At 39.2% G+C, this 72,089-nt stretch overlaps 1 protein-coding gene across 1 annotated transcript; it reads right to left on the bottom strand.

The window, feature by feature from the left end:
• Positions 1–13,880: 13,880 nt before the first annotated feature.
• Positions 13,881–69,044, bottom strand: LOC149162543 (uncharacterized). The gene is made up of 4 exons (XM_089435216.1): positions 65,985–69,044; positions 45,787–46,032; positions 45,134–45,340; positions 13,881–13,994 (listed from the first exon to the last, which is right to left on the bottom strand). Exons 1-4 carry the CDS (start codon positions 69,042–69,044, stop codon positions 13,881–13,883), a joined length of 3,627 nt encoding a protein of 1,208 aa, XP_089291342.1.
• Positions 69,045–72,089: the final 3,045 nt, after the last annotated feature.

Here is a 72,089-nt window from a genome sequence, read left to right as displayed (position 1 = left end):
TCAAGAAAAGCACGTATAGATGCGAGTTCACTTTTGCCAAGTCACATATATAAAGTAAGGGGTTTATGTTCATAAATGAATGATAAATCTGATCAATGTTGTTGATTCTATGTTATTTGTCAATGATGTCCTCATGATTGATCTGGGTTGAGTAATAATGTCTGAAGTAGATCTGATTGAATGATGAAGTTGAATGTGGTTATGAATTGATTGAAGACTGTTAAGATTACTTGTTGATTGTGATTGAATATCAAAGACAATTCTATCATTGGTTTAGAGTTTTGGAGTAGATTTGAGTGTGATTCAGTGTTCTTTTTAGAAATTGCAGTGGTCAAATTTTTATTTTTTTAATATGTTAAGATCTATATATGGGTTTCTCTACAGAAAAGCATGTATCCATGCAGGTTACCCAAGTGAAGTAGCCTATAAATTTTGGAAAATGAATGATCCAGGTTGCAGTTGATTCTGTGTGTTGATGCAATATTCTGAGTTTAGTTATGTGTAGTAGTTATAGTAATTTTATTGTTCCAGTTGATTGGTTAAGTTTTGATTATGTATCGGTTGTTTGGGTTTGAGGGATTGGTTGATTATGTGTGTCAGAGATTGATGGTTTTTTTATAGTGATGATTGAGCATAAGTTTTGATATTTGATCCAATTTGAAAATTTGATGAAATGTGGTCCATAGATGTTTTTGAGGGTTGGAGCCTTCAATGAGGAAGTTGAAGCTTCATGCCAGTAGTAGATGGTGATTAGATCAGGGGGTTGGAGCTCCCTTCCAGTAGGAGCTGGAGAACGAGTGAAGGTTGTATCCTTCAGTAGGTGGGTGCCTATGTACTGGTATGAGTATGCACCGGTACAATAATGTAATAAGTTTTTGATATTAATAAGTTTTGAAGGCTAAGACGACAATTATGGTGGTTTTCTCCCACATTGGGTTTCCACCTTAAATCCTGGTGTTCATGTGTGTTTACTTATGTGTGATACTTTATTTTGTTCTACACTTGTTTACTTAGTATCAAATGCCTGATAAATCTCTTACATTCTGGTTCAAATTTTAATAGATAAAGAATTAGTTGTTTACAAAGTTTACTGGGCATACGCTAGTTTATTTTACATTAGTCGTGTATATATGCTATTTGGGTTTAGTTAAGTCACGTATACATTTCAGAAAATAAAATTTATTATTGTGTGTTTTTGAAATACTGATTCACCCCCCCCAGTATTTTTTCCTACACATATAACACCGAGGATGGTGTTCCCCTAAGGGGGAGGGGTCTGTAAGAGCCACGAGTTAAAATTTCATGTAATAAAAATTAATAAAAGAAAAATAAGACAATGGTCAAGGGACACTTAGTCCATGATGAATGTTGGTTAAAGTATCCTAGTGGGCATCATTTGATGTGTTAATGGCTAAGGGCAATTGGAAAAGGAAATGACAAAGGCTTTGAAAAGGAAAAAGGTATTTTTGGAATTTATTTTATGAAAATAAAGGAAATTAGGAGAAAAGGAAGGTAAAATGTCACAGGTTGCATGTGAGGAGGAAATTGAAGGAAAATTAATGAAAAATGAAGAAATTAGAGGCATCAATAATAAAAATACATCGAAGCATCAATTCAAGGCCTTTTGTCAGTTTAGTTTTGGAATTGGTTTTAGAGAGGAGAAGAACACCAAGAGGAGAAGGAAAGAAAGCAAGCAAAGTAAGGACAAGGAAGAAAAGGAAGGACAAGTAAAGCAAGGATTAAGCAAGGAAAGGTTGTATCAAGAAGATTGAAGAGGAATACTTTTAAGTAAAATGTTGCATATATGAAATCCTAGCTGGTTTTGATGTGCATGGTATTTCCATGTTGGTATTGGGTTCTTTTGTTGTCATTGGCATGGGTTTTGCTAGGTTTCAACAGTGGAATTTAGAATTTCCTTGCCATTTCCGAATAGCCATGGTGTGATGGGATTCTTTCTTGGTTGAAATTTGGATTTCCAGAGGGTTTTGGATCTAGGTGAGGTGGTCTTAGGAAAATCCCAAGGGTTGGGGGTGGAGATGGTTTTCTCCAGGAAGTCCTCAATAGGTGGGCGGAGACAGGAAAATTCCTCAAGAGATGGCAAAGGAATTCTGAGGCATCCAATCTCGGTTTGGTTTTGTTATATCAGGACTGATTTAGGTGAGATCACGGTATGGTGAAGGTGGACGTGGTTTAACCTCTGTATTCATTTGGTTATTTTTAGATTGGTTTATCCCATCAGATCCCACACTCATGCTTGGAATATAGCCTAGGGGTGATTAGCTAAAAGAAAGATTTTTTTCAGCCCAATCTATGGTCAAGTGGCATGTGGAAGTCCCATACCTAGTTGGATTTGCATATGTTTAATAAGAGCTAAGTTTATCTTTCTTTTGATGAGTAAATGTATTGGTTATTATGTGTCTTTAATATCTATTATATCATTATTATTTATCTGGTTATATGTTGGTTATAAGCATGGTTTTATGACAAATCTTAGTCATGGCTCTCTTAATGTTTTAACTTGTAACTGAATGAATAATGATTACATGACCAATTTGTGTTCTGACAGATATTTTAAGAAGGTAGTGGTCCTTCTTGTTAAACCTTAGATAAGTTTCCATATCCTTATGTTCATATATGAATTCATGACTTGTAGGTTGCATTTTTACTAAGAGTTTGACGAAATGTCAGTCCCGATTGGGAGAGATCAGGTCAAGTCCTGGTTCAAGTTTTGTTATATATGCTTTGTCTCTATGTGATTCATCATTTCCGTAAGTTTCAATCAGATGCTTAAGTCCTACCCCTGAAAAATGGCTTAGAATTTGAGGTTGTTGGCATAACACTCACTAGAAAAGTCCACTGTCGATGGCAGGTAGGCCTATAGGATGACTAGACGGATACAACCACTTGTATGCCTTGTCAAGGGAGAGATTGAGGCTCTAATATAGTGAATAAGAGATTTATCTTAGGGGTTGGACACTAGGAGGGGTTGGGTTTCTCCTGGAGGTCCTTTAATACCTGAGGGAAGTTAGTAGGTTCTTAAGTTGTTGACTCCATTTCCTTAAGGTCATATAGGGTTTTGAGTCTTATCATAGTGACCCTCAACTCATGTTTACCTTGGGAAAGCCAGTGAAAGAGGGTAAATGTGGGAGGAGGAAGTTACATCTACATGCACTTCTTTATTCAAACCACACTTATCCATCAAGTCAGGACTAATATAACTATAATTATATCTAGCATCAATACAAATAGAAAAAAATTGATCACAAAGCTTACCATCGATCTGGATAATAAATGCCTGATGACATGCCTCCCTATTATCCAACGTTGCATAAATCCTAGGAATACTCTCTCCAACATCCCCCACGGTCTATGCCTCCTTAGCAGTACAAATTTGCAGTCTTCCACCCTGATGTTGTGGACAATTTCTCTTGCGATGATCCTTTCCACAAGTCCAACACTGTAAATTCCTCTAGCGTACACCCTTGTTATCCTCCTTAGACACAAATTCCTATCCTTTTTTAGATGCATTGAACTTCTTAGGTGGTGTTGCATTTTCTTTGTTACCTATGAACCGAGACTTTGTTCGCTTCATATCCATTTTCTTTTATTCTTTGCATTACCTCTCAAATAATGCTCAGTCTCAAATATGTGTGTTTATTACTCATAACAATGCTTTAACTTCCGTATGCACTCCTCTAATGATATAGGCTCATCAAACTCAATCCTGACCTTGAATGCTACTTGAAACCCATTGATGAATATTTGAGTCTAGGCCTTATCCTCCATAAGATAAGGCACATACCTCAATAACTCCAAGAATATTCTAGTGTACTCCTCATTAGTCATAGATCCCATCTTCAACTCATAGAATTCCTTTGCCCTATCATCATAGTATCTCTTCGATAGATACTACTTCCTGAATAGTCTCTCAAACTCACTCCAAGACAATTCCTCTTGATGAACACCTCTAGCATTCTTTACATCTTCCCACCAAATATCTTCTTTACCTTTAAGACTAAATGCAACTATTCTGACCTTCATGTTCACTGAGTATTCATGAAACCTGAAGAACTTATTCATCCCAAGCAACCACACTTCTGCATCCTGTGACTTCTTCATCTCCCCATTAAATGTAGGTGGCTTTTATTTCTTGAACTCATCCAACAAATATCTCCTATCATTCCTTCTGTAAGGATGATAACGTTGATGATAATGATACATGTCAGAACCAAAACTAGAATAGAACCTATATCCATCACCTCTCCTATCCGATGTATCCATGAGCCTACTATTTTTGATTTGTCATTCTACTATGTCGTGTTCCCACCATGAGACTGAATTTCATATGTCCCATTAGTCCTATCCTCTTGTCCATGAATGATTCTAAGTGGTCCTTGTCTCTGCAAGTCTGAAAATATTTGAAGGATAACTACATTAATTTCTACTTGTTTCTCCTATTCCCTAGCAAGTATTTCTTGTGATTGAATGATTCAATCATTATCTTCTTTGCAACTCTTTATTTCTGCCTTAAAATTTCTCAAAGTGTTTGCTATGTAAGGGGATTACTCATCACCATGTTGCTCATATGATCTATAGGGATAATCTCGTGAACTGTAGTCTACTATTCTGCTAGTAATCTTTGTTTTTCTCTTCCTACAAGGCATACTATGTGAGCTAAACCAAATCATAAACAAACCAATGCACCTTATTATAGTTTGGGGAGGATATCTCATCTACAATAACAACCAAATTAGCATAATATATGTATAATCATAATCACAACAGTATATAGACATCATGTTAATCCCCATCTAGTTACCATGCATGATGCCACAACTTCAACACCAACTACACACAATGCATGAAAACCAACATAGGTACAATAGACATGCATACACATTATAGAAAAACACTGAAATGCATTCATTATGAACACATTCCAACAATAAGACCATCAACTTCTACATGACATCACAATGGAAACCATGACCACCACCATGCATACACAATAAGCACATAGACGCGAAGCATAAGGACACATATGAAATCAATGTGTACATATGAAAAAAAATTCATAAAGTAGAAAGGAAACCAAACATCACCCAAGGAGAATGAAACCATGCTATGATACCACCCTATAACACCCTCCTCCCACATTTACCTAAGCTAATAGGTCCACCGAGGTAAACATGTGACAAAGAGTTACTATGTGTTAGGTTCGTATACTAATAGTGTAGCCCCTTGTTGTTATTAGTGCAACCTTCTTATTGTATTTTTGTGCCCATGTAGTCCCCATATTGTTATTATTGTGCCCAATAGAAGCCCCACTATTGTTATTGTTGTGCCCTTATAATATTATTTTTATGTAGGCTCTCATTATATTGTGACCCCTTAGACTTATATATATAGAAAAGAGGTATTTTCATTTGTACCATCCAATAATTGTTCATTTGTGTAATATAAAGAAGGTTTCCCCCTCTAAGAGGTTAATTTTGAAGTCGTTAATTTATTTCTTCTTCTATTTTGTGAGTCGGTTGCATAACAGGATCTATACTCTAAACCATAGGGGGATTTTTTGTTCCTCAAAGAGACAAATAAAGTGTATGTATGCCTAGGGAAGACTAAAAATAAAGGTGAAGTACCCTACCCTATCTACAGACAACACTCTCAGAAATTCTGAAAAGAAAATCTAAAATTTTTCAGGAAAAATACCAAAACACAAGTATTGACCTGGAACAATGGAAAACACAGTTTTTGGGCCAAATAGTGAGCTCTGGAGCACAGATAAGGAGATAAAAATTGTGTTTTTCTCCCAAGACTCTTGGTCAGCAAATATCACACATATTTTGTCATCTCCTGCTTGGCTAGTACCTGTGACCTGCGGGAAGAACCAGAAAACGACCATAATCCAAAAATTTGACAAAAAAGGAAATAATACTATAAATAGAAATTGAGAGGCTAAAGAAAAATGTAGGAAACGTTGAAATTTACTCAAACTTCAGTCACCTAAGAACAGTGTTATTATAGTAGTGGAGTCGCCATTTATTGAAGACAAATGTAACTAAAAACCGAGTGGAGTCGCCATTTGTTAGTGTGAAATTTCTTGGATGGTTTACCAAAAACAATTCACTTAAGTCGTTAGGTGACAAGTGGCCCTAAAAATAAGTTTATGGCTGCTTGCATTTCAGATCTGAAATAAAAATGGAAAAACTTGCAACAAAAATATAGATGATCTACAATAGAAAGTAGCAGTAAAGATATCCAATGTAATAACCCAAATGGAAAGACTTTAATTCAATAAATTCTTTATTAAAAACACCCGGTGAAGGAGATTTACAAAAGGGTCTGTAATTCCCCTCCATGGGATGGGTCCTTTGATGTCCTTGATGCTTCAAAAAATGATCTTCTCTCTCAATATGTGAAAAACGAAAACAAAATGTGGAGAACTCAAATGGGAGCTCAAAGAAAAAAGATGATAATGGTGACAATGATTATGATCATGGTGAAGAATGAATGGAAAACCCTCCTAATTATAACAAAGTATTGAGTTAATATCGGAAATGGATAATAATAAAATAATATTAACCAAATCAATCTAACTACTTGGAATACTTTATTATATATAATGGAGATGGAAAAGACATTTAAAATGATTAAATATATTTATTTAGAAATATATGTTTTTTCTCGGTAAAACTATACTAATATATTATATACAGAAGTCTAAAATTTACATCAGATCAAAACAGAAAGAACCAGGCACCTGAGGTGTCAACCTGGAACAGCTGAGACTGCAAGGTCCAAAGGACTAGACCATTCAAAAGAGCTAGCCCACGCAGGGGCCCCAACCAAAAATCAAAGTGATCCCGTGCAAGGGAGACAGGCATTACCCAGACCATAAACAAAGGTTCTTGAACACATACAAAATGCATACATGACGAAACTAAGCTAACACAGATAGCGGTAGAAACCAAAAGACCAGACAGAAGAGCCATGTAGACCTTGAGCGAGAGCGTCTCTAATCCTCCAGTTGCTCCTCCACTACCCGGCACCATCCGTAAGCCTCCCTCTCCGCAGCAGTGGGGGCAGTGTCCATATGGATGTCTTCTGTTTGACTGGTCCTCGTCTTCTGATCCAGAAGGCTTTTCAAGACATTCTCCAGGTCTGTAGCAGGATCCTTTGTTTCTTTCTCCATGTCTATAGCAGGATCCTTTGTTTCTTTCTTTGGGCTATGAGCTTGCACCTGCCCACGATTGTCCAGAGAGTCATTGTCTTCCTGGGAAGTTTCAATGAACAGAACCGATACATGCGCACTGATCTGGGGGCTGTTCATAGAACTGCTGAAGTTAAAAATAGCAGAGCCAAAGGCGGGCAAAGAAGCTGAGTTCGAGGCACCGGCATCCATGAACTGACTAGAATGAAGGGGGTTAGCTCCAGTAGAGCGAATGCCATGACAATGACAGCAGTGGGCAGACGTATCAGCAACGGGAGTGCGAGAAGTTCCTCCCCTGGAGGTGCCTCGACGGCTCAGCATGCACTGTCGAGGCCTTACCATCCTTGCAGGGACCGAAGGGATGAGCTCCCAAGTGTGATACAACTCCTTCCTGTGTGGAATGTGAACAGACAACGGAATAACCCAGACAGACAGTGTAATGACCCAGAGCATCTGAGGTAGCATATATCTACCTGAAGGAAAAACCAAAAACATACCCTGACCCAACACAGTGACATGGTTTTTAATCGCAGCGACCTCACCTTGGAACGCGTCCGCCATAACTGCAACCTCCAAGCGAGCCGAATAGCCGTGCAGGGCATTAACTCTGCTCTGATGAATGACCTTAAACCAGCTTCCTCTCACGCATATACAGGCTTGAGCCCCGTCGTCTGCCACGTGATGGCGCATGGCTGACATGTGGGCGGCATTAAACTCCCGTCCCATCCTCACTATCACCCGCATCTGGGGGAGCCGCATCTCTTTGGACCAGATGTGTGCATTCTTGAGCCTTGTCATGAGTCAAAATGGTATCCATTTGCCCAGTGAGTAGAGAGTTATCATTTTCCACCCCCAAATTGGCCATGAAGTCAGCAACCTTGTTACCTTCCCTTTTTATGTGATTGAAGGTGATAGCTCTGTTTTTGTGGAGCTCAAGTTCTATGGCCTCCAATCTTGCTTCGAGCCTCCAGCTGGTAGCTATTTTCCTGGCAGGAGATCCATTTAGGAGATGCTTGGCCATATTTATGAGGATTTGAGAGTCTCCTTCCACCTCTAGGGGATGGAAGTTATGATTCCATGCGAGAAGAAGTCCTTGCCATAGTCCCTCTAACTCAGCTGAGTTATTGGTGTCCCATCCAATGTTCCCGTAGTACAGCATCAGGGGTTCACCTTCATGATTCCTTATTATTCCGCCAAAGCCTGCAATTCCGGGATTCCCTTTTGAGGCACCATCGAAGTAGAGCTTAAACGTGTGCTTTGGAGGAGGAGTCCAGGTAACTTTTTTTTGATTGCTGCTTTCAGAATGGCCTTGCTTGTGAGTTCCTTGAGGAAGATGTATTTGCCAATTTTCCAAAATGGCTTTCTCATTATCTAGAGTCGGAAAGTCCTCCCCCTTCCAAGATCTTAGCATCAGAGTCTCTTTAAGATTTCCACAGAGCTGGATCCACATATGATCTATCGAGGAGCGCTGATCTTTGAATACGCGTCTATTTCATTCCTTCCATATGCTCCATAGTAGCAACCCGGGAATTATTTTCCATAGGTGATTGAGGATTTCACTTTTGTAAGGATCCTGTTGCCACTGACGAATTGAGTTGGTGATTTCATTCTCAAGTCTGCATCTTCTTTGACATCTGAAGCTGGCCTTTTCCCATAGTTGGTTGGCCAAGGGACAGGAGTCCAGAAGGTGTTGGAGAGTTTCCTCATGGGAATTGCAATTAAAACAAATGGAGGGGCCGTGAAAATTTCTTCTCCTGAGTTTGTCCCACGTTAGAATTCTTTGATGTCCTACCAGCCAAAGAAAGTGGGAGATTTTGGGCCAAGAGCCAAAACTCCAGATTTTGCTCCAGATTGGGTCCTGGGGAGCAGAACTATTGCAAATGATTTTGTAGGCTTCCAATGTGGTGAAGGCTCCTTTGGGCTGGTATCCCCATCTTAGAATGTCTCTGCTTTCATCATATCTGATTCTTCTTTTGCGCAGTTCCCTATCCATCTCCTCAACAATTTGGTGATCTCCATTTGTGATTACTTGGTTACCCTGTTTCCAATTCCTGAAGCCTTGCTCAGTTTCCTGAGTCCAGTACTGCCAAATCTTTTCTTGTTGCTGCTCCTCCCTTATGAGGTTCGGTGGCAGGTTAAGTACTCGGCTGAGTTGAGGCATTTGATTCCAGGCATCTGTCCAGAATCTTGCAGTATTACCATTTCTTACCTCCCAAAAACTGTGCTTCTGAATCATTTGGAAGTGATCTTTGGCTGCATTCCAAATTAGCGAGCCTTTATTATTGGGAGTGAACCTGATGAGCTCTTCCTGGGGTCGGTGATTGGCATACTTGGCCGTCCAAATTGTGACCCATGGTTTTCCTGGGTTGGTGAGCCATTGCCACCATATTTTAGCTCCCATGATGGCATTGCTATGCTCAGGATCTCTTAGGCCTATGCCCCCTTTTTCTCTGGGCTTGCAAACAGTGCTCCATTTTACCAGGGCCCATTTGCGATTGGTTGCAGTGTTTCCCCAGAGGAATCCTCGCTGAAGATTCCTTATTCTCTTTAGGACCCACTTTGGTGCAGCAAGGATAGAGAATAAGTATAGCGGCATTGCTTGAAGGATAGAATTTATGAGCACTGCACGACTGGCTAAGTTCAGAGCCCTGTGTGACCATAGGTTGAGACGGGATTTGAGCTTCTCAATTAGATCATGCCAAGAGGAATGTTTGATGGCGGAGATAGTTAGGGGGGCTCCAAGGTACTTGGAGGGAAGAGTGGCAATAGGGAATCCCAGGATTCGGGCAATTGCAGTCTTTACAACAGGAGGGGTGTTAAAGAAAAAGATCTGCGATTTTGAGCTGTTTATGCTGGTTCTAGAGGCTTCAAAGAAGTCATTGAGCACGGCTTTAAATCTAGAGGCCTCCTGGACAGAGGGGTAACTGAAGAGCATAGTGTCATCTACAAACTGCTGATGGGAAATGGCAGGCGAGTGGTGAATGGAGAGGCCTTTGAGAAGTTGAGAGTGGAGGGCTCTTTTAATGTGACGACCCAGGCCTTCAGCCATTAAAACAAAGAGGAAGGGGGAGATGGGATCTCCTTGCATGATTCCATGGGAGGGAGAGAAGGGGCGAGAGGGGATCCCATTTACAAGAATGGAGAAGAAGGAGGAGGAGATTAGACTCATAATCCATCGGATCCACATGGGACAGAATCCGAAAGCAATTAGCATTTGCTGTATGTAAGTCCAACTGAGCTTGTCAAATGCTTTAGAAAGATCAAGTTTTAGGAGCATACCTGCCTGTTTGGAGTGCTTGAGGGAGTGTATGATCTCATGCGAGAGGATAATGCCGTCCATGATCTGTCTCCCTTCCACATATCCAGACTGTTCCGGAGAAATGAGCAGTGGCAAGAGGGGTTTTAACCTGTTTGCAATGACTTTAGAGATGACTTTGTATATGACGTTGCATAGAGCGATCGGCCTGAATTTGTCCGGGGTGATTGAGTCCTCCTCTTTAGGGATTAGGGCAATGAAAGTGGAATTAAGAGAGGGAAGTAGCCAATGATGAGCACGCGATTCCTCTACCACTTGCCATACTTCCAATTTTATCAGCTCCGAGAAATTGTGGAAGAAAGTTGTGGTGAAGCCGTCTGGGCCAGGAGCTTTTCCATCTTTGAGCTGGGCCATAGCGATATCCACTTCTTGAGTTAGAATTGGACGGAGGAGAAGTTCATTATGTTCCTCCGTGATTAGTTTTGGCACATTGCATGTAATTCTATCAATTGCAGGTCGCCTGTCTATTTTAGGCTCTTGATGAACTTTCTTGAAGTGATTAAGGAACTCCTCAATTTCCTCATGCTGTTCTACCATTTCCCCTCCTTGTTTTTGAATAAAAGGGATGTTATTGCGCATTCTTCATTGAACAGTGGTTCGGTGGAAGAATTTGGTGTTTCGTTCGCCCTCTTTCAACCATCTAATCCTGGATTTTTGCTTCCAATATATCTCCTCCTGCTTTCTTCTCTCCTCCAGCTGGTTGTGGATGCGCTGCTCCTGCTCAAGGGTTCTTTCTATGTGTCCTACTGTGCTTATTTCTTGCTGTAGTTCCGCCAATTCCTTCTGAAGGTCATGTTGTGCCTTGAAAATGTTTCTGAAGGTCTCGCTATTCCATCGCTTTAAGTTGAATTTTAAATGTTTGAGTTTCTGTTGGAACTGGAACATCTTGGAGCCTTCTGGCGGGATGAAGGTTGTCCAAGTTGTGTTGAAAAAGTCTTTGAAGGAGGGATGGGTGAGCCAGAATTCTTCGAAGCGAAAGGGTCTTCTAGTGGCACTGCCAGGACGCTGCCATTGAAGAGCAATTGGCCAGTGATCCGATCCTGAGTGGGGAAGAATGGCCGCTGATATGTCCCCTCCCAAGTGAATCGAGTTGTCTGAAATTAGAAACCGATCCAGTTTGGAGGCGATTTGATGCCTTCCTGCTCTTCGATTGCTCCAAGTAAAAGTACCAATACAGAAATGCAGATCTATTAGAGAGGTGTTCTGGATGAAGTCTTTGAAATGGGTGTTTTCCTGTTCCAATCTACTTCTTCCCCCAATCTTTTCCTCCAATTTGGTAATCATGTTAAAATCCCCCCCTATAATCCATAGCGGGTGCCTTCTATTGATATTTAGAGCTTCTATGGTGTTGAGGAGAGCTATTTTGTTTCCTGCTTCCTGCGGGAAGTATACATTCGAAAGATTTCCATGAATATTAGTGCCAATAATGTGGAATTCAGCCTGGATTAGATGATGAGAAGCGTGGAAGCCCGAGAGAGTCAGCGCTTAAGCATTCCATGCAATAGCTAGCCCCCCAGATGCGCCAGATGCATCCACTGCCAGCGATTGACAACCTGGCCATGCTTTAGAGAGAATATTACCTAGAGTTGAGCTGTTACATTTGGTTTCCTGGAGAAAGCATATTTGCGGCTTTTCCATTTTTATCATATTTTTTAACATTCTGAGTTTTCCTGGGCTATTCAGCCCCCTTAGGTTCCATGAAATGAGCTTCATGATTCACTATTGATAGAGGGCTTATAGTACTTCGTCAGGTTAGCATACCTTCCTGAGTCCACCAAGATTTTCCCTACCGCTATTGTATGTTGGAGATCAGTTCTTCTTCCCATTTTTTTGGAATCTTTTGGGGGAAAGCCTAAATCCCATTGACTTCCTGATTGGATGCCGAGATGATGCTGATGATAAGCTCGAGAAATGACCATTTCTAGTTTGTTAAGCTGAAGCTCTGGGATACTTTCATAGGCCTTCTTTTTGCCTGCTGCTTCTAGTTCTAAAATATCTAGTCCATTCAGATCTATGCTTTCTGGTTCTTCCTCCATCTGTTGCACCTGGCTATTTCCTTCTGTGGGAATGTCTGAGCTGTGGAGGGGATCTGAAGTTCCGTCTACTTCCATTTCATTGTCTTTTTCTACATGTTTCTCTTTACCTTCCTTGGGGTTTGCTAGGGTGACTTTGGGGGATTGGGGTACAGAGGGATGAGCTGAAGGAGGTGGCTGGGCGGAGGAGGAGGGGAGAGCAGAGTTGGGCTTAGAGAACAGGTTTTGCTCTTCCGTGGATTGAGCTAGAATTTCAAAGCTGTTTCTAACCGCTGGATCAGAGGTATTGTCTTGCAGGGGCTTTTTCCCTGCTGTATGTTTTTTGTGCGCTCGTTTGTGGGTAGGAGCTTTGGTGAATCCATCATGGGTCTGAGAGTCTGATGGGGTAGGAGCATTAGCTTTGGTATTTAGGGGGTAGTCTCTGAAGAGATGCCCTATGGCATGGCATTTACGGCATCGAAATGGGACATGTTCATAGTCTAATGGTTGAATCCATTCATAGTCTCGGTGAGAGAGACTTACTGATTTTGGCAGAGCTTTGTCCAGTCGTATAAAGACATAGATGCGGGCGTATGATGTATATCTTCGCATTTTTGTTTCTTCTGCCGCCTTTATGTATTCCCCTAGACCATTTCCTATGTCTTTGAGAATATCTTCATCCCAGTACTCATCTGGAAGTGAGTACATTCTTATCCAGACTGGCGCCCAAGTGAGGTCTTCCTTGTCTGGATTAAATCTGGCTGTCCATTCCCTTAGGTATAGACCAGCTGAGTTGAAGAAGTAGGGTCCTTCAACCAGGATTCTGTACTTGTCTTCCAGGCAAAAGAAAATCGCAGTGAAGAATCCTTTTGGGCCTAGCTGCAGAGTCACATCTCCTTTAGGCTTCCACTTCGCTGCAATCCAGCTGTATAGGGCTTTTTCCGTCGGCCAGAACCCTATAAATTTCCCAATGAGGGCATGATCTCTCATATATTGGATTCGTTCTTCTATTTTCTGTCCCGGCAGTTCTATTCTAGGCCGATCTGTTGCTATTGGTTTGCAAGTAGTCGAGGAAACCTTCGGGGCTCCTTCTGGTTTGTTCATCCGTCCGGGTATTCCTTCAGTCTTGTCTCCCTGACTGTCTTTTTCAGTGCGCGTATTCCGTTGTGGGATCTCCTTGTTTATCACTTCCTCATTGACCGAACCAAATATAATCGTCCGCTCAGGTCCTTGCTGCAGGTTACTTGCTTTGGGGGAGGGCGTTGAAGCCCCCCCCTGGGGAATGTCCATTCGCCTTTCGATCCGCCACTGAACAGCTGAGTAGCGACAGAGCAAGAGGTCAGGTCCGTGATGGCTTTTTGAGCTGAGCAGACTGCGCCATTTGAGATGTGGTCAGAACCCTAGCAGATGAGTTCCCAGCGCGCTCCTTTCGACTGTATATCGGTTTCAAAACCTAACATCATTTATTTAGAAATATTAACAAATAAATGATTTATTAATTATTTCACGAGAATTAAGAATGGTGTGAAATTGAAATAATTATTAAATAACGATTTAACCATCATTCCAATAATAGAAATGAGGAATATTAAATAAATAATGATTTATCTAATTATTCTCATGGGTTTTTTAATTTAAATCAGAAAATAATTTAATAAAAGTTGTTTACTAAATTATTTTCCACATTCAAAATGATTTTACTATGGTAAAATTAATCCTACATGGTGTATTTTGATCCACCTAGTTAGAAATAGCAATTTAATATTTTTTTGTGATAACAAATCGACTCACCACCTCTGGATGTTACACCCACCATGCATGCAATTCGGCCACTTGCCCAATCATCCTCTGTGTCTCTGCATTGTATTCCTAGTTAGCCTCCATGTGTTTGGCCCCATCACTTGTGCATAGTATCATGACGTCACTAAAGCTCCAAGGCAACGTACATGCCGACAGATACAACTGTGACAAAGGAAACTCATCGAATAGTTGTGGGAGCTCCATGCCATGAAGTTGTTCGACCAATAACGTGATGGAGGGGCAAGATGAGTGCTACATGTAATCTACTCGTGCACTCTACATGCCCCTGAATATTTCAATAGTTGACCCCTCAATCATGTGAGAATGAACCATGTGGTCTTCCATGTTGGCCACCTAGTATCACTGTGTCACACCATGCCCAATCGGCCCTTTCCCAATCAACTTTCCTTTGTCATCCATATACTTGCCAATTAACCTATCATGCATTCCTAGTCACCATACATAGTTTTCCTACCACATGGTTGGCTCCACACCTAACTGGTGTTATCACAAAAAATTGATCATCTAGCCATAATTTACTAGATGGACCGAAGTTCACCATGTAGGGCCAATTTTAATAAAATTGCTTTCATGGTGAGAAATTACTTAATAAACCACATTTATTAAGTTATTTATAATTAAACCCATGAAGACTAATTAAATAATTCATTTTTATTTAATTCTTTTCTAAGAATAATTAATTAAACCATTATTTAATTAATATTCCTTGTCACATTTGACCCATTTATGAGAAATAAATAGATAAATCATTAATTATCTTCTTTTTCTCTAGGAATAATTAATTAATCACTAATTAGTTATTATTCCCTGTCAAGTTTGAGCAAATCTCTTAGGAATAATTAAATAAATCATTATTTTTTTATTATTCCTGAACTATATTTCTTGAGATGATAAATAAATCATTTATTTATTTATTATTTCTAAATAAAAGTTTAAATACTTTTTCCCTCCAAACCAAATATAATAAAATATTCCAAATGGTTAATTCTAGAATTTGGTTAATAATATTTTATTATTGCTCATTATTCGAGGATAACCTAATATTTTGTTATAAATAAAAGGGTTTTCCATTCATTCTTCACTTTTGATTATTTTCATTGTTGCACTCACTATTGCATCTTTGATTATTATCATTGTCGCTCACCATTTTCTTTTCCGTTTGAGTTCTCATTAAACTCAAACATTTTATTTGCTGGGTTTTACACATCATAGAAGAGAGGGACTCTACAAAAGCTGAAGACATATGAAGATAGTCAAGAACCCATCCCATAGAGGGGGACTTGTAACATTATTTGTTCCCTTTACAGGTGTTGTTTAATAAAATATATTCTTTATATCTCTATTTTCCATTGGATTATTTGAGTTATTGGAGTTATTTGTGCTTATTTGCGCTTATATATTTAGTTTCCATTTATTTTGTTAAGACTGTTTTTCATCCACAATCTAAAGTGATTTCTTTTCATACAACTACGAGAAGAAAACACAATAACAAATTGGCGACTCCACTGGGGATTTTCTGATTGTCACTAACAAATTGGCGACTCCATTGCGTTTTTAATTCTTATCCGAAAACCTCGGTGACGTTCAGTTTTCAGTTTAGGGTTTTTCTTTTTCTTAATGTTTTTTACTAACATTCTAACCCTAGATCAGTCAAATTTCTAACTTCCACAAGTTTTCTGGTCTTTTCCGCAACTCACGGGAACCAGTCGCGAAAGAGACGAAATTTTTTTCCAAGACTTGCCGACTGAGAATCAAGGAGAAGAAATCACACTTTTTTGCCCCAAAAGTGTGATCTGGAGGTCTAGAGTGCACTTTCTAGCCCAAAAAGTGCGATCTCCCCCTAAACAGGTCAGTACCTACAATTTTTAGGGTTTCTGGGATTTTTTTTGATCTATTTCTGGGTTTTGGTGAGAGTTGTCTACTAGGTTGGTTGACCACTATCTTACCCTGCTTAGGCATTTATATACTCTATTTTTCTCTTCGAATTGGAATTTAGCCCCTTTAGGGCTTCCAGTACGCTTCAACCTTTATAGGAGGAGTTTAGTTGAGTAAGAAGTCTATGTTTTTGCAGAGATTTCAACCATATTTTCTATATTTGTACCTTCCTATATCATATCTTCAAAGATAGGTTGTTTCCATCCAAAGTTTCATCTTAAACCTTATTTGGTCATTTGCCTTAGGGTCCCATTATTTTCCCTAGGCTTCACACCCATATCCTTATCTTTTCACAACGATTTTCCTCGTTTTTTGTTGTTGTTGCACCACTTTCCAGCAGCATAGTGTCATTTGATCCCAACCACACTGATACTTAGATCTCTTGTCCTATTTGTCTTGTTTTCAGGTGATTTAGCCACCAACCAACACAGTCTTTGTAAACCTAGTTTGGGTGGGGTTGAGAAAGTTGATTTGATGTTCATTTTCTGTTTTTAATTTTAGTTTATTTCAACAATATTTTTCTTTTTTCAAACACAATCTAGGCTTAATTAGTAAACATACTTGCACACAGAAGTGCACCTTAAGTGAAGGGCTCTTCATTTACACCACCAAGCCAAGACTTAACTTAATTAATTTATCTCCCCATACAGAGACAAAAACATCTTTTTGATCTCCCTTCACCATTTCTGTGTCACTTTCATCTTACAGCCATTGTGCCACCAAGGTGTTTGTCATGGAGACTCTTAGACCTTCATGCCTAGTTTCTACTTGGGCATATTACTCCCCCCCGCAGGGTTCGAGTTTATAGTCCCCCGAGTCCCCATACCGACTCCTCTTCTGGTTCATTTGATTCCTCATCTTCTTCTGAGCCTCCTTCACTGCATACCATCATCATGTCAAGACCCACTGCAGGTGTAGGAACACAACCTATTTTTGGCTCTGGTTCTACCACAGTGGTCACATCTAGCGAAACCGTTCCAGCAACTCCCATGCTACCTTTCATGGCTAGGTTAAGCCTCCCAGATTTTAGCCAGTTGATTAATGACCCTATACACCACGATGTTGGTTGGCCAGCTATGCTGACTAAGCTTCCCTCCGACATTCCCAAGTTTGAGGGTAATTCTGGAGAGGACCCCACCAATCATGTCCACTCCTTCCATATGTGGTGTTCATCCAATTCCATCACCGATGATTCCATTCATCTTCGGTTGTTCCAATGCACGCTCAATGCAAATGCTGTAAAGTGGTATGTTGACTAGCCCACCACCTCTCGTTCCATTTTCTTGACGCTTCCCAAAGTGTTCCTTTCATATTTTCAGTTACATCTCTGATACGACACTGGTACAAAGCTCTTGACTGCATTCCGTCAGTCCTCTGCCACCCGTATTTTTGATCATGTCCAAGAATGGCATAGAAGGAGGAGCATGTGTCGTGCTCCACCCTTCGAAGACTGTGTCTACCTTGATTGGTTTCTTAGGACTCTTTTAGCACCTATTGCCAAAGATGTCGTGTCTCATTTTCCTCAGACAAAGGAAGAGGCTCTCTAGACTGCTATGAGATATGAGTTGATTTATGCTCAATCCGGTTATGTCTATATCGTTATACCATATGTCCCTTGTCCTAGTGGTGCCAATGACCCAGAGGCATCTCACGCTACCAATGGTATCACTAGAGCTATTTGAAATCCTTCACCATATACTCAGCAAAATCATGGCTATCCACAGGGGGCACCAGTTTCTCTAACACTTATGCCCCTCCTGTTAGCAACGTGTATTCAGGAAAAAGAACATCTTATGCATTTACCCAACCACATCAGTAGATATCAGGGCCAACTAGTGCTCAACCTATCTACCAGACCATTGCCCCTTCACCATCTTATACCTATGCACCATCGAGTGCTCCAGTGCCTCAGGAATTAGTGTCGTAGCCTCCCATGCATCCTTAGCCCCAGCAGCCACCACCCCCTCAGGGTCAAGTGTTTGCATAGAAGAGTGTGACCAATCCCCAAAATTTGAAGAAAAAGAATAAGGGGAAAGGTAAGAAAGGAAACCAGGGTAACCAAGGTAATCAACTTAATGAACCCTAAGGGAACCAGCCTAACACCAACAACTAGCAACAGGGTGACCAACCCAAGAAGAACAAGGCTATTCGTATGAACAATCATTGTGCATGTTGTGGTGTACATGGCCATTATAATAAAGAGTTTCCCCTCTTACACGAGATGCACCAAATGTGGGAATCCCAAGCAGCTTCTAAAGGTCAATTGCCCATGCAGCAACCGCCTTAGAATCCTGCGCCATCTCAACTAGTCGTGCTCACAAATCCTTTCCCTCAATAAGGATATGTTGCTTCTTAACCTTAGCAAGGTTAAGCAGCCCACCTTCCCTAACCTTCTGGTCCTAGTGACTACCAAATCCTCATGATGAATTCTGATGATGTAAATACCTCTGATATCAATTTGCAAGCTTGATCGCGTCAAAATGACAAGCCATTGACTTCGTCCGCCACTGAGTCCAAAACCAAAACATCTACTGAGCCTATTATGACACTAAATGGTCCACTATAGATCCCTCAACCTAAATTTGAGTCAATTCCTAAGATCCCCAAAGGACCATTACGTTGTAATGTGACTTCTAACCAAGCTGCCCATACATACAGTATAGTGGATGACTTGGAGCAATCACATGCTACCATGTCGACCTTGGAATTCCTCCAGACAAGCCCATCTCAAAAGAAATCTCTACTAACTACTTTGGGCGTAGTAAATCCTTCAAACGATCGTTTGATTGTCTTTCCTGTTGAGATGTCAAAACATCCTCCATTACCTCCATTCGTTGCTTTCTAGATACTAGTCCGAGTCTGTAATGCCATCATCCTCTGATGTATTATTGATGAAGGTGCATCCACCTGTGCGATGTTCATTGTTGTTTGGAAAAAAATCAAGTCACCTGAGCTATCCCCATCTACCATCACTTTGCGTGCTTGGGGCGGTCACTCCTCCTAGCCCTTTAGTATGTATCGTAATTGTCCAATGACTCTTGCAGGAAAGACTGTTCATATAAACATAGAGGTTATTGATGCCCCTCTACATTACAACATTCTCTTAGGTTGTAGTTACACTTATGCCATGTCATCCGTCTGGTCTGCCATTTTCCGCAAGATGTGCTTCTCCCATGAAGGGAAGATCGTCACCATCGATCAGTTGACACACTACGAGTTGTCATCCTTGACCTCCCTTGAGTCCATTATCTCTTCAATGTCTGACAAGCAGTCTTCTACCCCTATCACCGGTGTTTCACCCAGAGTCTACAAAAATTCCTCATTACTAGGTGCTTTCCCAGGTCCTCCCCCTGCTATCTATGAGCCTAGCTCTTTGAGTGTTTGCATTTTACAAGCATCACAGGCTGCTCAAAAGTATTCTGGTACATCTAATCTGCAACCAGCTCCTTAGCACCTTGTAGTTACCATTTTAGCCTAGTTATCTGTATCTAGCCCCCCGAGACCTCCTCCTTTTGTGGGTGCCTCCCCTTTGTTCCCACCAAGAACTATTTCTCCAGGTCTCAACCATCTAGGAGTTGTTCCACCGGGACATTACCTTGCAGGACAGATACCTTTATTGTTTCCTCCTCCTGGAACCTTTTTTGTCCCTGTCATGGCTTTGTTGGTTCTACCTAATATTACTTTGGATATCCCAGTGTGGTACATTGATCCCCCTGTGAACACTTCGCCTGGTCAGCTAAGACCATATCATTCTTTGACCTCGATTCAACTGGTCCCTATGACCCCTATCACTGCTCTAGTTCCACCGTCACCACAACAGGAACCCACTCCTATTGTGAAAGCATCTGGACAGGGGGACAAAGCCAAGAAGAAGAAACCTAAGGACAAGGCTCCCCAAGCACCTACAACTCCTAAATCTCCAAAGCCGAAACTTCAATGCGTTGTATGTGAGGTTGTTGGGCATGCCACCAATAACTATCCTAAGCTTCCTCATCTCAAACCTTTGGTCCATGAAACATTCCCTGAGTCAAGTATCCCTGAGGTCCAAGTTACCTTAGTGGGACCAGCAAGGGAACTCAAAACATTGCACACAAATGACCCTTTTTCCTTGTGTGATCATTATGGTCACTATTCCCATTGTTTCCCTCGTCACGACAAATTTCATGATTGCCTTCAAGTGCTTTCCAAATACGAGGCCACTCATAGTGGATCACCTTCTCCTCTACCTATGGATTCTGGTACCACTAGTACACCAGAACAGGGGGACTCTGTTCCCACCATCATGATCCCTCCCCTCGATGTCGAGATGATGGACTCCATGGTCCATATCCTTTACCTGTCGTCATCCTTGAGATCCTTGCAGGAAAACCTCCTTAAGTTTCCCGCGAGCGCTTATGTCGAACCTCCCTCGTTGAAAGCTCTGGTCTTAATATTGGTTGATCTTCCATATACTAGCTCATCGTCTACCATTTCAGATGATGCGTATGTGAACCTTATTTCTCAGGATGATGCACCAGGTATTGTTGCGTTATCATTTAATCAATCTTCCTCTCGTCCCCCCATCTTCCATTCTGATGAGGACATCATGGAAGCCATGACTACCCCTAGTTATCCTTGGGACGATATGCACCATCGTGCGTACTTCCTTCCATATTTGGAATCCACCATTCTAAATACATCCAGTAAACCCATAACATATTGGGGGGCACATAGCCCCCTACATCTCCTTATCATCCTTTGGAGGATCTCGTTCCCACCTTTGCATACATGATCAATCCCCTCCATCACATATTCTTGTGGGTAGTATCCCATGCTTGGGGTTATTATGGTTTTCCCTTGGTCATCTTCTCAATTGATTAACATAAGTCTCGGTTTAGATCCCACTAAATATAGGTATGGTCGATTATCCTCCCATTCCTTGGATAGTTTCTCCAATCGACCTCTTCAGTGAGCCATATTCACATCGCATATGGTAGATGTTTAATACCATACCTTCAAATATTCTACTCTATGTGATACTGCCTTTACCACTTAGTCCCCATATTTGATTTAGTGGGTGAGGATGATTCTAGACCTCCTCTAGTAGTTCATTCTCGTTTTCCTCTTCCCTTAATTCTTCACTAGGAACCATCATTCCAAGAAGCATTAAGGCCATATTTACACAAGTAATTCCACTTGCTTGAAGTTTTGATATCTCGATTAGGATGGTTGGTTTGTACGCTATGATCTCCACAAGATTTAGCACTTTCTCCTCCTCTCAAATTGGAGGGAAAACGACCTTTGGAAGGCTCTCAGCACCATTGGAAGGCTCTCACTAAGTACTATAATGGGTATTTCTCAGCTTTTTATTATTTGACACCTTGTCTAGAAGCCTTTTTTCCAAGAAGGGCCACTTCGCCACTTCTCAAAATCGAATTTATTCATATGTGATGCTTGTACTTTGGGGACCACCTTCCCTTGGCACTTGTCATCTCACGTGTTTATTTCATCATGAGCAACCATCATTTGCTCATGCTTTCATGGTCCCCACCAGGCCTATTCTATGTCACAGCGTCATTGAGTCACCCTTGTTCAGAGCATCCGCGATGAGTCACCTTTGCATCCATGGAGTCTGTTTCATGACCCATTGTATCATGTCATACTATTCCATCCATATTTGCATACCATTCATCCTATGTTGCCCATTTTGGTCCTCAGTCATATTGTCCACCATCCCCTCTGGAGTCGAGTCAGTCGTTGCTAGGTCAACCATGCACTTTATGCTCTGAAAAGGGAAGTCATATTTTTTTCCCTAAGTCTCATTTTCTCCATTGTCCTTGGTGTCAATCAATCGGTCACATTACTATTTTCCCTCGTGCCTTAGTTGAGGATCCTCATTGCATCACCTATGGCGGGCCCTATTCTGTCGACATCAGCACGTCTATTCCAAAAGAATGGCCTAGAGGGCGGTGTACCTTGGTTCTAGCTTCCACTCTTGTTCTGTGCCTCAATTCAAGCAAAGGGAATCATTATTTCCCTTTGACTTGGTTGTTTCATGCTCATGATTGATACATTCAGTGGCCCAGTCATGTAGCAGATTGTACTAGTGATTCCCGGGTGTGTGTGAGATGTTTCAGACCTCATGACGGGGTGGACCTTCAGGTAGCCCCCCACATGCTTGGATTCCTTCCTATTATGCTACAACCTTAGATTCAGTTCCATGCATGTCTCCTTCAAATGATCCATTCAGTTTTGCAGAGCCCTTTCCTGAACAGGGCTTCTGTGGTTGTTCTACCCTCCCTCCCACCCATTTTTTGAGGGAAAGGCCATTATATCTCCTGTACTCAAAAGTTATTGTATTCATTCCTGGCTCATGTGTTTTCCATGCGCATTATGTATATGGGACACATTGTATTATTCTTTGGCTCATTTACGCCAACATGTCATCTACCATTCAACATGTATTTTATTTCTCAGTTTCATGTTTTTGGGTGCATCATTATTTTTGTACTAAGTTATCTTGGTGGTTATAGGTATGTCTCCCCAGCCTCACTAAGATCTGGTACCACAACATAGAAGGAGACTTGCATTAGTCTCGCCCCCTCTATCACTACCTCTTTCGCTTCAACTCCATTGGTCTCTCTCTCTCTCTCTCTCTCTCTCTCTCTCTCTCTGCACTTCGTTGTCTAATGATTGTGTCCTTACAACGTACTTCGGTCATATGTTTTTCTCCTAACACTTGTACATTGGGGGGAAATTTGTTATCAAAAAAATTGATCATCTAGCCATAACTTACTGGATGGATCGAAGTTCACCATGTAGGGCCAATTTAACCATAGTAAAATTGCTTTCACTGTGAGAAATTACTTAATAAACCACATTTTTTAAGTAATTTATAATTAAATCCTTGGAGAATAATTAAATAAATCACTATTTATTTAATTATATTATAGGAATAATTAATTAAAACATTGTTTAATTAATATTCCTTCTCACATTTGACCTAATTATGAGAAATAAATAGATAAATCATTAATTATCTTATTTTTCTCTAGGAATAATTAATTAACCACTAATTAGTTATTTTTCCTTGTCAAGTTTGACCAAATCCCTTTGGAATAATTAAATAAATCGTTATTTTTTTATTATTACTTAGCCATATTCCTTGAGATGATAAATAAATCATTTATTTATTTATTATTTCTAAATAAAAGTTTAAATGCTTTTTCCCTCCAAACCAAATATAATAAAATATTCCAAATGGTTAATTCTAGAATGGGGTTAATAATATTTTATTATTGCTCATTATTCGAGGATAACCTAATATTTTGTTATAAATAGAAGGGTTTTCCATTCATTATTCACTTTTGATTATTTTCATTGTTGCACTCACTGTTGCAGCTCTGATTATTATCACTGTTGCTCACCATTTTATTTTCCATTTGAGTTCACATTGAGCTCAAACATTTTATTTGTTGGGTTTTACATATTATAGAAGAGAGAGACTCTACAAAATCTAAAGACATTTGACGATAGCTAAGAACCCATCCCATAGAGGGGGTTTGGTAACGTTATTTGTTCCCTTCACAGGTGTTGCTTAATAAAATATATTCTTTATATATCTGGTTTCCATTGGATTATTGGAGTTATTTTCACTTATTTTACTATTCCCTTTTGATGTTTAACTATGATTGTGGCATAGATTAGGGCTTTAGTAGGTTTTGTTTCTATCATTTGTTGCAGATCTACAATGTTTAACAGCCATTTATATTGTTAAGATTGTTTATCATCCACAGCGTAAAGTGATTTCTTTTCGTACACCTTCGAGAAGAAAACACAGTAACAACTGACATTAGCATGACATCATTCAAAATTTAATTGCAAACTATTCCTCACACATGTCACATCCTAAATGGTATAAAAAGAGTAGAGGGGCCCATTTTTGGCATTTTCCATGGTTGTCGTCCTGTTTGGCTTCTGCACGTCTATAACACTTAATTGCCAAATTTGGTACAATTCAAGTGTAAATCTTGCAAATTAATCTAGTAAGTTATTTCATTTCATGAATTCTCCCAATCAAGGTCTCTATGCTTTAGAATTTACAAGAAATTTGGCTGAAATTTAAACCTTAGCCCCACCTTGCAAGAAACATGCATTCCTTTTAAAGAAAATCCCTTTCCTAGACAAAAGAAATATGTAAATTAATGGAATTGGACTTCTATATGGACTATTTGGCTGCAATAGCCTTCATATTTTCTAAATTCATGTTCCTTTAATGTCAAAAAACCTAAGCATGTATTTCATGCGTGTGTCATCATTCTTAGGCTTGAAGTTTGGAAAGATCCTCCTTCCAACCTACCAGTAGAACTTTTCAACATCTGTCACACCTTTATTTCTTTCCTTGATACTTTGAGTCTCTTTTGGACTTCTTTCATTCTTTAGCCAAATAATTTACTCCAACGCACAACATTGTTAAATGGCCTCTTCATCCACAGGAAGTTACACAGATTTAAATGGAAAGGGAAAAGAGGCATGATGTTGCAACGAAGACATCAACACTCATGACCTGCTCATTGAAGCATTCAAATTGAGAAAATACATTTGTTTTTTGGCTAAGTGAATGGATTCCCTAATAGTGTCAAAAATAAGTGAAGAGACATCATTTTCACTACCCAATAAATATGGGAGTTTGAATTGGCCAAGACCGAATTCCTCTAGGCCAGAGAACATATGAAGAAACTTGAAAGTGAGCTGGAGTTGTTAAGAAAAGAGAAATCCAACAATATTTATTATAAATAATATTGTGGGGGTGAATAATAAAAATGGTGGACAAAAACTAGAACCATTTGGAATTTCTTTAAGAAATGACAGAGACTATGAGAAGAGCACAAAGAGAAATAGAATCCATTGAGAGGACTACTAGGCATTCCCCTTCCAAGGTTGAAGTAATTGTAGATTTCCTTAACCAGTAGTTAAAATAAGAGGTGACAAAGGTGAATATTATTAGGTATGAATGGGTGACAAGAGCCAACCAAATAATAAGGAAAAATGAATTATTGGTGATGGCCAAAGAGGAGCCACAAGTGCCGATGGGAGAAATAGAAGGTTTAAAGAGAAATGTGAAGCGCTTCACAAAAATAATTTTCTAACCATCTTTTATGATGATGGGAACTTTCATCCCAAAGAGTCCTTCATGAAAGCCCTGGTAGCAATAAAACAAAACCACAAAGGCTATAGAGAAAAAGATCATGCTCTTTAAGGCAACAAGATTATGAAATTATATAATGATCACTCTAAATTAATGTTCTTACTCAAGAATATTTTCAAAGAGCTAGGTAGAATTGATTACGAAAACAATACTAGGTTGGAGGAGGCCATCATAGAGGCCTAGTTAGGTGACATACAAAATAGGAGAGAATGGACTTGGATAGACCTGTATGACTAGGCTATCCAAGAGGGATTTACACTAGTATCTCAAGAAGCCTTGACAGAAGTAATTTCCATCATAAGGACTTCAACACATCAAACATGACTTTAGTAGTCAGCACTGGCTTCAACACTTGCCTCAATACTAGTGTTAGCACCATCAACATTGTCAGCAACACCGACATTATCAACAACATCAACACGGTCGAAAAATATTGGCATAATCGAGAGTGCACCCGCAATAGCTCCCAACTTAGACATCCATAGCCGAGAGAAAGAACACCCAATGCACAACCAAGAGAGAGAATGAAGAGCTATTATAGCTAAATCTAAAGGGACCCACTCTACAACTAGCAACTCTTTCAAGAATCTTCTAGAGGAAGTTAGTTATATTATAGCTAGAAATTTTGTAGAGAATCTAGGTGGTTTTCAAATTCCACTACTGGTTTAGGGTTAGGTATTTGTTCTTCAGTGCCTATATATAGGCCTCATTTTTTAATTCAAAAAGGAGGAAAATTCTATGCTGTAGGAAAACTCTGTCATTTTTTTTTAAGTTGTTGGGAGGTGTCAAAGTTATTCAAAGAAGAAATTTTGCAATGAATCTTGGATTGGTTGTCTTCTTTTCATGTAATTTTGTATACCCACCTAATATTTTGAAACTTTGATACATATGAATACAATTTTATGCAATTTTCATGGCATTTTGTGTTGTAAACTTGATCTATTATGTTAATTGGATGGAATTGTTAAACTAAAGTAGATTTTGGCATCAATATGATGGTTTACTTTAGTTTTGAAAAAATTATCAAGGTTATTTAAAGAGTATCTTGACTTCTTTGATAGGTTTTACAAGGGTTTTACAAGAAATGGAAAATTTTCAAAATTATATGTATTTTAGTGGTTGAATTCATAATTTCTCAGCTACCCACCATGTTTTGGTTGATTTAAAGGAATTCTTAATTTATCCTTTAAATATGTTATAATATGTTCTCCATTTTCCCAACCTTTAATTTTTCAAAACCACTCATGTCAAACCCAATGGTCACAAATGCTCCAACTTATGATTAATGGAAATGCAACATAGTAGAATTTTATTAATGGTATATAGTTTTGCCCTTATCCCAAATTCTCATAAAAGAATGTTTGTAGTTTAACATAAATTAGTGTTGAATTTGAATTAGATTTATGCATGATATTTGTGCTTTCTTCAAAATCCATCATGAATGTGGAATGTATGTTATAATTAGACTTTAAATACATCATATTTCAATCAAACCAGGATTAATGTCACTACATTTAAACATGTAATAAGTTGATGCATAGAGATACATATCATTGCATAGAAACCTAAACATTCATTCAATGAATGTCACAGTTTTGCATGTTATACCATTTTCTTGTGACACTTTAAAAGAAAACATTAGATGCATGAGCTTGAACCTTCATTCAAGTTATGAAAGATTAGTTGGATTCAAGACAAAATTCTTTAGTCATTTCATAACAATTCATTCATGGAAACAATATAAATATACCGTCTAATTTGCTACAATTTTGATACATCTATATTTCCTTGTTGAAGCGTTTGGCTATGACCACATGAAATAAAAAATTAAGCTTGGAAACCATAGAAATGAACCGAGAAATATATGATATAATAAGAGATGGATTTACATGTAGATTTAAATACAATATCATTAACATAATAGAAAAGAAAGATCACACTTCGATCTTTCCAAGTTCTGCACTACAACACAACATAGTGTGACTATAGTGCCCCAACAAACTCCAAGTGTGAATGATGGTTTTCTCCCACATTGGTTCATCTAGGATTTACAATAACCTAAAAGGAAAGTTCTCTGAATAGAAGAAACCATCACCAAATGCTTCTCTCCAGTACATGCTTATTGACAAAATATTTGAAGGTTGAATTATCTGTAAAGAATTTTAAATTCCCTCCTAGAAAATAATGGTTAAAATTCTGGAAAGATTATACCATTTCTAAGGCTTTGTTCTCAGTGGTAGTGCAATTACAGTATGCATTAGAATGTTTTCCACTAGGAAAATATATAAGCTGGTCCAAATATCCTTCTCTTTCTTGTGCAATAATAGCACCAAGAGTAGTGCTCAAAGCATAAATGTGTACATGGAACTCTTTATTCCAGTCTGGATGGACTAGAATTGGAGCATTCACCAATTTTTCATTTAATTTTTTGAATGCAACATCAAACTCAAATGTCCTTATAAACGGCTTAGACTTTTTGAGGAGCTTCTCCTATGAAGTAGTGATAAAATAATAGTTGCGGATGAACCAATGATAATAACCTATGTGTCCAAGACTGTATTTGAGTTTTTTAACACTTATTGGAGGTTCCATGTTGAGGATGAACTCAACCTTAGTTGTATCAACTAAAACATTAGCCTTACAAAAAATGTTCCCAATAAATTTCCATGTGGTATATCAAAGATACACTTATTTATATTAAGATATGTCGATAACTATCTACATCAATCAAGCATCACCCTCAACAAAATTAAAAAATTCTTCTCCAAGAGACTATGTACAGTCCAATCATCCATATAGACCTAAAAAAACTTGTGTATATACTCTTTGAAGGTTGTGATAACAATTATGGAAAAGATAACGTAGGTGGATTTTTAAGTCCAAAGGGCATCACATGATAATCACAATATCCCCATTCTATGGTAAAGGTACTCTTTTTATTATCCTCCTCTATAATTTGAACTTGTTGATAGCCTAAAAAATCATCTATTGAGGAATAAGGTTCCTTTCCAACAACATTATTCAAAACATCAGTAAAAGGTGTAGGAAATGGATCATGGACATATGGATGGTTCAAGCTATGATAATCAACACAAACTCTAATCTCCTCAGAATCCTTCTTATCGTAGATGACTATGGGGCTTATCCAATCAAATTTTTCCATTGGGGAAATGAGTCCTAATGCTAGCATCTTGTCAATTTCCCTTTTTAACTTCCCCTTGACTCTAAGATTTAAGTGATATGGATGGTGTTTTATTAGATGTGTATCTATCTTTAGAATAATTTTCGTTTCCTTAAAATCTCCTTTGATATACGTGAACTATGAAACTGATGCAGGAAATAGATCCTCATACTCTTTATGCAAGTCAAATATTTCTTTGGTGGTATGTTCATCCCAGTAGTCTCCTATATATACCAAATTAGGATTTTCATCAGAACCAATATTGAACTCCCACAACTTTAAGGGTTTTAGATGAGGGGCATCCTAAGGTGGATTATCTTTGATGCTTTACTCTCCCTCAAATTCATTAAAATATAGATTCCTCAGCCCTTATAAATATTCATTTTCGGGTTCCATATCAAGTTTTCCACAAGAAAAAACCATAAAAAATATTGAGATGAGTATAGTTATACAACCTATGTTGTCAATAACTTATATAAGGGGATTCCCATTAGGAAATAGGACTCTCTTAACTTCTCTCAAAGCTTTTGTAATTTGAGATTATGTTAGTGTCAGTCTTTTCATACTTCCATCAAGGATCAAAATCTTCTCTTTTGCATTTTCATAATAGGGGTCCCATACTGTAAATCTTTTCATCACTCCATTAGGTCATGATATATGGATCCACTAATGGTTGTTTTCTTTTCAGCTCCTCCCTTATAGACTATACTTGTTGATCCTCAATCTTCAGTCCATTTCATTAGGTCCTAGGGTTTGATTTCATTCGGTCTAGGGTTTCATTACCAAGGTCAAGAAACTGATTTTCAAATGTAAATAAAGGTCAGAAAGGGCATGAGGATGATCAATAAGTCAAGCATGATGGCTTGGAAGTCATAGCCTACTGAAAATATTGTTTTTGTAACCTAATGTAATTTTCACCTCAAAAATCAGAAAGGGCATGAGGATGATCAATAAGTCAAGCATGATGGCTTGGAAGTCATAGCCTACTGAAAATATTGCTTTTGTAACCTAATGTAATTTAGGTGAAAACAGAGTATTTTGAATTTTTTTATATTTCTTATGTAATTTTAAGTTTCTATATGTAATAATGGTTCCCAATTGCTCCTATGTATCTGTTCCTACTGCCTAACAAAAAAGCACTACAAAAATCAAGTCAGCATGAGCATTGATCCACCTGCAAAGACAAAATGCGAAAAGGCATTAAAAAACAGAGTTTTGAAAAAGACAAGGAACATTTGAAAGTGGGTTTTTCTAAAGTGAAAAAAAAAATCGTACTCATATATAAACCCTCACATTCCATTTTCTAATTCATTATGCTCATCTTGCAAGAAAAGAAGTCCAAAGGTAAGAACAAAAGGTGAAATTCAAGTGAATTTGGGCAAAAGAAAATAGGCATTGCGCGTAGGGAGTAAGGTGTTGCACTTCTGGAGAAAATAGGTCGGCACTGCACGTAGGGGAAGAGGCGCTGCACATAGATCAGGGCACTGCGCTCCTGGTGATTTTCAGTAGTTCAAATTTACAAAGGCGCTACGCATAGGATTAAGTGTTGCGCGTTTGGGCGAAGGCGCTGTGCGTTGGGCAGTAAGCCACCAAATCATCCATAACACCAAAAAATTCACCAAATTCTCTGCTATTTCCTCTTTTACAAGTAAGTTTCCCTTCTCCACTTTATTTTTAGCTTGCACAATGAAAGTTATAGACATTTTCTTCACACTTAAAATCAAACCCTAGTTTCTTCTACAAAACCCTAACTGCTTTGTTTCCCATCACCCATCACTAGAACTAAAAACCCTCTTTACATCATTACCTGTCCCCTCATCCATATCCCCTCATTATATCCCTCATCCTAAAAACCCTTTCCCTCACTCTCATAATTCATATTTTGTCTAAATCTACCCTAAACACATCCCTACAATCCTAAAGACTCCCACTCATTCCCTTCAACCCTTTCTAAAGGTGTGCAACTAAAAAATCTTGTAAACATGGATAGAGAAGATCATGAATATGAAGAGGAAAACACAGCTAGTGATAGTTCAACAGATAGAGCCAGGCAGCACAAAAAACCTCATAAGGGAGGCAAGATCACAAGAGAAGAGCCAACAAACCTAAGGGAACTGCAGGCTTCTCAGTTGGCTGTTTCATGTTTTAGACATCTTGGATGCTATGAGTTTTGTGAACGAGTGGAGAGAGTCCAGTTTCACCCAAAGCTCACTAGACTCTTTGTAGCTCATCTTCAAAACAATAAAGTGACTCTTGCTGGGGTAACTTTCACAGTGTCACCATCCATCATTTCAGATGCCACCAGGATTCCTAATGTTGGTGAGAAGTGGTATAAGGCCTAGGATCTTGATGAACATTATTATGAGCCTTACATTAAACATTATTACAAAAAATAGGTGAAGAGGCTTTTCACTTTCAAATTTCTTAAGAACAAGTATGTCCCCTTGATGAGAATCATCATCAAATATTTCACTTGTGAGGGCAGATTTTCTAGGTTGTACACTTACCACATCAGGCTCCTCATGCATTTTATAAGGGTGAATATGTTAAACCTCCCATGCTTTTTGTTCAGAAACATTGAGAAGATGGCTTATTTGATGCAGAAGAAGCCATACCCTCAGCAGATGAGCAGCTTCTACCACTACTCCTTGATCAAAATTCTTGTTCTTCATCATCTCAGTCTCCTCAACATCCCTGGGGAGACATTTATTGCTCATTACATATTTAGGGGTCCTCAAGTTCCTTCACCAGTGTCTCAAGAAGTAGGGGGGCCTTCCAGTCAAGTGGAAATGAGAGAAGAGATCAAGGAGACAAGAACTGTTTAGGTGCCATTTTACTTGACATATCAGAGAGGCACAAGGAGATTGTTTGCAGTTGCTAGGCAAGTGTTTGCTCCACGGGATGTGGAAGGGAACTTGCCTTCTTCATTAGTCCATAGGCAAATGATAACTCCACAGGATCTGGAAGGGGGATTGCCTTCTGTTGAGGCCCCTAAAATCGGGTCGACAACAAGGGGGATACCCGCCCAGTCCGGACCTTGGTTGGCAGCTCCTTATCCGTTTGGTATAGCGGGTCCGACTGGGGATAATGGGACCAGTTTCCCAATCTAAGGGTGTGTGTGTGTGTGCAGAGTTGGATATTGTTGATCTAAGAATACTTAAAGCTAATTTAATTCAAACTTTTAAACTAACTCTATGCTATTGTAATCTAATGAAAAACAGCACATCTAATCTATGCTAACCTGGGGTGTATTTCTTCTATTATGCGATCTAAAGAGATTTCAAACAATAACTGGTAATAAATATCATTCAGCTATCATAAGAATGGAAATCAATTAAGATGAACCACTTTGCATAAAAAGTTAGGCAAAACAGTTGTGAACAGCATATCGCATAATAAGTTATTCATATATTAGACATAAATAAATGGCTCCACCGTACAAAAGTGCCAAATGGTAACTCACACATTCATGCAATAACATATAAACAACTAAAAAATGTATATTACTTTAAGAGTATAAGCAGAAATGGCCAAGAGATAAAAGTACCATTTATGACTGGTCCTACTCATAAACTTCAAGCAACAATGATCTATCTCTCCTTGCTCTAATATCTACCAAGAGTACAGAAGTGCAACATCAATGGCAGACATCAAAATGCAAACATTAATAAACCTTGATCCATCCATTCATCAAAACCCCCTCCGAGGGTGCAAAAGTGCATGTTCTGAGGAAAAGTTTTTGACAAATTTCTGGACCCTTCTCCAAATGCATGAGAAGGGTTTAAATACTGCTAACTAAATAACTTAATTACATAAATTTAGGATACGATTTAAATGACCGCCCTTTTTCTACAACAAAATTATTTCTAAAAATTGAATCTAATTCCTAACTATTTATGCATTTGCTCCTTAATGTTGCGAGCATTCAACATTTGCTTGGGAAGAGTCGGCTGGTTGCCTTCTGCTTTTGTTTGAGTTACGCAAACAGAAAAGGCAAGCGTTGGCACCATTTTTAGTAAATTGGAAGATATTTTTGGGAATCTTCCTCTGACTGGGTGGATTTACTGAGCGTATACTTGCTAATAACCCAGATTTCCCTCAAATTGCTTCTGCTTTTGCTATGTTGGTTTCCGGACTCATGGATGACTAAGCAAGTTAGGGACTTCACTTTCTGAGCAATTTTCTAATCGCGCATCGAAAACTACCTCTGTTCTTTGATCCGGGCCTTTCTGGTGCGTTTTCTACCTTTAGCGCCTTTTTCCTTCACCGGGTAGGAGTTTCCAGATTTTTCGTGAACATGCTGCTTTTGTGAGCTTTTTCACCCTGAGTGTTGAATCGCTTATTGACATCAGCATTTGTTCAGTAATACTCTGGAATCTGCATTTTGTGCTGCATGCGGTATTCGTTTATGAAGGCATCTCTTCTTTGTTTCTGAGCTTTGACGCTTTCCCCTTTTCCTTAGATGTTTCCTGTTCATTGCTTCATATTGTTTCCTGTTCTTCATTCCTGCAGATCACGCAAAGGAAAAGAGTAACGATAATAAATATTGATATGAAAGCTCTAACCTCTATGAATGTATGAAATAATGCCACCCATTATGAACTGACTCTTTGAAAATCACAAAACTGTCCTTCATTAATACTTTAGCGTATGATCATTAATTTCTTTTAAGGCGCGTGCCCAATTTTGGTTTACGGACAACTTTTCTTGAATGCTGAGCCGAGGAAAATTTGCGATGGGTGATTTCTGCGACTCGCATCGCAGCATCGCGTTGATTGCAGATCGCAGATCACAGATCACAGATTGCAGATCGCAACATTGCAGATCGCAGATCGCAGATCGCAACATCGCAGATCGCAGATCGCAACATCGCAGCATCGCGTTTATCGCAGATCACAGATCGCAGATCGTGACGAGTCATTAAGTCATTGTGTGCTGCTTATGTGATAATGCGATATGCGACGTCGCATATCGCATGTTGGAGATTTCTTAAGATCTTCATTTAAGAGCGCTTCTTAATGTGTGCGATGCGATGAATTTCGCGTCGGTTCTTCACAGTTTTTTATTTATGCTCATAAAGGAATGTTTTATCCTCTTCTCGCGATGCGACATATTTTTAAGGAGTATAATACAAAAAGCTTTATAAAATGTTTTTGAATTTTTTATTGAGGGTCCCCATTTGCTTAGTGTTATTGCTAATACTAAACAAAGAGGGGGGTTGTTGGTGGCCACAACAATGGCGATTCACTTGGAAGAACCAGTTATCTCTGCTTTTCTATTGAATTTTTTCAAACTTCCAAAACAGAAAAATTTTCAGAAATCTAAATTTTGTTATGGACAAATAGAGTACATTATGCCTTATCCTATCAATGATATTTTGTTTCAACCTCTTTCTATTCTAATTGTTTGCTTCCTCAGGGTTGTCCTTGTACTTACATCAGCCACTACTTGGTCTTTTTAAAGATAAAATAAAGTTTTCTCTGTGTGCCGGCTTTAAAATATGCTCATTTGTCGTAGGTAGAGCCTCTGCTGCCAGCAGGTGTCCATAGCCTCGACAGGGTTACCTGTTACCCAGCAATGATCCTTTATCCTGTTTAAGGCTATCTACAACCTTCAGAGAAAAATCCATATTGACACTTTTTCCTTTTTTATCCTTAAAGAACAATGTCTTGGTTTGGTAGCCAAATTATGACACAGTCATTCACTTGATTTATACTTTTGCTGAACAAGCTGGCTCGTGATGAGACCCCTTGTCTTTTGATTGCAACAATCTTGAGTCGTTGCCCTGTTTTGATGGACAGTATTTTGGCAAAGTCAGCAAGTTATAATATCTGTGATCATGATAAGCCGGCTCGTGATGAGACCTCTTATTCTTTGAGATATATTGTTTCTTGGATTGTTCCTCTGAATGCTGCGATTTTCTTTAACAGGGAGGAAGTCATTGTTTTCCTTAAGAAAGCTCTGGACGACAATAATAGAGTTTGAAAACAACAGTTTTACAAAGAATCCTTATTTTGCTATTGATACCTTTCATTGTGCTGATATAAAACAGTTTCTTCGCTAAAGGTTGCTTTCATCGTTGAAAGATTTGCTTTAAGTCTTTGAGATGGTCGCTTCGCTTCTTGGAGTACACCGTTATATCATCCAAATAAATTACTACAGATCTATTGACTAAACCCTTGAATGCGATGTCCATGGCTCTCTGAAATGTAGCGCCAGCATTAATCAAACCAAATGGCATCTTCCGATATGCGTATGTGCCCCATTTAGTTCTGAATGTAGTTTTCAACTGATCATCAGGATGCACCAGCACTTGATTATATCCTGAAAATCCATCCAAGAAAGACATCAGTTCTGAGCCTGCTACTGCCTGTAATATCTGTTCCATAGGTGGGAGAGGAAAATTGTCTTTTTGACAGGCTTTGTTAAGATTCCGAAAATCGATACAGATTCTAATATCTCCGTTTTTCTTTCTAACGGGTACCATATTGGAGACCCATTTGGAATGTCTGACGGGGAAAATTATTTTGGCTTTTAATAACTTATTCAGCTCAGTCTTTATCTGATTTTCTAAATTGGGGTGGATCTTTCTCAGTTTTTGTTGGACAGGTTTCTTGTTGTCAATCATAGGAATAGTATGTTGAATGATAGAAGTGTCGTATGTCTTCAGCTCATCGTAATTCCAGGCAAAAAAAAATTTATACTGTCTCAAAAGACGAATATACGCTAGTTTTTCTTCAGGGGCTAGGCCGAGGCCTAGGTTAACGTTTTGTGGTTTATCATCGGTTCCTAGGTTTACCAATTCGTAGTTCAGAGTTGAACTGCAGAGCTTTGAATTGGTAGACCTTTTATACCGACTTTTCAAATCGTATAAGTCTTCTAACTTAACCACCGATTTAGTTATAGCATTATCAGTGCCATTTTGTTGTATTTGTCGATCGTGATGGTCTTCGTCAATTATTTGATTGGAGTAGGATCCTTCAGAAGTGAGAAAATTTACGATATCAGGATCTTCATTGAATACTCTCCAATTTGTAATGTTGTCAGGGATGGACGGTCTAAAGATTAATTCTATTGAGAATCTATCTGGACTAAAATCTTCGGAAGGAATAAGTTTAGAGGCTACGTTAGCCAAAAGGTCTGCACTTGCGTTTTGGAGTCTCGGGATTGACGAAATATTGAATGCTATGAAATGCTCAGTCAGATCTTGTACTAAAGATTGATAGTGTTTTAAATGACCTGATAGGCAATGTATAGTGTTACGTACCTGTTTGACAACAATCTCAGAGTCTCCGAAGACTTGAAGATACTTGACGTTCAACCCGATTGCTTTGTATAGGCCTTGCACCAAGGCTTCATATTCTGTTGTATTGTTTGTGCAATCGAATTCGAGTCTGCATGTGAGCATGGTTTTATCTCCTTCTGGACTAATCAGAACGCATCCTGCTCCTGCTCCTTCGTTAGATTTAGAGCCATCAAAATATAATTTCCAAAACAAAGATGTATTTACAGGTTTATCTACAAAATTAACACACTTTGAATTATCAGTTTGGGAAAATTTTTTGACTTGGGACAAAACTGAATTTTCTAAGTAAGGTGATGTATGAGCATTGAAATTGCCGAGAAAAGAATCTACCGAGTAGTTGCCTATGATACTGCTGTTATACGCTACTGCTTCATTTTCTCCCTCTAATTCTGTTACTACGTATTTCTGGTGTAACTCTCGTTCAACTTTTATTTGATTGGGTTTACCATTGTAGGGTAACCACATGTGCGACTAGTCGGTTGAAAAGTATCCATGGAGTTTCTCAGACCAATCCCTGCTAAGAATTAAGCCATAGAATTATGGGATATCAGCCACTAGAATGTCAATTACTTGACATACCTTCGGGTTGGATGACAATCTTATGGTTACTTGATTAAGTTCACCAATCACTTCGACTTGAGATTGATCAAGCTGAACTATGCGCACTGCGGATTTTTGTGGTTGAAAATTTAACTTGGCACATATTGATCTGGGTAAAATATTCGTTGAAGCACCAGAATCCACCAAACAATTGTGCACATTTTTATTGAAAATTTCATAAGTGAGAAGAAAAGGGGGAGTGTGAGATCTTGATCTTCCTCCAATCAAGGCGATATCATTTGGATCAATCTTATTGATCGCGTTAGTTGGAGGTCTTCCCATGCTGTGGGAAGCTACAGCTGTAGGCAAAGATGTAATAGGCACGACATGTAATTCTTTCATCATTATCTTCTGTTGATGTTTCAATTTGCTCAATTCGTAAAGGGTAATATTAGCCCTAGTATTTTTCATATCATCAATAATATTGTACTCCATTTCATCCGACACTATGAGTGTTTTTGGTGGAGTTGTTTGATCTGCTTGGACTGGGCTAGATTGAGTCGCTTTAGCAGTCGTTTTCTTTGTTGCGACTTTATCTTTTGTTGCAGAGCTTGCGCTCTTCTGCTTAGGGGTAGTTTGGGGAGGATCTAGTTGATTTTTGCTTCGTGTACTAACTGGAAATGCTTCTTGATCCTCTTCTTGTGGGAGGATGAAATCCCACATTCCTTGTAATTCCACAACTTCTTCATCATCAGTCTGCCCTTCAGTGGCACTTTCTTCTTCTTCCTCTTCCTCGGATTCGACATTTGAAATAGCATTGGGTGGTTTTACATCCATTGAAGGGCCTCTTTTAAAAGCTCTATAGGGATTTTTGGAAGAAGTTTCTGCTGCTTGTTTCTTTATGTCAATCATCTCATTAGAAATGGTCTTTAATACTTTCTGCAATCCTTCCAAATCGAAAGGGTCTTTTGTTTGTTTCTTCTTGGAGTCTTCCTTGAAGGTGACTTTTTTAGACTTGCGTTCCTCTATCGCGGATCTCTTTTCTAGGGCTATTACGCGTTTCTCTACTGCTATCACCTTTGTCAAGTTTTCAACTAAGGTTGTTTTATTTGCCCTATCCACAAAGATTACTAAGTTTGATGGTAAGGCAGTAATATACCATTCACATCGTACTTCTTCACTGGGTTGGGAAGCAGTGGGAATTTTGTTGAGAATTTTATTGAACCGTAAATTGAAATCTTTGATGGGTTCTCTAGCTTCGGCTTTAAGATTGGATAGGTCATTGATTAACGTTGCCGTTGATCTGTCATCACCAAACTTGGTAAGGAATTGATTCTGGAAGATATCCCAACTTGTAATAGACCCAGAGGGTAATGAAAAATACCATGACCCGGCCGTTCCTTGCATTGTATAGGGAAAAAGCCGAACAACAACATCTTCGTTAGTAACTCCGTTGAGATTGATGGAAAGCATGAAATTGTTTATATGTTCTTCTGCTAGCATGCCTGCTTCTGGATTGAATTTGGGCAGCCATTTCTCAGGATGGGCCGGTATTGGACTCAAGGGCGCAGGCATTAAAACTGCCCCAGGGTTGTTCCATGGAGATTGGGCCATCGTTGAGCTGCTAATAGAGGAAAGTGCAGAAGATGATCCTTGTAGCTGGGAAGATGAAGATACTATGATCGTAGATGATTGAAGAAGAGGAGTTGTGGGAGTTCTGGTAGATGGATGGATGATGGTTTGGAATGAAGGTGTGGGCGGTTGACTTCGCGGTGAGGTACTTGAAATGGATGATGTAGATGAAAGAGTCTCACTGTCAGACTCTTGCGATGATTTCCTTGCTCTTTTCCTGGTGGGGAGAGGCAATTCAGTTGGCTGGATGCCAAATTTTTCACTCTTTAATCTGGTCAGGGGATGAGCAGGATTGTACTGCGAAGTCACGCTGCTTTTAGATTTATCAGACCTCTGAGTAGAAATGGAAAATCCCTGAAGTTTGTGAATCAGAGTTTGAACTTCAGGAGATTCAATGGTAAATTGGTCTGAAATATTAGGGTGTGTAGCAACGATTGATACTTGAGCGACTTCTGACTCTGGATTTAAACGTACTGGGGAAGTCGGGGGAGTTGATGAGGGTGATTTACTCTCAGAATGGTATTTAGATTTTGATTTAGGTGCCATTCATAGTTCAGGCCCTCCTTCTAGCGCCAAATATGTTAAGGCCCCGAAAATCGGGTCGACAACAAGGGGGATACCTGCCCGGTCCGGACCTTGGTTGGCAGCTCCTTATCCGTTTGGTATAGCGGGTCTGACTGGGGATAATGGGACCAGTTTCCCAATCTAAGGGTGTGTGTGTGTGTGCAGAGTTGGATATTGCTGATCTAAGAATACTTAAAGCTAATTTAATTCAAACTTTTAAACTAACTCTATGCTATTGTAATCTAATGAAAAACAGCACATCTAATCTATGCTAACCCGGGGTGTATTTCTTCTATTATGCGATCTAAAGAGATTTCAAACAATAACTAGTAATAAAGATCATTCAGCTATCATAAGAATGGAAATCAATTAAGATGAACCACTTTGCATAAGAAGTTAGGCAAAATAGTTGTGAACAGCATATCGCATAATAAGTTATTCATATATTAGACATAAATAAATGGCTCCACCGTACAAAAGTGCCAAATGGTAACTCACACATTCATGCAATAACATATAAACAACTAAAAACTGTATATTACTTTAAGAGTATAAGCAGAAATGGCCAAGAGATAAAAGTACCATTTATGACTGGTCCTACTCATAAGCTTCAAGCAACAATGATCTATCTCTCCTTGCTCTAATATCTACCAAGAGTACAGAAGTGCAACATCAGTGGCAGACATCAAAATGCAAACATTAATAAACCTTGATCCATCCATTCATCAAAACCCCCTCCGAGGGTGCAAAAGTGCATGTTCTGAGGAAAAGTTTTTGACAAATTTCTGGACCCTTCTCTAAATGCATGAGAAGGGTTTAAATACTGCTAACTAAATAACTTAATTACATAAATTTAGGATACGGTTTAAATGACCGCCCTTTTTCTACAACAAAATTATTTCTAAAAATTGAATGTAATTCCTAACTATTTCTGCATTTGCTCCTTAATGTTGCGAGCATTCAACATTTGCTTGGGAAGAGTCGACTGGTTGCCTTCTGCTTTTGTTTGAGTTACGCAAATAGAAAAGGCAAGCTTTGGCACCATTTTTAGTAAACTGGAAGATATTTTTGGGAATCTTCCTCTGACTGGGTGGATTTACTGAGCGTATACTTGCTAATAACCCAGATTTCCCTCAAATTACTTCTGCTTTTGCTATCTCGGTTTCTGGACTCATGGATGACTAAGCAAGTTAGGGACTTCACTTTCTGAGCAATTTTCTAATCGCGCATCGAAAACTGCCTCTGTTCTTTGATTCGGGCCTTTCTGGTGCGTTTTCCGCCTTTAGCGCCTTTTTGCTTCACCGGGTAGGAGTTTCAGGATTTTTCGTGAACATGCTGCTTTTGTGAGCTTTTTGACCCTGAGTGTTGAATCGCTTATTGGTATCAGCATCTGTTCAGTAATACTCTGGAGTCTACGTTTTCTGCTGCATGCGATATTCGTTTATGAAGGCATCTCTTCTTTGTTTCTGAGCTTTGACGCTTTCCCCTTTTCCTTAGATGTTTCTTGTTCATTGCTTCATATTGTTTCCTGTTCTTCATTCCTGCAGATCACGCAAAGGAAAAGAGTAACGATAATAAATATTGATATGAAAGCTCTAACCTCTATGAATGTATGAAATAATGCCACCCATTGTGAACTGACTCTTTGAAAAACACAAAACTGTCCTTCATTAATACTTTGGCGTACGATCATTAATTTATTTTAAGGCGCGCGCCCAATTTTGGTTTACAGACAGCTTTTCTTGAATGCTGAGCCGAGGAAAATTTGCGATGGGTGATTTCTGCAACTCGCATCGCAGCATCACGTTGATTGCAGATCGCAGATCGCAACATCGTAGATCGCAACATCGTAGCATCGCGTTTATCGCAGATCGCAGATCGCAGATCGTGACGAGTCATTAAGTCATTGTGTGATGCTTATGCGATAATGCGATATGCGACGTCGCATATCGGCTGTCGGAGATTTCTTAAGATCTTCATTTAAGAGCGCTTCTTAATGTGTGTGATGCGATGAATTTCGCGTCGCTTCTTCGCAGTTTTTTATTTATGCTCATAAAGGAACGTTTTACCCTCTTCTCGCGATGTGACATATTTTTAAGGAGTATAATACAAAAAGCTTTATAAAATGTTTTTGAATTTTTTATTGAGGGTCCCCATTTGCTTAGTGTTATTGCTAATACTAAACAAAGAGGGGGGTTGTTGGTGGCCACAACACCTTCTTCATCGACGCAGTAGGTACAGGTACAACCGTTGCACAAAGGGAAGGAAAAGGTGCAAGAGGAGGACCTTGATGATGAGGAGGAAAGAGACTTTGATCTAGCAGAACATGATGAGTTTGAGCAGCCTAACATTGAGACCATTGGTTTAGAAGCTCAAGAGAGGGAAACCATAAAGGACATCATCATATAGGAAAAGGAAGCTCAGGTACAAGTTTTGATGGACAACCTAGAGAGGGCCAAGTATGTCATCACATACTTAGAGCAGGAAAACAAACAATTGAGAGACAAACAAGTCTTCATGGAGCTAAAAATGCTCAAAGCAAAGAGGCAAAGTGGCAAAGAAGCACAAGTCACTTTGATCCCTCTTGAGCAAGAAATTGAAAAGGACAGGGAGACTTGGCTTGACAGAGTAAATCTACACCTTGAAAAGCTGTTAAAGAAGGCCAACAGGGACAACCAGATGCTTAGAAACATGGTTTATCACTACAAGACCCACAATAAGATTCACAACTTAAGAATCAAGAAGCTGAAAGCTAGGTTAAGGCAGGCCTTGAATGGCAAGAAAGAGGAGGATAGACTTAGAATGTTGGCTGAGGCTTCCTTGGCTCATCAAAGCACATGATGGTGGTGCTTCACACAAATTGTGGGGAAGTTTTGGCCAAATTTTGTCATTTGCAAATTTTGAATTTTAATACACAGGAAAACTACCCAGAAACATAGCACCACTGGCACTGCGCTTTTCCTAGGGGCATCCAATGGAGGAATGGCTTAAATTTTTGGATTTAGGGAAGTGAGGACATGTACCCTAGAAATTTTCAGAATTTTTGGAGCAAAATTAGTCCACCAAAAGGTCCAAAAACACTCCAAAACTAACCTTTCTGACACTTTTGGGACACACAGAAGCAGCCTTGGAAGAATTAAGCTTTGAGGGGTCAAATGAGCTCCAAATGCAGAAATTCTAGGTGTTCCATAAAATGGACTTGCAGACCTTTCCAATGAGCTATCATGGGCTCAATTTGGATGCTGAGAAGGTCTCCAAAAGGGGCTTGAAAGTGGTGCTATGCGTTGAGACAGTGGCATTGCGTGTAGGGCAAATTTTTGCTCAAGATGCCTATTTTTCCAGTTTTTCACTATGATTGTGGATTTTCTCTCATGAAGGATATTTTACCAATGTAAATTATGATTTGGAATGTAATTATGGTAGGTAAATAGTGATAGAGGGTAGATTCATTGGATTAAAGGTTGTTTTGAGGGAAATGAATCAATTTCCCCTCTTTTAGAGGCAAGTTGTTAGGTGGCCTGGAAACCAGTTCCTTTTTTAGAGTTTGTTGAAACAGCTCCTCTTCTCATGGATTCGACCCCTGAGGCTAGGATAAGTGGTTTTTATGCCTATATCATGTGCTTTCTTAGTCATTTGTAAAGTTTTGACTCACTTGGATGCTCAAAGCTTGATTGTACATCATTGTCAGTAGTTTGGCAAGGAGATTAATAAGATTTGCAGCAATTTTTTTGGGATCCCTGTGGTATGGAGTTTTAGCACAATTTCTTCTTTTGTAATCATTTTTTTACATGTTTTATGTATGCCATCATCCATTTCATTGCTTCTTATTGAATGTTATCAACTTTGATAGGTAGAATCCATTGTAACAGTGCTCTGCCTTGGGAAATCATTCAATATTCCATGTTTTCTATTGTTTGAGAAGGATCCATGATTGTCACATGCCCTCTTCAGTTCCTCATCAGTCTTAAACACCTCACACCATTAAGCCTAAAGCGCTAAAGCCTATGCCTACCTTGCCCCATAGAACACCCTGCATTTTTGACCTAATTTCCTAGACCTAAACTTCCCAGCTCCATCTGATGCAGCGAAACATCAACAAAACCCAATCAAAACTCTCGTGCTACTATACCTAGCCTAAAATCCTTACCTGATGTAGTCATTTCGACTGAGATTCTAAAGGAGAGATCCCTCACCCGGCCTTGTATTGATAGGTACAAGGCTAATCTTGGTTTGTGGTTACCTTGGAAGTTGCCTCCCTTCAGCCTGAGGTAAATCTAGGTGATAACAGATTATACATTCGATAAATATAAATCAATAGAAAAATAATAAATCAACTAATCCCAGTTGGAAGTTTTTCTCTTCATCTCTTCCTTCAAGTACCAATCCTTGGGAATAGCTCCCAAACTATAGTGTTGACGGGCCAAGATGAACTGTCAATAGTTATAGGGTCTCCCAATTAGACCTCACACTATTTATGATAGGTGTCCCATGTAGTTTGTGGGCCCAACATTAAAAATATATACTTCACATGTTAATAAAAATGTAACCTTCACATGTATTTGACATATAACTATGTGTAGTGTTTAGCCTCCTTCGTAGCATAGTTTTAATATGTTATTACGTGGTATTTTAAATGGTTTTATTTCATTCTCTTTGATATATAATTCTCATGCAGCATATAAAAATTACTCTTGCAAATTTACATGCGATAACATAGTTTAGTATTGCATCATATCATAACCTTTTTATTGGTCTTCAGTGCTTTAGTATTTTCCTTTCACAACACTTTTTTGCAGGGTTTAATATTATACCATCACATGTGTCACATTCATAGTTTCCGTTACTCTGCTAAATGCTCCTATATCATAATCCTTGTGCATATTGACATGGAATAATTGCAACATTTTGATATAGTATTCATGGAAGCAATTAAATACCTTATCACAACAATTAAATGAAGTCATCACATGCCTTTTGATGAAGTCTTGATTGCATTGTTATAACCTTTACATCGTGTGTTATATATTTTCTTTTCAAAAGCTTCACAATATGTTGAAGATAATAAGCTTAATAGAGTTAAGTGATTCAGATCCGGGGTGGCAGTTGATACCAAACTTAATCTAGTCTAAATCCCCTTAAACAGGACCTGAATTCTTAATAGTGATCTTCTGACTTGATTTCGTTATCAGACTTGAAACGAATTGGAATCAAAACATTCGCTAATGTGCTTTTTGTCTCTTTATCATTACTTAGTGCATGTTCATGAACATAATCGCGGAAATGAAAAAAGCATAATAAAACATGAGACAAGAGATAAATCACATATGAAAAGAGACCACTGAATTGATAATGATGTTCAACAAGTGTGGGATACGTCTCCGAGCTCACGTACTCCATGAATCATTTCATTTAGTTTTTAAAAATATTGTCCTTTGAAAAGGGTTGAATTCCCACATAATTAGTGGCAAAAGAATTCCCACAAGTGGCAATATCGAAGAGATTCTCTCATACAAAAGTAAAGAACAAAGAGATGATCTCCCTTCAATGGGTCAATCTCTCACAAGCATGTGGAGCAAAATGGACTCTCTCAAAGATAGTGGCAGAGGTTCTCCCTGAATATACTACTCAGACTCAAATTACATCATCATCATCAAACACTTCTTAGAATCCTGATACTTTTGACTGTAAACATGACTACTTTCTGACGATGTTTTAAAATGGGCTTTAGTTCAACATTTCACTCTCTCGGTTTGTGTGCAAAACTCAAACAATGAATTCTCAACAATAATTCAGATCTTGTTTCTTTGTTGAAACATAAAATGATCACGAGAAGCTGTAATATAAATTCATCCTATTGCAATTTATGAAAGAGGGAAAAAAACCATAAATGCATGAAACTTACATTAGGTTTCATGCCAAGTAACTCGACTAGATATTAAAAAATCAACACACACAACATCAACATGTCTGTCTCATCATTCAACAACTTTTGACTGTAAACTTGAACCTGTTCTCAGTGCAACTCTACCTCGGAAATCATGCTAAAGTATTAATGATGCATGTGGGATTCAAACATCATCCTTTAGATTTGTTGCTCAAAACTCAACAAACATAGCACCAACAAGTTTGTCTACCTCAGTATACCGAGCAAGTGTGGGTTTTACTACAAAAATATTCTTTATCTCATGCTGGATGAACCTCATGTTGCTGATAGCTTCGAAAAAAACTCTCCCTGTCATAACACCTTTAATGTGGGAAGACTTGGAAGTATCCCTTGCAATGCATTGAAGCTTCTTCTTATAATCTTCCCTAGTCATCAGTTACAAATAAAGAAGGCAAACCCTTCTTATTTAATGCTTTTATTCTAGTGAAAAATATGTTGACTCCTATTTCCAAACTGTGGCATTTTTTTGTAAGCTGCACAACCAAGTTCTTCTTTGTCAGAACTTTCTTCACTTCTAATATTGTTTCTTTCTTATCATATATTCCCAAATCATCCAGCTCATATTTGTTTTTGGAATCGAGAAACTTGATGATGTTGTTGGCTGTGGCAGGCATATCTCCCAACTCATTCTTAATAGTGGAAATGGCCTGATTGGCTTTCTCAATCAACTCTTTCTGTTCAAATATAATCTGGATACATGGCCAGATTTCATCCATTGCTTCAATAATATTGTTCCATATAATTTCTTTAACTTGGTCCAGTGCGTGGCCAATAGAGGACTTAGTTGTTGATTTCCTCTATACTTTATCTGGTTTTGAGCTCTCTGTAGCTCTGCTGCATGGAAAGTTTCAGTCTTTGCCTTCTGGTCTTGCAGAAAATTGACTTCAGCCTGCAATATTTTAATTTCTTCTATTTGGAGAGACATATTCTCCACTGTACTTGCCAAATAATTTGCAGCATTCCCTATGTTTGTTGTAGAATATGTAGCAGTAGGAATTGTTGTAAGAGGCACTACTTGAAAAGGGACAATAGACATCCTGGAAGCTTGATCCTTTTCTTTGATTATTTTTTCCATTTCTGTTTCCATTTGTTTCAACTGTGCACTCTGCTCCATGATGAGTGTCATCATGTCTGCCTTCTGTGACTCTGTTTCTTTGATGTCTTTGGCCAGAGGATCTTTTGTGGCTGGTAATTTTAACTGTTTTCTCAATGTTGCTATGTCAGTGTTCTTCTTTCTTACAAGTTCTTTTGCAGGATTGATATTTGCAGGATCATATCCTACTTTTACTACCAAGTCCTCCAAAGCTTTGATCCTTCTGTCTTTATCCAGTGAAGAGACTTTCTCCAACTTTGATTGTGACTGGAGATTAGCTAAAGTGACCTACAATTTAGACAAACTCATAGTAGTGTTAGTGAGAGTAGATGAAATCATTTGCCCAGTCTGCTTGTGCATCTACATTTGGTCAATGGGATGTATGTCTTTCACATCAAATTCAAATGAAGTCTTCTTGTAATCTAATTTTGCCTTGGGTTGTGGGATCTGTGCTTGGAGGAAGGCCATTTGCATTTTTCCTTTCTCTAAATCAATGGATGACAGCAGTCTTCTTTGAGAAATGGAAGCCTGCTTCTAGAACTGATTATATGTGTTGATCTTCAAGGCCTCATTTCTCACTTTAATCTCCTTGAAAATGTAAAATATACTCTTTCCTATATCCCTTATAGTGGATGTGCTAGTTTGCATAACCTGATGGTGATCCTGTGAAGTTCTCAAAGTAGTAGGACAAAGTGTAGTTTGATCACCTACTAGTGAGGAAACAAGTAGCTCTTTGGTGGTGATGATGTTCTCTTGATCTGAATCCTCTCTTAGACTTAGTTTGGAATTGAGCTTGGTCTTCTTCCTGTACATGATTTTGAAGCCTTCACTAGAAATCTCAGTCACTGAAGGTGACTCCTCTTCTCTGATCCTTTTTCATGTTTTTTCCTGTGTGACAGGAGTCTGTACTGTTGAAGTTAACACCATCTGCTCCTCTTCCTCTTGTAGAGTTTTCTCAGTCCATTCTAGATGGTTTTTATATTTTTCAATCTCTCATCTGAATGTATGAAAATAGGTAGCAGATTTGTTCTCTACCCTTAACTTGGAGATCACCCCTAATGGATCATATGACCATGTGAAACTGAGACTGAAATGCATTTCTTTTATCAATTTGTCTACTTCTTCCCCTCCTGCACTTCTCATGCAAATGAAAGGCCCTATTTTTGTTTTGATTTTGAATTGAGATTTCTTCTTGGCAGCTACAAAATGAATCTCATCCATATTGAGCATTTGCCTAATGTATTCTAAGGCAAAAATCCTCATTGGGAGGAATTTTGGCAGTTTGTAAGGGGCAAGTTCACACCCAAATATCCTTAGCTCTGTGTAATTCTGATAAAGGTACCAATCCCCTGTCTGGACTTGGTATGATAACTGCAAAATTTTCCTGATTTGTTCACTAATTCTTGGCTCTAAAGTGCTGCTTAGGAGACTGAGTGCTGGATGTACAAACACTTCTATGAATATTTGTATGAATACTCTTTTTGCTCCTTTATTACCAGTGTAGTCCAGAAGATGACTGATTGTTGATTTCCCTCTTCATTCAAATTTTGTAAGGCAAGCTTGAGGTTGTCTCCCTGAAAATACAAAAGCATGTATACTAACACAGAAGCATATTTGAATACTTCCTCAGTTTGGAATTTAACAAATTGTTCATGGATGGAATCTGCAAGAAATTGGCTGAAGTTGAACAAGATGTAAGGCTTGGAATCTGTAGACAAAATAGAAAGGAAGCCTATAATAGCCTCATCTACCCACTGATCTGACTAATAAACAAGGAGGTAGAATATGACTGTGATGATTTTCGTGGCTCTCTCAGGGAAAATGGAGGATGGATAGTGTTATCACTCAGGTTGTTCCCTAAAGTTGTAGGAAAGGGAATACGGCCGAGGTAACCACAGACCAATCTTTTAGATACAGATTCTAGCCAATCTGCATCTAGAGAGGGTTCTCTCTTGATGATTTAGCTATGTTTGAGGTATATTAGGCTAGTTATGAAGTGCAAGGGTTTTGTTTAGAATTTGGTTGGAAGGATGGGGACTCAATAGAAAAGTGAGGTAAAGCTGAAACATTTCAGTCCATTGGGCATGATGGAGTCAAAGAAGGATGGCTTCCTGGGTTAGGTTTCTTATCAGAGGATTTATCATAGAGCAAGGTACTCAAATATGGAAGAATTTATAGGCAGGAGTCAGATGGAATGGAGTCAATGGGTGAAGGGTAATTAAGAATCCTTCATCACGTTGATAGAGGGAAAATGGATGATTATTGCTAAGGAGCAACTAAGGATTCCTTAACTAATATTCAAGATGAAAGAACTAGGGGAAAACTGGAGCAATTAAGAATTCACTGTTCATGCTGATTCTGAAGAAAACATTAATAATAACAGAGACTGAACACAGAGTGCAAACAAGCAAATTCTGAGTTATTCTTTTTCTCTATTATTTAGATCATGAAACATATATGATATAGTAAACATAGAAAACTATAAGACACAAGTTATAAGGGACTTATTGATCCATAAAATGATTCAAGAATTCTGCAACGTGGTCCTTAGCATCAAATCTTCATCCAGTGAGCTAGACAAAATGGTTCCAATAGCCTTTTTATTTCCAAAAATTGTTCAGTTTTACAGTCAAGACTATGAACATCCACCACCAACCAACCCCAAATACTTCGTCTGGGGGGGTTTTATACAAAAATGTCAAGATATCATACAAAATATCTGATAGAAAGAATATCTGCTAACAATTAATGCTTCTTTTACATAGATAGAGACAGACAGTCTCGAAAACAGGGAGATAATAAATTGATGCAATAAATTCATGTTGCGTTGGTTGATCTGTCTTTATGAGATGTACTGGAGGTAGGTGTCGCAGGTTGGTTCCCAGCTATCTTCCATTGATCCTTTGTGCTGGTTATCCTGCCTTGGCCAGACACCCTTTAACGCTGATGTGATGCCCTTTGACCCGCAGGACCATGATTTATTTTTGTTCTCCATATTATGGCAGATGGTGCACAATTTTGCATTGACCAAAGATAAATTTACAGGATCTCTTACATGCTTTGCCACCATTCTGGTCCTGGTATTTTATGTCTCTGTAGCTTCCTTAAAGTCTCTTCAGTCTCTATGTACCTGAAGAAATTAGGTGGGATGGTGAACAAATGCTTCACCTCATGCTCTATGTAGAATAGATTTTCCAGGGGGACTAGCCAGATGGAAGCGCATTTTCTCCTGAAGTGCTTGAAGATGCATTAGCTTGATTAGCAACATATGTATTTAATTTATGTACATAGTCCTTGTGCTTCATCAGACGATCATTATTTCCCAAAGGACTTGGCAAACCTTTTTGATGCAGGACTGTAAATTTTTCTGTGAAAGAATCAATTTCTACCTGCATGTCCTGGCATCTTCTGTCCAAGTTTTGCATTAGAGTTCTCATGGTTAGAACTCTCTTGATGTCCAGAATGGTACCTGTTCTGTCTCTGATATCTAGTGCTTCCAGTTCTTCACTGGTCTTGGTATTCAAAAAATGTATTAGCCTGTTAGCTTGCTCAGGCATCTATCCCAATAAGGCTCTTGTTTTCTGAATTTCCACTTGGGCCACTCTTATCAAATCAATCTATTCATAAATGGTTTGAATAGATCTCCATACATCACTAAGGGATTGAGTGATGTTGGTCCACAAAATTCCTCTGATTTCTGCCAGAGGCTTATGTAGAGAGAGATCCTTTTCCAAGGCTCTTACCTTGTTTTCCAATGCTTTGACTTCCCTTGTTTTCTCTGCCACATTCATCTTGGATTTATCATAGCTCTGCTCAACCTTTGCCAATTTTTCTTTGACTTGTTTTAGCTCTGATACTTGGAGTTTCAACTCCTCCATGGCTTTTATTAATTGCTCTGTGGTCATAGTAGTGCTGCTGCCTGTTGCTGTTGCTGAGGTACCTGTGGTGATTTTTGTTGTTGATGCCGGGACAGTGGGAGGCACTGTTGTTATAACTGTGGAAGGGGAAGTTGTGACTATTGGAGCTACTTCAGGTGGCTGGGAGGTCGACTCTCCCTGCTTTTCTTGTAGTGCTTTCTCCAATGCCTGCTCTGTCTCACTCAATCTCTTGTTCAACCTCATGAGCAGGTCCATCATGTCCTCTTCGGACTTTTGCTGTACAACATCTGCTGTTTGTGGATGCATAGAAGGAGGCATTTTGAGCTATTTTCTGAGGGCAGCAATGTCCTCTTCCTTTTTCCTCATTAGTGCTTTTATGCCTTTGGCATCTTTGGGATCATGTCCCAGTTCAATGATAATATCTTCCAAGGATTTTATCCTGTTGTCCTTTGCTAGAGAAGAAGCTTTCTCTAAGTCCAACTGAGCAGAGGTATTATTTAAGGAATTTTGCAATTTATGAGCCAACATTGCTTTATCAGCTAGCGTGGAATACACCATCTCTCTGGTCTGTTTGTGCAGCTCAATCTGGTCTATTGGATGAATGTCTTTGGACAAAACTTCTAGATTTGTCCTGATATAATCAGCTGTCGATTGTGGTTGTTGCACCTTGGGCTTGAAGTAACTCATGATCATTTTCCCTTCTTTAATGTCATATGCTGAGATTAATCTTTGCTGTTTTGTGGGGGCCATCTTAAGATATTGGTTATAAATTTGTAGCCTCAATGGATCATTTTAGTCTTTATGTCTGTGAATGTTCTTTTGATATCAGAGGTCTGCTTACTTGGTGGCCTAGTGGATGAAACTTCCACACTATGCTACCTTTCTAGCTCTTGCCTGTGTGAGCTGGTTGATGTGTCTATCACTGGGGAGGTCTGTGGGCTGGTTGCCCTCTCACCTCTTAGGCTTTCTATTGTTTCTTCAATGATTTCCTCTTCAGATAGAGGATTCAGTCTTTGCCTTTTTGCACCTGGCTGTTCTGCAGGTCCACTGATGGGTGTGGCTTCTTCTCTATCTCTTTTCTTGCCCTTTTCCTCATTTAGAGGAGTCTGTAACGCTGGTATCTCTGGTGCTTTAGTTTGTACTGGAGGAATTTGCTCCTGCTGGTCAGTCATTGCTCGTTGCTCTGTGTCTACTACTTCCTTGCCCTTTGAAGACCCTGTAGCTGGGGCACTGATTTCCTGTACAGGTTGCTGTGAAGTTCCAGCAGAGGAAGTACCTACTCTGGTTTGCTAAGGTAGCTTGAAAGATACCTGTCCAAAAGAGTCCAGGTCAAGGGTCTTTTCTAAATCTTTCATAGCTTGTTCCATCTTTTCTTGCTGAGTAAGTTCTTCTATTAATGTACCCTCTACCCACTCATCCTGATTAGCATATTGTTCTACCTCAGGGATCCTATGATGTATGTAAGTTGACAGTCAGTTTCTTACTTTTCTGTCATTTATAAAGCTATTTGGGTCATATGGCACCCACCAGAAGCTTTTCTTCAATTTAAGGTCTTCCCCTAATATCTTATCAGCATCTTCCCATGCTTCCCTCTTGTTAATGATAAAAGGGCCTAACTGGTTTCTTATTCTCAGCTGAGCCTTTTTCTTTACATTGCAAAAGTGAGTTAAATCTACATTGATAAGTTGCTTGAAATACTCCAGTGCAAATAGTCTCATGGGCACATATTTGGGCAGCTTATAAGGGCACAGTTCACAGCCATATATCCTAATTTCAGTGTGATCCTGGTAGAAGTACTAGTCACCTATCCTGTAGTTTTTGGAGAGTTGTAAAATCTTCTTTATGTCACCAGAGAGCCTAGGAGGAGGAGCTCCTATCAATAGAGTGGAGGCAGGATGTACAAACCCGTCAATGAATTCACAGTAGGTATAAGGGGATTCACCAACCTTGTGGAAGACTGAGGTCCAAAAGATTACAGACCTCCTCTCTCCTTTGGAATCCAATTTCCTGATGGGAAACAAAAAACTGTCTGGGTGATAATATAACAACAGATGGTATATGAAAGTTGTGTATTTAAACACTCCTTCTCTTTCCAAATTCATAAATTGAGCATGGATTTTGTCAGCAATGAAAGAGGCATAGTCATACTTAATAGCAGGGGGTTGTCCTGGAGTAAAGGTGGATAATAGAACCAGGACAATCTCATCCACATATTCACTGGACCTAAATCCCAAGATCACTGATATCATGTCAAGAATAATTCTTCCAGTCTCATTGAACCAGACATATAAATAAGGAGGTGGGCCTTGGGGCTGGCAATCTGGTTTCATGAATAACCTAGCAATCCGGGTTATTTCTGCACTGGACAGTTGAGAGCCTTGCTCAAGCAAAAATCCCATGGAAAGAGGAGCAAGAGGCTGAACTGGATGGAAGTGTAGCATCTCATTGATAGATTCAGCAGTTATGTAAAAGAGAACAGTTTGTGATGGGGTCATAATTACTTTACTGACAAGGTCATAATTGGCACAACAGTGGCGAATAATATCTGGGAACACATTTACTGAGGGAATGTAATACCTGGGGAGACTGGATTCCCATATTCCATAGATATCAGAGTTGTTCAGATGACTATTTCTGATTAGGCAAAATAATGAAGGAGATTTTGGCAACGAGATGGGTCTTTTATTTGGAAATCTTTGTCGGCCAAGGGTAGTTGATTCTGGTCTTTATGAGGTGCATTGAGGGGCATTACATTAAGGGCCATAGGGGCTTCCATGTTCAGTTCTCTGTGTTTATAAACCAGAGGTCAAGTTTCTGTGGAAAAAAGAGCAAAAGAGTAGTTCTGGATGCCTTGGGATAGCAATTATGGACTGCTTCAGTTTGAATTTGGCTCTTATAGGTATAATTTACAGAGGAAAACCGAAAATACAGGTTTGGGAGGTGAGACGGGGTAAATAACTGTATCTTGGAGGCAAACGAGTGTAATTTGCAGGTTGACTGATGAGTTGCGAAGCAGGATGCTGAAATTTGTTTGGTCGGGTGGTGGACTGGACACTTCTGCAGTTGCTTGGACGTAGTTTACATGCAACAGTCTCACGAAACAAACGAATGAAAATGGACGAAAATGACAATTTTACGAGTTTTTAACAAAAATTGGCTTCGTGGGGCTTTTGGCGCTTTTCGGTCGGATGACATCATCGGGGTGTGACATTTTGTTGTGACGCGGGGGTACGGATGCTGATGTGGCAGTGACATCAGCAGGAGGGCGATAAGTGGTATTGGCCTGCACCGCTTATGAGCTAAGGTGGTTTCGAGAGGAGGGGCCGCGAGCATGGTGGGAGAGCGCCACGTGTCCCAGGTACGGCGGTAATACCACCGGCTCCCCGGAAGTTAACGGTCGGGCAGAAGGGGGAGCGCGATATGATTGTGAGCCATCCGATGCATGGGCCCAGATCTAATGGTTGGCAGAGGTCTGAGGTGGCTCAGGGTTACGGCGCGGGGCCCAATATAATAAACGTTGATTTAAATATATCGGGGGTAGTTTGATTGGCTACGGGATGTTTAAACTGTTAATTAACCAGATGTTAATTAATCTTTGAATATTTGTGCGCGGGGAGGGTTTAGTAAGGTTATTAATTAACCTGGGTGGTTAATTAATCCCGAGGTCGCGCTGATAGGGTTATTCACAAGGTTTCGGATAAACCTTGAATCCCCTGTAAACATTGACATATGGCTATAATTTAGCCGGTGGTGGGGATAATAAAATCTTGGGGTTTTTCTTTTATATACATAATACGGGCAGGGGGAACAAATTATGTGGGAATTATATAATAAAGTTACAGTTAGTATGAAAAATTGATATGAAAATAAGCGCTAAGTTATAATGTTTAACAACTTAGGCTTAACAGGAAAACAGGGATTTTTACACAAGAAATGTGGTTTCTTTTTCTAAAGCAAGAATGTTATTTTACTCAGGCTTTTTCATGAAATGGGGTGATTTAGGAGTATTGAGCAGATCTCAATATCCTTGGGGGGGTTAATAAGTGATTTTGGGAGAAGTGTGAGGGGAAGTTAGTCATGCCTCACTTGATTTGTAGCCAAACAATTGCCATTGTACTTATGATAACAATAAGATGAACCTCTTGAGAAACAAAGATTAATCATAAGCATGCTTCTGCAACACCAAAACTGCCTACCCAGCCTATTATACCTAACATTTTTTCTTCCTTTTCCTTTGGGTGCATTTAAACTAGCAAACCCTCATTGCAACCCTATCTAGATCTGCCCTTATCACATCCAACGACTCAGGTTTAACAATTGAGCTCCTTTGCTTCTCTACCTAACTACTTATCTACCAAGATTGAACAGTTTGAACAAATTTATCCCCTATCTCTAAAGCAGGAAATTCAAAGATGAGCTGGCCAAGATTAAGCTGTTTGGTCATTCATCAACTGTGGCAAGAGTTAACCAACTGCACATAATGAGATTCTTTGCAAAAAATAGAATAGTAGTGGCATTTTGGACTAGCACACTTTCCTGGTCCTTTTCTTTGGGGTTCATTTCTTTTCTTTTTTTACCATTTCATTCTTTTTGCCCTTTGATCTTTCTTTTAGGGCATACCCTCTTTACATTTTTTAAGTTTTTTTATTTTTTCAAAATATGGAACCTTTGCAGCAGGGAAAGGATGAACATATTAGGGATTTTTACCAGTCAATCATGAAATATGACACCTATTGGTATAGGAGCATAACACTGGCTCCACTTGGGGATGGCTTTTCCTGGTGAAAATTCAAGAATAGCAGGTCAGATGGCCTTATGTATAATTCTTGCTACATTCAGAATCTTCCTTTGCTGTAAGTAAACAAACTGTACAGAGGACCATGTAAAATATACACATCTCTCATGAGCTGATCCAAACAATTACACCTCTGTTTTGGATAGTTTGTCTAAATGTTTGTTCTCATATTTTCAGCTCCCAAGTCTTCTACAATTTCTGGTAAACTAAAAAAAAGGTAACACAAAAAAGGTGGTAAAGTTCCTTGACTGTTCCTCAAAATTTCCTACACATTCCTTCCCATTCTTATTGCTGTAATAAACTGCAGAAACTAAGCATCGTTATGTACAAGTTAGAGTCCTGACATATCAACAAACTGGATCAAAATAATGTTTCAGCATCCGACCATTAACTGGTCCATCTTCTGCTTCTGTACCATCCAGGCTTTTCAAAAAGTAGGTATTGTTTCCCTGTGAGGCCTGAATAATAAAAGGTCCCTTCCACAGGAAGTCAAACTTCCCATGTTTTCCTTTATCTTCTCTTCTGGAATCCCATTTCAGAACTTTGTCTCCTATGAAAAAATCCTCTGCCTTAGTCCTCTTATCAAATATCTTCTTGAGTTTTTCTTGTAGCACTTGAGATCTTTGATATACCTCTTCTCTAGTCTGCTGCAAATGTATAGTCTGATTTATTCTTCTCTGGATGTCATTTGGTTGTATTTGAACTTCTTGCAACAATTTCATTACAGGTATTCCCAAGGAGGAGGGAAATACAGCCTCCATACCATAGACAAGCTCATATGGACTAGTTCCAATGGATCTCTTGGTAGTCAGTCTGTCTGCCCATAATGCATTTATAAGCTTCTTATGCCAATTTTTCTTGTTTTCTTCCAATACTTTCTTAATGATATTCATCAGGCTTTTATTGGATGACTCAGCTAGACCATTACCTTGGGGGTAATAGGCTGTGGAGTGGCCTAAGGTAATGTGGTATTTGTGACAGAAATTGATCATTCTCTTGGATTTAAAAGCAGCAACATTGTCAGTTATAATCTTTTCAGGACAACCAAATCTAGACAGGATGTTGGTTTCTAGGAATTGCATGATCACTGAATCATTGGCTTGTCTACAAGGGATGGCCTCTATCCACTTGGTGAAATAATCTGTGGCAGTCAAAATCCATTTATGCTGGCCAGAAGAGGGAGGGTGAATTTCCCCAATGAAATCTAAACCCCATTGTTGAAATGGTCTTTCAGTGGAAATTGGTTTAAGGGGTAGAGGCAGAAGTTTCCTCTTGCCTTCAAAAATTTGACATTTATGGCAAGTAGTAACAAATTTTTTGACATCAGCAAACAAGGTGGGCCAGTAAAATCTAGCCCTTAGGATTTTATCAGCAGTTGATTTCCAGTACAAATGTCCACCACAGTCCCCTGCATGAAATTCTTTGAGTACCTTGTCAGCTTCATCTTTTATTAGACAATTTAATAGAACACCTTCATGATTTTTCCAAACAAGAGTGCCATCTAAAATACAAAACCTTAAAGCTTTCATTTTTATAAACCTTTTCTTTGTTCTGGATAACCCTGGAGGAGCCTGCAGGTTTAATAATACATAACATATATCAGCATACCAAGGTGATTCTAGGAAGGCCTGGCTGATTTGTGGAGTCGCCATCTCCTGTTCATTATCCATTTCATTAATATCTAGGGCTTGGAAATTGGTTTCAGTCAAGAGTTTAGCCAATCTCTGTCCTTTTATAAGCTTTGTAGGTTTTATTTCAATATCATATTCTAACATAGTAGCAATCCATTTACCTCTTTTGCTTCAATCCCCTCTTGGGTTAGGATATCTTTGACAACAGTGCTTGGCACATAAGCTATTATATGAGAGTATAGTATATAGACTCTGAAATCTTTGATGGCTTTCACAAGTGCATAAGCCTGTTTTTCCATGATTAGGTATTTTAGAGGTGCATCCCTCAGTGCTTTGCTAAAGAAGGCTATGGGTTTTTCACATCCTTGATCATCTTTCTGTAGCAAAACGACAACAATAGTGTGTTCTGATGCAAATGAAAATATTATGAAGTCTCTGTCAAATTTTGGGCTTGTAAGGACTGGTGTTTTGGTCAAGGCTATCTTGATTTCTTCAAATGCCTGTTTGGCTTCTAATGTCCATTTGACCTTGGAATCTTTTTTCAGCATATTATTCAACAATCTAATTAATTCAGCCAAGTTGGGTATGAATCTTCTTAAAAAATTGATTTTCCCTAGGAAAGCTTAGAGTTCTTTGACATTTCTAGGATGTGGTATTTGTAAAATGGCTTGTATTCGGTCAGGATCAATTTTGATGCCATCTCTTGAGATTATGTGACCTAACAGTTTGCCATCTTTTAGGCCAAATAATGACTTTTTTGGATTTAGTGATATACCATATTTTCTGCAGGTTAAAAACACTTGCCTCAGATGATCTAGGTGCTGCTGATCTAATTTGGAAAACATAGTGAGATCATCTAAGTATATGACTAGAAAATCATGAATTTCTTTAGCAAAAGCTATGTCCATTGCATGTTGGAAGGTTGCCCCTGCATTATTGAGTCTAAATGGCATTTTCACAAATTTGAAAGTTCCCCATGGAGTTGTAAAAGCAGTTTTTTCTTGATCATTAGGGTGAACTAGAATCTGGTTGAAGCTTGAAAACCCATCCAAAAGTGAGATTCTAGAGGCACCTACTACCCTTTGTAAAATGTGGTCCATCTTAGGTAAGGGGTAGTGGTCCTTTAAAGAGACTTTATTTAAATCAACACACAGTCTGATTTCTCCTGTTTTCCTCCTAGTGGGCACTAAATTGGAGACCCATTCTAAAAATCTAATGGGTGCAATTATCCCAGCTTCATACATTCTTTTGACTTCTTTTTCAATTAGAGGGAGGAGTACAGGGTTGACCCTTCTGAGTTTTTGCTTGAAAGGTTTCTAATTTTCTTTGAGGGGTATTGTATGCTAAATCACAGAAGTATCATAAGATTTGAGATCTTCACAACTCCATGCAAAAACGTCCTGGAATTCTTTGAACAGTTCAACATATTTAAGCTTTTGGTCAGGAGGAAGAGTTTTGGACAATTTTATCATTTTAGGATTTTGTTCAGTCCCTATGTTACAGTCCTCAATTTCTAGATTTAGAGGCTGCATTTTGGGCTTCCTTGGGATATCATTAGAATCAAAAATGTCTTCCAGAGGAGTTAATCCTGTGGGTAAATAATTGTCCTTTAAATTAATAACTTCAGATTCTCCTCCAATAATTTCATCAACGTCTATTTCTTTAAGCTCTTGCAACTCTTTGCTGGTAAATTTCGTTGGATGTAGTATTTGAGTTGTCGTTTCAGCTGAAATGTGTGTTTCAACTTTTTCTATTTGATCAACTTCACAAATAGTGTCCGTGTCTATATAAGCGCTGAAAAATTCTTCTTTTAAGGTCAGGAAATTATTAAATTGAGTGTCGTTGTCAAACACTTGCAAGTTTTTTACATTGTCAGGTATAGTTGGCCGGTGTTTAATCTCAACTGTAAAATGATGATTAGGCTCAAATGGTAGTTTACAAGTGTTGGCGAATGTTGCCAAATTGTGAGCATGCAAATTGTGTTTCCTTGGAATTTTGGCAAGCTGAGTTTCAAGAAAGGTATTGAGTATTTCAATTGCTGCCCCTCTATAAGACCTTAATCTGAGATCATTTGTGAGGAAGTTTCCTTTCATTTGTTGAATAACTAAATCAGAGTCTCCCAAAATTGATACCCTAACTGCCCCTAGACTTTTGATCAATTTAAGTCCTAGCAAGAGGGCTTCATATTTAGCCATGTTATTAGTGCACCTAAAATTCAACCTGTATGCATGCCTTTCAGCATGATCATTTTCCATATCATGTATCCAAATTCCTACTCCGGCTCCTAGTTTATTGACAGATCCATCAAATTCCAAATACCATAGGATTTCATGATTATAGCCAGCATGAGGAGTCTTAGAAATTTGCTTGCTAGGGAGATTTGGATTTTCATTTTCATGTGGTTTCCCTTGTATGTCTCATATACCATTGTTCACAGAAATCTCTTGAATTTGAACACTAGATTTTACATTTATGTTTTTTTTTTTGTGCTAATGCTAAAGCCTTGTCATCAGTTGGAGGGTAAATTTCAGCATTGTATACGATGAAGGAGTCCATATCAGAATGCATGGAATAGATGGGAAAATTCTAGGGTTTCCCCTGGCTGCTCAACACATATTTCATCAAAGTTTCTCGGTACAATCTCTTTGGCTGGCCAAATACTAAAATGGTAGCATAGGACATGTCCAACTGTAAATATCCCTGGAGCTTTGCACCCCAAGATCTAAACAACAACATGCCATATTTTGGTGGAATATCAGCTACCACTACATCCATTAAAATTGTTTTGGCAAGGTATTGAACTAATGATACACATAAATCTTTGATCAATCCTAGACATCTGACCTGGCTTGAATCAAAAGAGAACAAGTCTTTGTATGGCCTGGTGATATCTAGGTCCAACTTTTCCATTACATATTTGGGCATTAAATTATGGGAACCTCTAGAATCGAACATTGCATTGTGTAGTATTTTGTCATGAATATTCAGACCTACATAGAAAGGAGGGACCCCCCTCTCTACCGATTTGTTGTTTACTTCAGGGCAAAAAATTAATTCTGGTTGGTCATCAAGGACATTTACTACATCTCTGTTTTCTGAAATTTGAAGTGATCCGCTGATTTGTTCTCTATAGACATCGTGTTTAGCCAATTCTGATAGTGGAATTGCTATCTTCAATTTGCCTATTTCGGTCTCAAGGTTGAAAGGTTTTTCTGTTTGAATTTTTTCATTTCGGGCAGTGAGATTTTCTTTTTTTGTTGTTTTTTCAATGCTTTTTCCTTTATCAGGAGTAGTGCTATGGGCTAAAGTTGCTTCTATGTCAATTTCTGGAGGTTCTCCCACAATTTCTTTGGAAGGAATGGAAGCTAAAGACTGTTTATTAGGTTGTTGATTATCTGAAACATCTTCAACTATTGGACTGTTTGGGTTAGGAATTGCTTTAGGAGGAGTTTGTATAGGAGGGTTCTTGATTTTAGCTTTGCTAGATTGTTTAGTTTCTTTCTATTTATTGTCATCAGGGACATCTATTCTCCTACTTCTCAGATTATATTGCTTGTGAACTTCATAGATGGTTGTGTCATATCCCTCCCTAAAATCAAATGATTCCCCTGATTGGATTTGGAACTGATTAAGAGTGTGAGCTTCTTGGTCTTCTTGGGTTAAGAAAATTTGTTGTTCACTACTGAGTGCCATTAAGTTAATTTTAGTGTCTTCTGTTGGTTCACTAGAAGTTGAAGATCCAGCATAGTTTTCTTGGAATGGAGGTCTAATGTTTTGGTCAGGGCCAGCCTTTCCAGTATTGGGATTCTGATTTTTTTTTAAATTTGGGTTTCTTCCAGTGTTGCTTGGTTGACCATCCCAAGGGGATTTTCTCTCAATTGTTTCTACTCTATCACCAAGTCTGTCCATTCCTTTAATGATAGCATCTAATTTTTGTTCCAAGGCAGAAGGTTCTTCTTTGATGGGTACCCTCCTCTCAGCTCTGGCCTGAGCTCGTTTAGAAATTAGGTTGGCCTCAACACTGACAGCTATACTTTTCATGTCTTCTAGGCTTTGAGGAGCCCTTTCCCTAAGATGGTATGCCATGTCAGAGTCAAATGCATCAGGAAATTTGATCAAGGCCAAGTCTGGCGGGGGCCTGAGATTCTGACGAATAGCATTGTATACATTGTTAAATCTGGTGCAGTAATCCTGAACAGTTTCTTGTGGACCTCTCTTTAAGTTTTCATATTCTGATAAAATGTGGAGAGGATCCTTTTTCTTTTCCCATCTGTTTAATAAGGTTTGATAAAGAGCCTGTGGATCATTGACAAAGACTTTCATTCTTACATCATCATCATCAATCTCATAGTTCTCAAAATAGTCCATCATTTCTTGGTGTGTTGTTGAGCTGTGTAAGTGCCAGTACCATCAAAATAGGTGATTTTTCTTTGATAATCTTGAGGCATAGCCCTTGGATTTGTCGGTAATTGCAGGGGAGCATATCAGTTTGCCATGTTTGCAGAGATGAGTGTAACAACTGGAAGAATAGGGATACCAGTTGAAATATATGTTGTAGATGGGGGAGTGGAAAAGATGGTTTGAAGTGCTGATGGTGAACTAGGAGAAGCAATAGTAATGGTAGAAAGGACTGGTGCTTTTCCAGGAGTAAGCTCAGATTGGATAAGGTTCTGCTGGCTTCTAAGGTTCTTAGGAATCAGATTAGGATTTTGAAACATAGGTGGGGGATTTGGATCTGGATTTGATCTAGTGTAACAAATCTTCTTCTTTGGAGCCAGCTTCTGAATATATTTTTGGTTTTTCTTGAAATATTTGAAGGATACAACTTTTGACAGTATCTTTCTAGGAAGTTTTAAAATATGGGAGTTTTGAATTTTCCTAAAGATCTATTGAAATAGGGAACTGATCAAGTATTTGAGACAACTGTTCAAAGCCTAAAACTAGACTGGAGATAGACTAAAGCAACTTTTATTTACTCCTGCAATTGCATAGCAAAAGTAGTTTCAAAGGCTACCTGGCTAACTTTAGGCTCCATTTGTAGCTCTTAAAACAATTAAACAACAGTAACAAACAATTATTCAGATCCCTAGCGAAGTTGCCAATGATGTTATCACTCAGGTTTTTCCCTAAAGTTGTAGGAAAGGGAATACGGCCAAGGTAACCACCAACCAATCTTTTAGATACAGATTCTAGCCAATCTGCATCCAGAGAGGGCTCTCTCTTTATGATTTAGCTATGTTTGAGGGATATTAGGCTAGTTATGAAGTGCAAGGGTTTTGTTTAGAATTTGGTTGGTTGGTGGTGGATGTTCATAGCCTTGACTGTAAAACTGAACAATTTTTGGAAATAAAAAGGCTGTTGGAACCATTTTGTCTAGCTCACTGGATGAAGATTTGATGCTAAGGACCATGTTGTAGAATTCTTGAATCGTTTTATGGATCAATAAGTCCCTTCTAACTTGTGTCTTACAGTTTTTTGTGTTTACTATATCATATATGTTTCATGATCTAAATAATAGAGAAAAAGAATAACTCAGAATTTGCTTGTATGCACTCTATGTTCAGTCTCTGTTATTATTAATGTTTTCTTCAGAATCAGCATGAATAGTGAATTCTTAATTGCTCCTGTTTTCCCCTGGTTCTTTCATCTTGAATATTAGCTAAGGAATCCTTAGTTTCTCTTTAGCAGTAATCATCCATTTTCCCTCTATCAACGTGATGAAGGATTCTTAATTTCCCTTCACCCATTGACTCCATTCCATCTAACTCCAGCCTATAAATTCTTCCATATTTGAGTACCTTGCTTTGTGATAAATCCTCTAATAAGAAACCTAACCCAGGAAGCCATCCTTCTTTGACTCCATCATGCCCAATGGACTGAAATGTTTCAGCTTTACCTCACTGTTCTATTGAGTCCCCATCCTTCCAACCAAACTCTAAACAAAACCCTTGCACTTCATAACTAGCCTAATATACCTCAAACATAGCTAAATCATAAAGAGAGAGCCCTCTCTGGATGCAGATTGGCTAGAATCTGTATCTAAAAGATTGGTCTGTGGTTACCTCGGCCGTATTCCCTTTCCTACAACTTTAGGCAACAACCTGAGTGATAACAGATAGGGAGGATTTTTCTTGGGTAATGGGGCATCTTAAGTCAAGAAAATATCCAGGGTTTTAGCTATTTTTGCAAATTCCAGTTTCTAATATAATTCAATAAGTGCTTCATGAGAGAAAGTAGTGGCATTCTCTATTTTAGGATCTTGCATCATTTAGTCTATAGCTTGGGGAGTTATGGTGAATAGAATTTCTTGAGTAGGGGCAATAACAACTCTTTGGATAGGTAGATAACAAGCATGCCATTTCATGACGAATTCAGGGGTGCTGTGGGTACGGGGAAATATACAGTGGGGCAAATTGGATTCCCACGGTTGAATATCATCAAACTTATCAATGAACTTGTCCTCAAGCCAACAATACATTTCAAATAGATCAAACTTGCATAGGGTTTCATGAATTTTGTAGTCTCTGTCCACCAAGGGAATATGGTGAAAATCAATGGGAGGGTGGATCAGAGGACTCATGGGTTCTTCTTGTCCCTTGTCTTTCAGAGGCATGATTGGATAAAGCTAAAAACACTAGTGAAATCTAGATTGTGCAGGTTACAGTGTGCAGAGATGGAATTGGGTTCAAGATAACAGGAAACAGAGGCGCTAGCTTAAACAAAAGTTAGCATATATGATGCTTGGCCGGGTGAAACAGGTGCAGTTTGAATTGGCAAACTTGTAACAGAATAATGGAAATGGAAGTGTATAAAAGTAATAACTGGTGAATGGGTGAAAGGAGGGACTTTATAATCTTCTAGCTTTCTCGTTGATGGTGGCGCGGTTTCATTGGATTAACAGTTAAGTAATTTAACTACTCAACGGATTGATTTTGGAGGGAGAAGATGTGATTTGCGAGAGAAACAAGCGGATGAGGTGAGGAGAGGGGATTGGCAGGAGCGTAACGGATAGAGCAGCGGTATCGGATGGTGAAGAAACCACTTTTCAGAGGAGGTGGGGGGGATAGGTGGTTAATAGTTTCAACCAAGGGGGCATCTGAAAACACAATATGACACCATGTTGCGGTGGGGGTAGCTTTCAATACCACCCATTTCGGACCCCCTCCCCGATGGTAAAGTTCAGACGGTGAAGGGGTGCCGAAACGTAATGTAGGCTGTCGGATGTTAAGAGGTGGGCGCGAATGAGGGGAAATGTGACAGGATATTATCGTGATGTGATGGGGCATATAGTGGGGTAGGAAAATGTATTTATTGGGGTATGATTGTATGTGTAGTGGGGGAGGCAGATGGATGAAAAATATGAGCGGAGGTGTGATTTTGGGGTAACAAAACTTTGGGAATAATGGAATAATATACCAAATATTATTTGATATATCGGACTTTAGGGTAAAAATTTAATCCTTTTTCATTTTTCTGTGCATGAAAGTATATTTGAAATTCAACTTAGGATAAATCTTTCATGCTTGTCCTGAAATCATCATTGTGCTTCTACGTACCCTTTCTTATTTCAACTCTTTTTCTAGGCTAACATTTTCTCTTCTTGATTTGCAGGGTGCATTTAAACTAGAAGACCCAAATCATTTTTCTTTTATGAAAATCTACCTTATGCTATCACTTATCTCACCATTGATTCAGATTAAACTATTGAATCAATTTTATTTCTACCTAGCTATTGATTTACCAAGATTAAGTTGTTCGGTAAATCTTTATTCACTAACCTATTCAACAAAAATTTAAATGTGCTCAATCATGATTAAAATGTATGATCTAAATAGAACTTTAGTCATTGTGGCATTCAAAAACAATTTTCACACAACCTTATTTGATAATAAATTAAAAGAACTAACTTATCAGTAGTGGCATTTAGACTTGCAACACTTTCCGTTTTATTTTTTTATTTTTTCTTTTGGTGGGCTTCTTATTTCCTTTTTATTTATTTATTTTCTTAACATACCCTCTTTTCATTTTCTTTTTCATATATTTTTGAAAATCATTTGAATATTGAAATTTATGTACAATATGAAATCACAAATACAAAACACTCAATCACCTTGAGATCCTGTAATTTATAGGACCCTAACAATGGCTCCAGCTGGGGATGGCACTTCTCCCCGTGAAGTGTCAAGAACATATGATCAGTTGCCTTAAGTAATCCATGTCTTTAATGTCTTCATCTGATTTCTTTGTTGTTTTGAGATACTATTGGTACCTCATCAATCCAGGCTTAGGGCATTCACTACGGGCTTCAACCTTTGTTAATAAGTTACCCAATCAAAACCATAAAGACTATGATATTTACAATGATGTACGAAAAATATGTAGGATAAAAAAAGTAGTGCTTCAACATCTTGCCATTTACAGGACCTCTAGGTATCTCGGCTCCATCTAGCTCTTTAAGGAAAAATGCATTATTTCCCCTGAAATCATGAACAATATATGGCCCGTTCCAAATATTGTCAAACTTTCCATGTTTGCCTTTGTCCTCTCTCTTGGAATCCCATCTCAAAACTTGGTCCCCAATGTTAAAATCATCAGCTTTTGTTCTTCTGTCAAATAACTTTTTAATATTTTCTTGAATAACTTGGGTCTTATTGTATAGTTCCTCTCTGGACTGTTGTAACTAGATAGTTTGATTAATCCTTCTCTGTACATCATTGGGTTCAACTTGCACTTCTTGAATGATCTTCATGACTGGAACTCCTAAGGAGGATGGAAAAATTGCATCCATTCCATAGACCAATTGGTATGGGGACATGCCAATTGATTTTTTAGTAGTAAGTCTATGAGCCCAAAGTGCATTGACCAACTTGTTATGCCAAGGCTTTTTGTTGTCTTCTAACAACTTTTTGATGATGTTTACCAAACTTTTATTTGAAGATTCAGCCAAACCGTTACTCTGAGGCTAATAAGTTGTTGAACATCCCAAAGTAATGTGGTATTTATGGTAGAATTCAGCCATATTTTTAGATTTAAAGGCTACAACATTATCGGTGATGAGTTTTCTAGGACAACCAAATCTGGAGAGAATATTATTCTCAAGGACTTTAATAATGACAACATTGTATCAACTCTAGAAGGGGTGGCATCTATCCATTTGTTAAAGTAGTTGGTGGTTGTGAGAATCCACTTATGTTTTTTTTTAGACTTTAACGGGTATGGATTTTATTGAGCGGAAAAACAGCTGCCGCGTATTGAAATTACATCAAATAGGGAATTCGTTCCACATATTTCGAGCCTCATCAGGTCTGAGAGCCTGGGTAATTTTACTATGCTGAAATGGGATTTGAGATTGGATCAGTCCTAGAAATTTCCACTGCCCAAACGACGACGCTTCTGTTCCTCCGCCCGGAGTCCAACTGATGTTTGCCCAACTAATGGCTTGTCAGTCCAGAAAGACCTAGAACCAAATCTTCGAATCAGCTCGATCCTCTCTGTTGTTTGCGGTCAATCCTTTACCGCCACTGGCTACCATTCTTTGAGCCCAAACGTCCAGTTGGATAGCAATTTTTATGAATCTGATTTTAATGCCTTTCTCAGGGACAGAATGCTCTCCTCGTTCGTATCCCGCCCCTGCTAATTTAGCTGGATCCTTAAGCATGCTTCTTTGGAGGCAGAGTCCCTTCCATTCGGAGATTAAGGGATGATGCATATCGATTCATCTGAGTTAACTAGCAGTGATCTTCTGCAACGGATAGAGCCCAGATTGGCTTCTAGGTCAGCTTGACTGTTCAGATGTCTCAGAATATGAAAAAAGGATATTTTCCAGAATTGGGGCAGAGTTAACTTGATTTTCTTGAATATGGAGGCTAATTGAATCTGCGAAGGAGTTGAATTGAGGTTCAATGCTTGGATAATCAGCCTGGAGTCTCCAAAGACTGACAAAGTCTGTAGTTTCCTTTTGATAGCCAGCTTGAGCCCTTGCCATAGAGCCAGAGCTTCAGCTCTGTTATTGGATTCGATGCCCAGCCCCCAATGGAACCGAATTTCAGTTGAACCATCTGGATTCAGAATAACCCCACCCCCACCTGCAGCTCCGGGGTTGCCTTTAGAGGCCCCGTCGAAGAAAAGACAGTGTTCCCCCAAAGCAGACCGCCATTTGATAAACTCCTGTTCTTCCAGGCGAATTTCCCAGTTAGCTTGATGGATAGCTGGAGGTATGGTTTTGGGATCATAGTTTGGAACAAGTTCTTTGAGCCAAATCTCTTCCGCATTGTCCAGAGCTGCTTCATTCCTTAAACCATGTTTGGTGTCCAATGTCTCTCCCAGTAAAGCTTGGATTTTAATAATGATTTTGCTAGGATTGCATTTTTCATCCCTGAACAGCCTATTGTTCCTCTCCAACCACAGCTTCCAGCAGGTAAATTTAGGAATCCATATCCAGGCTGTTTTGAGGAGGCATTTTTTTGTAAGATTGAACGGGGACAATTTGGCCCAATTGTGAAGCAGGAAAGGAATGTTACCAGGAAGCTCCACAGCCCCTGATCTCAGGACCCCCCTCCAGACCTCACGGGCAAAGGGGCAAAGTAACATCAGGTGGTTAGCCGACTCTTCCTCTGACAAACACAAAGGGCATCTGGATGGCCCTTCCATTCCACGTTTTCTCAAATTATCTCTGGTGAGAATGCTGTTATGGGCTAACGTCCAACAGAAAAAGTCGATTTTGGGAAGCGAAGGAAAGGCCCAAATAAATCTCCATTGAGTAGGATCAGGGGGGACATTAGTAGTAGCTGTTATACTTTTGTATCCTTCAGAAACTGTGTAGCTGCCAGAGGTGGAGCCCCACCCTCTTTTGTCTTTAACTGTTGCTTTGATTGGAGATTTTCCTTGAAGTTTATCTAAGAGAAGCGAAGCTTCAATCTGCAGCCTTTGGGGAATCTCTCCCAAGTACCAACTATCCCACCATCGTCCATTATCATTTGTCCAATTTGAAATGTCCCACAGGGTGTTCAGGTTATTGGATTGTAGCCAGTTTTTAATGTTTGTCAGTCCTTCAACCTGATTCAGAGGCTGTTCACCGAGGATTGGATCTTCCCAGATTCTGATTTTTTTCCCATTACCTGGTATCCAGTAAAGGTTGTGACTGAAATGTTCCATAGCAGTAAGACAGAGTTTGAAAATCGGAGAACCTTTAATGATTTTTGGAGGCTGGTCCAAACACCTCAGCCGCTGTCCTTTGAAGTATTTCTTCCACAACACTCTCTTACTCCAGCTCGCCTTTCCAGCAACAATATTCCAAATAATTTTGGTGCCCAGGGAGAGATTCTGGGCACCTAGATCTCTTAATTGGAGACCTCCTTCCAGCATTGGTTTTTTAATAGTGTCCCATTTAACTAAATGGAGTCTTTTTTCATTATTTTTCCCCCCTTCCCATAGGAATCTTCTCAGCAGACTATCCATTTTACTGATGAAGGTTTTGGGAGCCAGCATAATGGAGTGTTGATAAAGTGGCATGCTTGTGAGAATGGATTTCATCAGGACAACCTTCCCCGCATTGTTCAGCCAAGTGGCTCCCCAAGCTTGAATTCTTAATTTTAGTTTGTCAAGCAGGGGCATCCAATGAGCAACTTTGGGAGTGGATTTGAAGATTGGTATCCCCAGGTATTTTAGAAACTCCCAGGTCTGAATTCCTTTCATCTCTAAGAGCCTGGCAATATCAGCCAGTTCCTTGACCGAGCAGTTCCAGCCATAGATAGTGCTTTTTCGGTAGTTTATCTTGCTGCCTGAGACCTCCTTGTAAATGTCCAGCTCCTTCTTAAAGGATCTTGCAGAATTTATGCTCGCTCCTCCAAGCAACAGAGTATCATCGGCAAATTGGGCATGGTTAATGTCTTTAACATTGGAAGCCATTCTGAGTCCTGGCAGAGTCTGGATTTGTTGACAGCTATCAAGTTGGAAACTAAGCACAGAGGCTTGAATAGCGTAGAGGAGCGGGGACAGCGGGCAACCTTGTCTTAAGCCCCTTGATGCGTTGAAGAACTTTGTTGAGCGGCCATTAACCAGCGGCGCAATCCATGGGGAGCCGATGCAGGCTTTCACCCAATTTATGAAGGAGATAGAGAAGCCCAATTTCTTCATAACAGCATAGAGGAAATCATGTTTCACCCTGTCAAAGGCATTTGCTAGATCAAGCTTTATCACCATGCCTTTCCCTTTTCGATGACAACTTGAATGAACTGCTTCTTGCACCAGCACAATATTGTCCAGAATCTTTCTCCCCTTGATGAAACCTCCTTGATTTTCCGGAATGATATCTGGCAAAACATTCTTGAGACGGTTGGCTATTGTTTTAGTGATCAGTTTATTGTTGGTGTTACATAGTGAAATGGGTCGATATCTGCCAAAATCAGCAGCTCCTTTTTCTTTCGGGATCAGGGCCAAAAAGGCCGAGTTGGTGCTACCTCCAATCTTGGAACAGGCTTGAGATTTCCTGATCATTCTCAAAAGATCTTTATTGATAGTAGACCAACAAGTTTGAAAAAATCTGGCATTGAACCCATTAGGCCCGGGAGCTTTATCTGGCTCCATGCCGTCCAAAGCCTTCTTGAGCTCATCCATGCTGATCGGAGCCGTCAGCATAGCGTTGACAGATTCATGAACACAATGAGGGATTAGGTCAAAGGGGTAGGCTTGGAAGTCTAAAGGAGGGTTTTCAGGAGCCGTATAAAGCTCTTTGAAGAATGTGTAAGCAGCACTTTTGATGCCTTCAAAATCTTTGACCACTGTATCTTGGGATCGAATTTCTGAAATAGATTTAAATTGCTTGCGTGCTTCGGCTTGCTTGTGGAAGAAACTGGTATTCTTGTCGCCAGCCTGCAGCCATAAGTTTCTGGATTTTTGTCTCCAGTACTCCTCTTCTTCCCTACTGTCTCTATGGAGAGTTTTTTGCAGCTCAACTTCTCTTTGAATCAGATTTTGAGATATAACAGACTTCTCCATTGCAGATTGATGGGCATCAAGGTTTTCTAAGGAATCTTTTCTCTTGGCAGTGGGTGTTTTCAGAGTTTTAGCCCACTCCTTGAGTTTTCTTTTAAGGCCCCTCAATTTTTCTTCCCACACATAGAAAGGAGATCCCAGGATCTGCCGATTCCAAGCTTCAGAAACCACTTCATGGAAACCATCTTGCTGAATCCACAAGGGACTGAATCTAAAAGGTATTGGACCAAGGTTTCCATCAAGGGATAGCTCGAGACTAATGGGTTTATGATCAGAAGTGCAATTTGGGAGAATCTTAGACGAGGTTGTTAGACCACATGAGAGGAAAGAGGATTGGACAAGGAATCTGTCTAGACGAGCAACTATGTGGTTGGGCCCTAATCTTTTGTTGGTCCAGGTATATTTTCCAACAGAAGGCTTGATATCCTCAAGATCCCAATCTAACATTGCGTCTTCCACCCATTCTCTAGCTAGATCCCTTACTGGGGAGCCACCCTTTTTCTCATCAATGGTAAGAGTGACATTCAGATCACCTGCAATAATGATATTTCCTGGCTTGTGCAATAAAAGAAAGGACTGAAGCGAGTCCCAACAAAATTTTTTCTCAACTGGAAGGACCGGAGCATAAATATTAAACATACTTACTTGTTGCCCAGAATCTTTGTGGAGGAGCTGGATGAAAATCCAGTGAGAGCAGATTTCTTCTTGAATCAATTCATATTTTGAGCTGTCCCAGAAGGAGGCAAGCCCACCAGAGGCTCCCCTAGCGCTGACAGCTCTTCCGGGACCTTTGTGCCAGAATGTCTTACTAGTTTGGAGGAGCGGATTATCCTCCATCTTTGTCTCCTGGATGAGAAGGATTTCAGGCGAATGTATCCTAACAATGTCTTTCAGGGCTTCTTCTTTCAGTCTGCTGCCTAACCCTCTGCAGTTCCAGGAGACGTATTTCATTATTTACTGCCTTGGGAGGTGGTGGCTCCTTTTGGAGCCCTGCTCTGCTTGCGCCCGGATCTGGTGTTCATCATTCCTTTTAGAGTTTTCTGGGAGCCTTGAAGGACATCCAGATAAGTTTTCTCCTCTCTCTGTTTCTTCTTGGATTTTCGTCCCCTAGTCGATTTGATAGGAGTGATTTGTGATCCATCTGATTCGGTGTCTCTCTCTTCTGACTCTTCCCCTGAATCAAAGGCTAGACTGATGTGCTCCTCATTACCTTCGGTTCCCCTTTGTTCAGCATCTGCTAGGGGATCCGGAGAGTTTTCTTCGGTTTCTTTCAGTTTATTCGAGTGGTCTTCAGTTTCTTCCTGATTCTCTGTTACATTCACCTTTTCAACTGAAGGGGGGCCTTCTTTTGTGATTGATTTATTCTGAGAATTGGCCTGGGGGTTCCCCATTGTCCCAGATTTTGTCTGTTCAGTAGCCTTTGAGACTACCTTGCCCTTTTTTATCTCTTTCCATCCTTCTTCTTCCACCTTGTCCCTTGATGGGGCTTTAGGGCAGTTTCGTTGGAAATGACCATGCTCATGACAGATTCTGCACTTGAAGGGCAGTTGCTCGTAGTCCAGTTTCTGGTAGTGATGCCATTCTCCAACTGTGAGTTTAATGGCTTCCGGTAGACCAGCTTCCAAGTCAACTTCCACGCAGATTCTTGCGCAGGTGTATTGGCCTCTATTGTCAGCTTTGTCAATGAATCGACCCAGCCCGTTTCCAATCTTTTGAAGAGATTGGTAGCTCCAGCAGTGGATCGGCAGGTTGGGGAGCCGGACCCAAACAGGGACCTCCTTTGGAACATCGACTGAAGGATCGAAATCAGGGGTCCATTTGTTCAGGAAAAGGCCTTGATTTCCCATGAAATACGGACCATTTCTGAACACCAGGTCACGGTCTTCCTTGGTAGTGAATTCGAAGATGAAAAATCCTCGGCCGACAGCATAGCAGATCACGCTGTTCGTCAGCAGAGGCCTCCAATTTCGTTGAACCCATTCATCTGTCGATTTTGTTGATGGCCAGTGACCCATAAATTTCCCGACCAATCCTCTGTCCACCAATGCAAGAGCTATTTTGATTGGTTGTTCTTCAGGCAGCGCGATCTCTGGTATTTCTTCAAGCTTTTTGATAAACGTTGGGACTTCAGGATTTGGCCGTTTTTTCCCTTTCTGGGTCAGGAGATTTCTGAATGCGGTTTCAGCAGAGAATGGAGGGGGGGGAGAGGCCTCTCCGCCCCCTGGAGCACCCATGGCGGCGGCTCAACCCGCTACGTTTCTTGACCTAATCGCTGTAAACGCGCGCGCAGCTCAGATCAGTTTTTTCTGCCGTATGTGCTTGAGAATCCACTTATGTTAGGCAGAGGAAGAGGGATGAATTTTACCAATGAAGTCCAATCCCCATTGCTGGAAGGGATTTTCAACAGAGATAGGCTTTAATGGCAGGGGCAACAATTTTCTCTTTCCCTCAAAAATGTTGCATTTATGGCATGAGGTGACTTGTTTGTCAATGTCAGGGAAAAGGGTAGGCTAGTAGAAACCAGCTCTAAGGATTTTATTGGCAGTGGTTTTCCAATAAATATTTCCACCGCAATCTCCTTCATGGAATTCCTGCATAACTTTTTCTACATCATTCTTTAACAAGAATTTAAGTAAAATACCCCCAGCATCTTTCCAATACAAAATATTATCTATAATGAAAAATTAGACTGCTTTTAACTTCAGAAATCTTGCCTTTGTTTTTTGTCAAACTAGGAGGAAGATTTAAATTAAATAAAACATAAAGCAAGTCTACATACGAGGGTGAGTTCAGAAATGGCTCATCAATTTGTGGAGTCACCTATTCCTCTTGATTATCTAAAGAATCAATCAAGTTAATTTCTAATGCATGGGAATTTGATTCATCCATCAATTTGGCTAGTCCCTGATGTTTGATTAACTTAGTGGGCTTGATTTCTAAATCATATTCAAGAATGAAAGTAACCCATTTGCCTCGTTTTTCATTAGGTCCATTTTGTGTCAAAATGTCCTTAACCACTGCATTATGTACATAAGCAATAATATGGGA

Source organism: Pinus tabuliformis, chromosome 5_2, assembly GCF_031772625.1.
Source record: "Pinus tabuliformis cultivar Carrire ecotype Pingquan chromosome 5_2, CPIR1, whole genome shotgun sequence".
NCBI lineage: Eukaryota > Viridiplantae > Streptophyta > Pinopsida > Pinales > Pinaceae > Pinus > Pinus tabuliformis.
Note: the sequence above shows the minus strand (reverse complement) of the source record. Positions and strands in the feature narration are given on the sequence as shown.

Coding starts and splice junctions, on each gene's coding strand:
- LOC149162543 (XM_089435216.1), bottom strand. CDS start 69,044: ATGGAGAAGTCTGTTATATCTCAAAATCTGATTCAAAGAGAAGTTGAG. Junction 46,033..65,984: donor GGAAACTACAGACTTTGTCA/GTCTTTGGAGAC, acceptor TCTAAATTGTAG/GTCACTTTAGCTAATCTCCA. Junction 45,341..45,786: donor AAGAAACAGAGTCACAGAAG/GCAGACATGATG, acceptor CCATGTATCCAG/ATTATATTTGAACAGAAAGA.